Raw genomic sequence first — 72,089 nt, forward strand, 5'->3', positions numbered from 1 at the left:
AATCAGCCTGAGATGTAAGAAGATAGATCTGGATCTCTACAAACAGAAGATCGCAGGTGGTTGGTTTCAAGGTATGAAGCCAGGAGCCGTGATTCTGTGGGCAGATATCTGAGGATAAACGACAGTGGGAGGGATCCTGGATGTGAGGATCTTGCACCGCCAGTGACGACAGCCTCCTGAGGTGGGGAACCCGCACAGACTCGCAGACAGGTAGCAGCAGGGAAAGGACTTTAGGGCAGCTGCCTGGACTGAAACCTGGAAATTTGGGGGTGCACATGCAAACTTGGGGTGGCTGGTGGTTTTAGAAGCACAAAGGGCAGAGACGTGCCCCAACCTGGAGGCAGGACTGGGAGCGCTGGGGAGGGGTGCACAACCCAGGACCCTGCAGTTTATAGCAGCACAGACAGAAACAGAGACAGTATGGCCTGGAGGGCTCACTGAAAAACAGACTGCGATCTCTCTGCTGTGAGGCAGAGGGTTGGAAACGGTCTCTTCTGCTCTGACTCTTGGAGGAGACACGGAAGAGAAAAAAAGCCCCCAAAAATCGGTTCCCACTGAGCCCATCCCCAGCCACAAGGGGGCAGGGCAACTCTGCCTAAACAGGGTTGCCTGAGTAAGAGCACAGCAGGCCTCTCCCCCAGAAGATAATCTGGCAGAACAAGAGGCCAGCAACCCTAAGGTGCATCTTGCTTGGGTTGTGGTCGATAATTTGGACTCTATACATTCCCTCAACCACCCATCAACAGAATGACTAGGAAGAGGAACGCCCAAATTAGGAAAGACTCAGAGATTATGACTTATGCACCAGATTTACAAATGGATTCAGATACAACCAAGATGTTGGAGATGGAATTCAGGCTAGCAATTGTGAAGACAATAGCTAGGATGGAGAAATTGATTAATGGCAACATAGAGTCTCTAAGGTAAGAAATGAAAGCTGAATTGGCAGAACCTAAAAATGCTATCAGTGAGATCCAATCTAATCTAGATACTCTAACAGCTAGGGTAAGCGAGGCAGAAGAATGAATCAGTGATTTAGAAGACCAATTAATAGACAAGAAGGGAAAAGAGGAGGCCAGGGAAAAACAACTCAGAATCCATGAAAATAGAATCAGAGAAATAAGTGACACTATGAAGCGTTCCAATGTCAGAATTATTGGAATCCCGGAGGGAGTGGAGAGACAGCAAGGACTAGAAGATATATTTGAGCAAATCATAGCTGAGAACTTCCCGAATCTGGGGAATGAAACAAACATTCATGTCCTAGAGGCAGAGAGGACCCCTCCCAAGATCAAGGAAAACAGGCCCACACCCCAGCATGTAATAGTAAAACTCGCAAATCTTAGAACCAAGGAAACCATCTTAAGGGCAGTTAGGGGAAGAGATTCCTTACGTACAGAGGGAGGAACATCAGAATAATGTCAGACCTATCCACAGAGACCTGGTAAGCCAGAAAGGCCTGGCAAGACATATTCAGGGTACTAAACGACAAGAACATGCAGCCAAGATTACTTTATCTGGCAAGGCTGTCATTTAGAATGGATGGAGAGATGCAGAGCTTCCAAGACCAGCAGAAACTGAAAGAATATGTGACCACTAAGCTGGCTCTGCAAGAAATATTGAGGGGGGTTCTATAAAAGGAGAAAGACCCCAAGAGTGATATACAACAGAAATATACAGGGACAATCTATAAAAATAAGGTCTTCACAGGCAACATGATGACAATTAATTCATATCTTTCAATAATCACTCTCAACGTGAATGGCCTAAATGTTCCCATAAAATGGCATAGGATTGAAGATTGGATAAAAAGACAGGACCCATCCATATGCTGCCTACAAGAGACCCATTTTGGACCTAAAGATACATCCAGACTGAAAGTGAAGGGATGGAGATCCATCTTCCATGCCAGCGGGCCTCAAAAGAAAGCTGGGGTAGCAATTCTTATATCAGACAAATTAGATTTTAAAATAAGTCTGTAGTTAGAGACACAGAAGAACACTATATCATTCTTAAAGGGTCTATCCAACAAGAAGATCTAACAATTGTAAATATCTATGCCCCCAACATGGGAGCAGCCATCTACATAAGCCAACTGTTAACCAAAATAAAGAGTCATATTGATAACAATACGTTAATTGTAGGAGACCTCAATACTCCACTCTCAGCAATAGACAGATCATCTAAGCAGAAAATCAACAAAAAAAACAAGAGCTTTGAATGGTACACTGGACCAGATGGACCTCATAGATATATACAGAACATTCCACCCTAAAACAACAGAATACTCATTCTTCTTGAGTGCACATGGAACTTTCTCCAGAACAGACCACATACTGGGTCACAAATCAGGTCTCAACTGATACCAAAAGATTGAAATTATTCCCTGCATATTCTCAGACCACAATGCTCTAAAACTGGAACTCCATCACAAGAAAAAATTTGGCAGAAATTCAAACACTTGGAAGCGAAAGACAACTCTGCTCAAGAATGTTTGGGTCAACCAGGAAATCAAAGAAGAACTTAAACAATTCATGGAAACCAATGAGAATGAAAACACATGAGTCCAGAACCTATGGGATACTGCAAAGGTGGTCCTAAGGGGGAAATACATAACCTCACTCAAAAAATAGAAAAATCCCGAATTCACCAACTAACTCTACACCTTAAAGAACTAGAGAAAAAGCAACAAACGATGCCTAAGCCATGCATTAGAAGAGAAATAATTAAGATTAGAGCAGAGATCAATGAATTAGAAACCAGAAACACAGTAGATCAGATCAACAAAACTAGAAGTTGATTCTTTGAAAGAATTAATAAGATCAATAAACCACTGGCCAGAGTTATTTGAAAGAAAAGAGAAAGGACCCAAATTAATAAAATTATGAATGAAAGGGGAGAGATCATGACTAACACCAAGGAAATAGAAAGAATTATTAGAAATTATTATCAACAACTATATGCCAATAAATTAAGCAACCTGGAAGAAATGGATGTCTTCCTGGAAACCTATAAACTGCCAAGACTGAAACAGGAAGAAACTGGGAACCTGAATAGGCCAATAACCACTAACGAGATTGAAGCAGTGATCAAAAACCTCCCAAAAAATAAGAGTCCAGGGCCTAATGGATTCCCTGGGGAATTCTACCGAACATTCAAAGAAGAAATAATACTATTCTACTGAAGCTGTTTCAAAGAATAGAGACAGAAGGAAAGCTTCCAGACTCATTCTATGAGGCCAGCATGACCTTAATCCCCAAACCAGGCAAAGACCCCATCAAAAAGGAGAATTTCAGACCGATATCCCTAATGAATATGGATTCCAAAATCCTCAACAAAATCCTAGCTAATAGGACCCAACAATACATTAAAAGGACCATCCACCACGACCAAGTGGGATTTATCCCCGGAATGCAAGGGTGGTTCAACATTCGCAAATCAATCAATGTGAGAGAACACACTAATAAGAGGAGAGAGAAGAACCATATGGTCCTCTCAATTGATGCAGAAAAAGCATTTGACAAAATACAGCACCCTTTCCTGATTAAAACTCTTCAGAGTCGAGGGATAGAGGGAACATTCCTCAAGTTCATAAAATCCATCTATGAAAAACCCACAGTGAATATCATCCTCAATGGGGAAAAGCTGAAAGCCTTTCCCTTAAGATCAGGAACACGTCAAGGATGCCCACTCTCGCCACTATTGTTCAACATAGTACTAGAAGTCCTAGCAACAGCCATCAGACAACAGAAAGAAATAAAAGGTATTCAAATTGGCAAAGAAGAAGTCAAACTCTCTCTTTTCGCAGATGACATGATACTTTATGTGGAAAACCCAAAAGACTCCACCCCCACATTACTAGAACTCATCCAGCAATTCAGTAATGTGGCAGGATCCAAAATCAATGCACAGAAATCAGTTGCTTTCTTATACACTAACAACGCAACTGTAGAAAGAGAAATTAGAGAAACGATTCCATTTACAATAGCACCAAAAACCATAAGATACCTTGGAATAAACCTAACCAAAGAGGTAAAGGATCTATACTCTAGCAACTACAGAACACTCATGAGAGAAATTGAAGAAGACACAAAAAGATGGAAAAACATTCCATGCTCATGGATCAGAAGAAAAAACATTGTTAAAATGTCTATGCTACCCAGAGCAATCTATACCTTCAATGCCATCCCGATCAAAATTCCAATGACGTTTTTCAAAGTGCTGGAACAAACAATCCTAAAATTTGTATAGAATCAGAAAAGACTCCGAATCGCCAAGGAAATGTTGAAAAAGAAAAACAAAGCTGGGAGCATCACGTTGCCCGATTTCAAGCTCTATTACAAAGCTGTGATCACCAAGACAGCATGGTACTGGCACAAAAACAGACATATGGACCAATGGAACAGAATAAAGAACCCAGATATGGACCCTCAACTCTATGGTCAAATAATCTTGGACAAAGCAAGAAAAAACATGTATGGAAAAAAGACAGTCTCTTCAATAAATGGTGCTGGGAAAATTGGACAGCCACATGCAGAAGAATGAAACTCGACCATTCTCTAACACCATACACAAAGATAAACTCAAAATGGATAAAAGACCTCAATGTGAGACAGGAATCCATCAAAATCCTAGAGGAGAACATAGGCAGTAACCTCTTTGACATCGGCCACAGCAACTTCTTTCAACATACATCTCCAAAAGCTAGTGAAACAAAAGCAGAAATGACCTTTGGGGACTTCATCAAGATAAAAATCTTCTGCACAGCAAAGGAAACAGTCAACAAACAAAGAGGCAACCCACAGAATGGGAGAAGATATTTGCAAATGACACTACAGATAAAGGGCTGGTATCCAAGATCTATAAAGAACTTCTCAAACCCAACACCCAAAAAACAAATAATCAAGTCAAAAAATGGGCAGAAGACATGAACTGACACTTCTCTGAAGAAGACATACAAATGGCTAACAGACATGAAAAAATGTTCATCGTCATTAGCCATCAGGGAAATTCAAATCAAAACCACATTGAGATACCACCTTACATCAGTTAGAATGGCAAAAATGGACAGGGAAAGAAAAAACAAATGTTGGAGAGGTTGTGGAGGAAGGGGAACCCTCTTACACTGTTGGTGGGAATGCAAGTTGGTACAGCCATTTTGGAAAACAGTGTGGAGGTTCCTCAGAAAATTAAAAATAGAGCTACCCTATGACCCAGCCATTGCACTCCTGGGTATTTATCCCAAAGACACAGATGTAGTGAAAAGAAGGGCCATATGCACCCCGATGTTCATAGCAGCAATGTCCGCAATAGCCAAACTGTGGAAAGAGCTGAGATGCCCTTCAACAGATGAATGGATAAAGAAGATGTGGTCCATATATACAATGGAAAATTACTCAGCCATCAGAAAGGATGAATACCCAACTTTTACTTTAACATCAGTGGGACGGAGGAGATTATGCTAAGTGGATTAGTCAAGCAGAGAAAGTCAATTATCATATGGTTTCACTTATTTGTGGAACATAAGGAATAGCATGGAGGACATTAGGAGAAGGAAGGGAAAAATGAAGGGGGTTGGAATTGGAGGGAGAGATGAACCATGAGAGACTATGGACCTGAGAAACAAACAGGGTTTTAGAGGGGAGGGGGGAGGGAGGATGGGTTAGCCCGGTGATGGGTATTAAGGAAGGCACATACTGCATGGAGCACTGGGTATTATATGAAAACAATGGATCATGGATCACCACATCAAAAACCAATGATGTATTGTATGGTGACTAACATAACATAGTAAATGATTCTGTGAAAGGTTCAGAGAGGAGAGACCAAGGAAAGCCCAGCAAATAGAAGCAGGTTGCAAGCCAGAGGAATCACCCTGAGAAGAGCCATGCCATGGCTCTGGACGAAGCAGTTTCTGAATGTTCTAACTCCTCTTCCTCTTCTGTAAAAATGCGAGAATTTCAAGGCCGCGCTGAGTGAGCTCTGTTCTATGCACCACACTATACCCTGTCCCCCAGAAGTCAGGGGCCCTGTTCCCTGACGCTCACAGGTTAGTGGTGGGGCAGATACAGCAAACCATCAGACGTGGTCAGAAAGGAGCAGTGCCGCCGCAGGAGTAAGGGGAGAAGTCACCAGTTACCCCATATCTTTGCGGTGTGCACCTCTTAAGTGTCAGGCATTGTTCTAAACACCAGCAAAAAACCACACATAGACATCCAGCCTCGTGGGGCTTAACTTCCATGGGAAGAGATGAACAATAAACAAAAACCTTAGTAAAACAAGAAAATGACATCATGGAAGATGACAGGTACTATGGGGGCAAAGTAGGGCAATTCTGAGGACTGAAAGTGTGGAGGGTAGAGATTGGGCCACAGGCTCAGTGGGGCAGGCATTGGAGAGCGGGTAAGGCTTGAATAGATTTAAAGAAGGTGGGAGATCCGCTGAATCTCTGGGGAGCATGCTCCAGGTGAGGGAATACTAGAACACAGGCCCTGAGGCACGTGTGCCTGTGTATTTGGGAACTGGCAGGGCTGGTGTGGCTGAGGGGCCCTGTGGGAGGCGCTCAGGTCCTGGTTGGTCTTGTAGGCTGTGCTCAGGCCATTGGCTTTTACTCTGAGAAAATGGGAGTCTTTGGAGGGCTTGGAGCCCCTAGTGACCTGGTCTGACATGATCTAAAAGAATCCTCTTGCCTGCTGGGCTGAGAATGACCTGTGTGGATAAGGTGGGGACATTGCAGTAAGAGAGGATGGGGGCTCAGACCACAGTCACAACTGCGGACAGAGTGAGAAGTCACTGGGTTCTGGATATCTTTTGGAGGTAGAGTCAAATGAATTTCCTGACAGATCACATGTTGTGTGTGTGAGAGAGAAAGGAGGCCTGGGTCACTCCACATGCTGGAGCAATGAGCAGAACAAAGTTGCCATCAACCAATGTAGGTAAGAGAAGGAAAATAGGTTTGCAGAGCCTCAAGATTTCGGATTTGCACAGGTTAGGTTTGAGATTTTCGACTTCTGAGTGGGACTTTTGAGCATACATTGGACATAAGAGTCTGGAGAAATACTCAATCTTGATCTCCATATTAATCTCATTAATTTCACAGATATTTGGAAGTGACTTTTTAAGCAATGGATTCATTAATATTAACAAAAATATAGACTGTAATATCTATCAGTTTTGTCCTGACAAAAGTTAAGAATAATTTTCTAAAATCCTATTGCGAGGAGAGGATCCTGTCAAATTATAATAGGATTTATCCTAAAAGTTTGTTAGTTTTTGTTTGTTCGTTTGCTTTTGTGACTCAGAATTATTTTCCCAGAGAGATGACTTTATGACTCACAGTTAAACTCTTGGGCCAAGTCTCAGAGGTGTATGTAATCTATAATGTAGCAATATATTTGCAAAAATAAAACCAAAAATGAAACAATTTTTTTTTTTTTTAAAAAGCAACACTGCTGAGGTCCTGGTAATTTAACAAGCTCACAAAACTTAGTGATATAGGAGCTTTTGTGCTTCCTCATTCATGGTTTCTGAGTCAAAATAGAGTTCATGGACCAGACTCTCTCCCGAGCAATGACAAAGATCCTTCCTTTCCCTGAACACTCAGCTGAGGGCGGTGGGTCCAAGAATTTTCCTTCCTGGCAGCACAGCAGACAAGAGCGGAGGAGGTTTATGCACACGAGGAACCCGGGGAGCCAGGCATGAAGAACCCCCTTCGACGGAAATCCCTGTAGTCTTATCTAAAACCAATAGAGCACTTGGGAATGTACATTTTTATTGAGACAGGACTTTTTTTAGAAAAGGAACTTTTAGAATAAGAGGAGCGGATGAGTTCAGTGGGGTTGCTTGAGCCAGCAGCCAGCCTAGCGAATGAATGGGACATTGAGTGTCCGAAGGGTCCCAGGAGAGGAGGTAAGAGATGCCCTGGAAGGAGGGGAGGAAGAAGGAGATGGGTTGAAGGCAAAGACGACAAAGACAACCTTTGCTTGAGGGCTAGTGGCAGCTGCTGTGATAGCAAGAATTCTTTTCATGGGGTACACCACCAGGTCTAGCTTGAAAAACTACACTCTTTGGTCTTTCCTCTTTGGTGCAAGCTTTTCACTTTCAGCTCATCCAAGCTGACTTCCCAGTGTAAATATCCCTCCCTCCAGCCCTACTTCAACCCTAATATAGGAAGGGATGGGCGGAAAGAAGAAAGTAGAGCCCCCCTTTTACTGTCTGTCCTCGCCTTTACTGTCCCTGTTCTTCCTCCTCTCACTCCCTTTCCTGGGAAGGTGAGTTAGCATGGACTTACACCGCTTCCCTAGTCAAAGGTCTTTGGGCACAGAAAGTCCTCAAATGCCATGGGGCAGTCAGAACCTCCTTTCTCTTTTCCATTCTTTCTTTGTCAATGCTTAAGAAAATAAGGTTGGGGTGCCTGGGTGGCTCAGTTGTTAAGCATCTGCCTTCAGCTCAGGTCATGATCCCAGGGTCCTGGGTTCGAGCCCCACATCAGGCTCCCTGCTCAGCGGGGAAGCCTGCTTCTCCCTCTCCCACTCCCCCTGCTTGTGTTCCCTCTCTTGCTGTGTCTCTCTCTGTCAAATAAGTTAAAATCTTTAAAAAAAAAAAAGAAAAGTTTTAATATTTGTGTCCCCTCATTGATCACAAATTCCATGTGAGCAGACATTATGTCCTGAGAGGGTTTTGAGCGGGCTACCACAGATTATAGCACCTTGGCATGTTGAAAAATTTAAGATGAAGGAATTTGAAAAACAACAGGTGCAGGAAGGTCTCACTGACCACTCCCTTCTCCCCTGAAGCAGGTCATAAGACCCTGTAGGACAGGAAACAGTTTTCCTCAACTCTCTTAGAATCTCTGGCTGGGTCTGAAAATTAAACAAAGATTAACAGGAGAAAAGTATACAAGTATATTTCATGTAAGTTTTACATGGCATGGAAGCCTTCGTAAGGAAATGAGGACCCAAAGAGCCACACCTGTGTGCTTTTATGCTGGGTTCAGTGAGGAGTGGGCAGGCACCGAGGAATATGACAGGTTAAGGAGCAGGAGGTAAGGGTGGTAAAGTGGGGGAAGCTTATAGCAAGGCCTGTGTTCAGATTCTTCTGTGTCCCTCAGTCTTTGGAGATAAGGATGTTGGTTCCTCCAGGTGTAGGAAGGCAGCTCCCACGTGAGGATTTTATGACCTGTTTCTGCTCTTATTCACACTTCCCTCTTTACCCAGCATAGATTCCATGTTCCATCATTTTAGCTACTCTGTGGTAGCTAAGCCTCAACTTCCTTGGTCCTCTCCCCCTTCCTCCTTCCCTCCTTCCTCTCTCCTTGTCTGGAAAAGCCCCAGACAGAGGAGGTCAGAGTGACCTTCCTGCTTCTGCTGTTTGCTCAAACTTCCTCAGCTTAAAATAGTCAACAAGCCAAGGTGACATATTTTGGGGGATCATGTCCTGCACCCACCAGCCCTCCTATGAGAAGTGCTCTCTCATACCTGGAAAAGAGGTATCCTTATCTCAGAAGACGGAGGGACGCTGAGGGGACCCTGAATGAATAGTCCTTGCCAAGTTTCCTTCAGTTTACTACCCTTAACTCATACCCTTTGTCCTGTCGTATTTCCCACAACTTTCCACCCTTTGTCAAATCTAGTATAACAACATTCAGGTTTAACCACTTTTGCAGGTCTTCATTTCCTTAGGAAGGCTCTGTGTCCTGTGAAACTTATATTAAATAAATCTGCATGCTTTCCTCCTGTTGATCTGTCTTTGCCGGTCTAATTTACAGGGCCCCAGTTGGAGATTCTAAGATGGGGAGAGGAAGAGCATTCTTCCTCCCTAATGTTCTCTTGCTTACAATTGTGTCCCGAGTGTGGAGGAACAGTGCCTTGTGCAGAGTAGGTGCTCAGAAAACATTTAATAAGTGAATGTGTGAAAAAGGGAGAGTGAGGAAGAGGCTACAGACTTTGGGGGCAGATCCCTTAGAAACACTTCTGGTACTTACAGTGGTTTTTGAGGTTGATGGCACTTGGGGAATGTTAAGTCTAATTTCACCCAAAAATGTAAAACTCCACTATTTCCTGATAAAAGCCCAGGTTCTCTTCTACTGAACCAGTCATTCCAGAGCTCTGATGAACTGGAAGTCACAGTCACAATATTTGCAACTCCTTTATGTCCCCACTTCTTGGGTCTGGACTTGCCTCGTGACTTGCTTTGACCAATAAAAAAAAATGGCACAAGTGATTTTGAATTGGTTCCAGGAGGCCTATAGCTTCCACTTCCCCCCTCTTGGAATGCTGTGCCTCCATTAAAGGAGGCCCAGGCTAGACAACAGGATGATGATGGCAAGCCTTGTCCCCATGAGACTAAATAAGGACGTGAGGACAGATGAGAGAGACATTCACTAGAGAAAAGGCAGATTATTTAGGAAAAGATACAGGTAGTTGGTAGATGGGCTGAGGAGGCCAAAAGCAAGATCTCTCTTCAGTTGCTATTTCCTATGAAACAAGAAGTAAGAGTTGGCAGGCAGGCGGGGAGATTGTGTGGGAATTTTGAGGAGAAAGAGGGTGTGAACAGCCATCCAAGTGAATGGGTGAGTAATGTGACAGGAAAATGAAGCCACAGTTGCTCAGCAGCACCAAAGATCTCCTTGATGTTTATGATCGTTAAATTGAATAATGTTAGCATGCTAGTTTGTTTTTTCTCCAGCCACATTTACTTGCTCAAGAGCAGTTCCAGAGTAGGTGGAGAGCTGAGGCTTTTCCAGACAAGGAGAGAGGAGGGAGGGAGGGAGGAAGGGGGGGGAGGACCAAGGAAGTTGAGGCTTAGCTACCACAGAGTAGCTAAAATGATGGAACATGGAATCTATGCTGGGTGAAGAGGGAAGTGTGAATAAGAACAGAAGAATAGGAAAAAGGAGAGAGTTCTGTTGAAGGTGAAGAAAATGGACATAGTGGAAGGCACACAGTTACTAGTAATTAGTAAGGTCAAGGGTGTGATCCTGGCAATGGGTGGCTGAGTTGGCGGAAGTGAGAAAATGAGAGGCTGCACAGGCATTGCAGGAATCATCTCTCTATGTGGATATTGAAATGACCGTGAGTTATCAATTGAGCCAAGAGTATTACTGGCTGTTATTTCTGCTTGAGCACGGCAAAAGATCTAACTCCCTGAACTTGTCATTCAGAGCACTCACCAGAGTTTGTGTCGGTCGGGTGACTATTTGACAGTAAACGGGACTGATAGTCTGTTTTGCTTACTGACTGACATATAGTTGGCCCTCAGAGGCAGGATGAATGAGTGAACACTATTCCAGCTATGGAACGAATGTAATTTGTTCCATAATCCGTAATTATAGCACCAACGTGTTTCACATGAATGGAAAAGCAAGGCTCCACGAGGGCGGGTTTTTTGTCTGTTGTACTCCCTACTGATTTACTGATGCTTGGAACAGTTCCCGGCACATATTAGGTGCTCAATATTTACTGAATGAATGCAGGAATGAACGGCTTTCAGTGCCCACTACGCTTGCGCTAGACGCCTGAGGCTCAGGCGAACCCTGGCGCTCTGCGCCTGCGCGGTGTATGCCTGCGCCGCGCCCCTCCCGGCTCCCGAGGCTGCTTTGCAGCATTAGGTTTGAGCCCTACAGGCCCCTGTAGCAGCTGGGCTGCGGCGCCGTCCCGGCTTTCACTCGGCGTTCCCACGCCGCCTCAGCCGGGCTCTCCTCCTCCACGTCACGGCCCGGACCTTCGAGATGGCGGCTCAGAAGATAAATGAGGGGCTGGAGCACCTCGCCAAAGCAGAGAAATAGTGAGTGAGAGCCTCAGACGTGGCCGCTGTCCCGGCGCTGGGTCCGTGCCCCATGCCGGCCTGGTCCGGTCGTTGGAGGGAGGGCGCGGGAGAGCGAGCCGGGAAGGCGGTGGCTTCCGCGGCCTGGGTGCCGGGGCGGGGCCTGCTGCACCTCCGGAAGCGGACTTGGTCCCCTGCCGGAAGTCGTCCCTGCTCTCTTCTGGGGTCTGTGGGCTGGAGGCTCTGTTGCTTTTGGTCTGGGCACTCCGGAATGGGTGATTCGTTGAGGAAACTTCCCTGTGCATTGTAGTTTAGCAGCATCCCTGGGCTCTACCTAGATGCCCGCAGCACCTCTCTTCCCTCTTCGTGACAACCAAAACTGACCCCTGCGGCGGGGGTCGCTTGTTGAGAACCAGCGCTTTAAAAGACTCTCGTGTTGGGAAGGGGGCTACAGATGTATTCTGAAAATTCTGCGGGGGTCTTTTGTCGTGTCCCAATATCTGGTTCCTGGGGTTTGCTCTCCCTTAGTCATCTTATGTGTCTCCCAGCTTCTGATACGTAAGTGTAGGCACCCAACAAATATTTGCGGAATTGAACTGATCCTGCTCAGTCAGTCCTTTGAACACTCGCCTCCTCCTCAGTGTCATTACCGCAACGAATTTTTATCTGGCAATTACAGAAAATGAAAAGTCTACATGGTGCCGTGTGTTAGATGCTTTACATACCTGATCCGAGATCTTTACAACTTTTGATAAACAGAAGAGGAGGTGAGGCCTGGACAAGCCTTATGATGACTTGCCCAAGGCTGCCCAGTTGAAAGATGGCAGCGCCAGGTTTTCAATAGTGGAAAAAAATCAAGTTCTTTCTGTTGTACTGTATTACTCCTTCCAGGCAGTGGGTAAAGTACTGGAGCTCTTTTGGTGCAGGAGATGCTGACAACACTCTTACTTTTTTTACTGGGAGCAAACATAAAAGTATTAGAATAGTGTGTTTAATAAGGACCATAATAAAGCTGTGTTAACTTTGCTTTGGTAGCACGGGGGGAGAAGTTTATTCTGTCTGGAGAAATTTAGGAAGATTTCCCAGAGGTGATTTCTGAGCAGGGCCTGGAAAATAAGGAATTTTTTAGACAGAAGGCAAAGCCTGTGAGACAGAATCTATGCACAGGGTGTTGTATGTGCATGGGCCTGAAAATATGCGGGGAGAATAGTTAATGTAGAGTAGTTGCAGTGCCAGGGGATGAGCTAGAGCAGAGAAGTTGGGGTGCCACCATGAAGGGGCTGCCCTTCAGATGGTCCTGAACCTTAGCTTTTCTAGGGATCATATAACCAGTGGGACCTAATTAGGTTTATTTTTGGCGAAGGAAATGTGGTGGCAAAGTGGAGAATGTACAGTGGGAGAGAAAAGTGAGAACTTTGGCATATTCAGCAAGCATATATCTGACCCAGCCATTGGGGTTATTGAGGTAACCAAAAGTGGTCCTTTACTCAGGGGCTTAGAATTCACAGGCAGGCATACAAGTCCACAGATGAGTAAAAATAAGATATTAAATGTTAGAATAGAGGTATGCAGTTGTTTCAGTGGGTATCCAAAGTAAGGAAGAATTAATATTCTCAAGGTGGGGGGAATGGAAGGGGAGGGCAGGCAGGAAAGGGGACTTTACATGAAGGGTTAGTAGACTCATGATGAGGGTCTGAATTAAAGTAACAATACAAGGGGCGCCTGTGAGAGAGAGTTAGATCTTTTGCAGTGCTCAAGTCTGCCTTTGAATCAGATCATGATCCCGGGGTCCTGGGATTGGGCCCCGCATCTGGCTCCCTGCTGAACAGGGTGTCCGCTTCTCCCTCTGCCCCTTCCCCTGCTCATGCTCACTCTCTCTTAAATAAATAGATAAAATCTTAAAAAAAAATAAAGTAACAATACAAGAGGCAGGATTGGGCGACGTCTGTCAGAATTGGTAAGTTTTAATGACTGGATATGGAGGGAAAAGCTTGACTCTTAGGTTTCTAATTTGGGAGATGAAGTAGAGGATAAACCTTCAGCTAAGATAGGGGATACTGAGGCATGAACATGATGGGTGGGGTAGGGCTGGGGCAGGCAGTTGCTGGATTCAGCTTGAGTGTGTTATGTTTGAAGTGCCTCTAGACAGAGTTGTCAGTAGATGACAGGAAGAATGGGCCAGGAGCTTAGGAGAGAAGATTGCGTTTTTCCTCTGTTTTCTAATGATAATATGGTTCAATACTGCCAGATAGTTTTGTAATTTTAATCATTTCCCTCAAGCAAATGGTGGTTTTGTGGGTTTTGGTCCTGTGGAAATTGATCTGTTGGCCTCAACAGAATTTCCTTATTGACTCTTGACCAAAATATCAAAAACACTAACAGGTAGAGCCATTAAATTAACTGGCGTGCCTTCTCTCTTATGAGAGGTGTTTAGTTGACTGGGGATGATTTGCTATATTTTAAAATCTCTAGTTCTTTCCATGTGTAGCACATTAGACAACTGAATGATTGTACTGTGTTTTGGGTGGGATTTAACAAATTATGTTAATATATAGAATATAATGAACCCCTTATAAGGGGTAAGGGTGAGGGATTAGAATTTCATCTTATTGCAGTACTTCCCTAGTTTTGTGGATTAGATAGACTGCAATTTAAGGATTTTATTTTTCTGAGCAATAATATTCTTGGTAAGTTTAAAAAATTGCTCACACGTTTGGATCTTAGTATATATGCAAACACAAATGTTAAATAGAGTTTTTTGAAGATTTTATTTATTTATTTTACAGAGAGAGAGGGGGAGTGGGAGAGGGGGAAGCATGCTCCCCACTGAGCAGGGAGATCTATGCAGGGCTCCATCCCAGGACTCTGGACTCATGACCTGAGCCGAAGGCAGATGCTTAACCGAATGAACCACCCAGGCACCCTGTTAAATGCATTTAACTGGCAAAAAATTTTGCTTAGAAGTTAGGGCTTCGGGGCAGTTCACACAAGTGTCACACAATGAAGGCATACTTCTGAGGGTTCTTGGGGATTCCCCTGTCTTTCAGTTAAGGTGCTCCTTTGAAGTACCTTACAGTGTTACATGTAAGCAGGCTTTTCCTAATTGAATTGAAATTTAGAATTTAAGATAGCATTTATTTAGCAATTCTTAAACACACAATAAGTTTGACAGTCACTGAGTTAGTTTATTTATTTTTTAATTTTATTATGTTATGTTAGTCACCATACAATAAATACATCATTAGCTTTTGATGTTGTGTTCCACGATCCATTGTTTTCGTATAACACCCAGTGCTCCTTGCAGTACCTGCCTTCCTTAATACCCATCACCGGGCTAACCCATCCCCCCTCCCCCCTCCCCTCTAAAACCCTGTTTGTTTCTCAGAGACCATAGTCTCTCATGGTTCATCTCTCCCTCCGATCCCCCACCCCCATTTTTCCCTTCCTTCTCCTAATGTCCTCCATGCTATTCCTTATGGTCCACAAATAAGTGAAATCATATGATAATTGACTTTCTCTGCTTGGACTTATTTCACTAGGTGAAATAAGTCCCATCCATGTTGATGTAAAAGTTGGGTATTCATCTTTTCTGATGGCTGAGTAATATTCCATTGTATATATGGACCACATCTTCTTTATCCATTTATCTGCTGAAGGGCATTTTGGCTCTTTCCACAGTTTGGCTATTGTGGACATTGCTACTATGAACATCGGGGTGCATATGCCCCTTCTTTTCACTACATCTGTGTCTTTGGGATAAATACCCAGGAGTGCAATGGCTGGGTCATAGGGTAGCTCTATTTTTAATTTTCTGAGGAACCTCCACACTGTTTTCCAAAATGGCTGTACCAACTTGCATTCCCACCAACAGTGTAAGAGGGTTCTCCTTCCTCCACAACCTCTCCAACATTTGTTTTTTCTTTCCCTGTCCATTTTTGCCATTCTAACTGATGTAAGGTGGTATCTCAGTGTGGTTTTGATTTGAATTTCCCTGATGGCTAATGTTGATGAACATTTTTTCATGTTTCTGTTAGCCATTTGTATGTCTTCTTCAGAGAAGTGTCTGTTCATCTCTTCTGCCCACTTTTTGACTTGATTATTTGTTTTTTGGGTGTTGGGTTTGTGAAGTTCTTTATAGATCTTGGATACCAGCCCTTTATCTGTAGTGTCATTTGCAAATATCTTCTCCCATTCTGTGGGTTGCCTCTTTGTTTGTTGACTGTTTCCTTTGCTGTGCAGAAGATTTTTATCTTGATGAAGTCCCCAAAGGTCATTTCTGCTTTTGTTTCACTAGCTTTTGGAGATGTATGTTGAAAGAAGTTGCTGTGGCCGATGTCAAAGAGGTTACTGCCTATGTTCTCCTCTAGGATTTTGATGGATTCCTGTCTCACATTGAGGTCTTTTATCCATTTTGAGTTTATCTTTGTGTATGGTGTTAGAGAATGGTCAAGTTTCATTCTTCTGCATGTGGCTGTCCAATTTTCCCAGCACCATTTATTGAAGAGACTGTCTTTTTTCCATACATGTTTTTTCCTGCTTTGTCCAAGATTATTTGACCATAGAGTTGAGGGTCCATATCTGGGTTCTTTATTCTGTTCCATTGGTCCATATGTCTGTTTTTGTGCCAGTACCATGCTGTCTTGGTGATCACAGCTTTGTAATAGAGCTTGAAATCGGGCAACGTGATGCTCCCAGCTTTGTTTTTCTTTTTCAACATTTCCTTGGCGATTCGGAGTCTTTTCTGATTCTATACAAATTTTAGGATTGTTTGTTCCAGCACTTTGAAAAACGTCATTGGAATTTTGATCGGGATGGCATTGAAGGTATAGATTGCTCTGGGTAGCATAGACATTTTAACAATGTTTTTTCTTCTGATCCATGAGCATGGAATGTTTTTCCATCTTTTTGTGTCTTCTTCAATTTCTCTCATGAGTGTTCTGTAGTTGCTAGAGTATAGATCCTTTACCTCTTTGGTTAGGTTTATTCCAAGGTATCTTATGGTTTTTGGTGCTATTGTAAATGGAATCGTTTCTCTAATTTCTCTTTCTACAGTTGCGTTGTTAGTGTATAAGAAAGCAACTGATTTCTGTGCATTGATTTTGGATCCTGCCACATTACTGAATTGCTGGATGAGTTCTAGTAATGTGGGGGTGGAGTCTTTTGGGTTTTCCACATAAAGTATCATGTCATCTGCGAAAAGAGAGAGTTTGACTTCTTCTTTGCCAATTTGAATACCTTTTATTTCTTTCTGTTGTCTGATGGCTGTTGCTAGGACTTCTAGTACTATGTTGAACAATAGTGGCGAGAGTGGGCATCCTTGACGTGTTCCTGATCTTAAGGGAAAGGCTTTCAGCTTTTCCCCATTGAGGATGATATTTGCTGTGGGTTTCTCATAGATGGATTTTATGAGCTTGAGGAATGTTCCCTCCATCCCTCGACTCTGAAGAGTTTTAATCAGGAAACAATGTTGTATGTTGTCAAATGCTTTTTCTGCATCAATTGAGAGGACCATATGGTTCTTCTCTCTCCTCTTATTAGTGTGTTCTCTCACATTGATTGATTTGCGAATGTTGAACCACCCTTGCATCCTGGGGATAAATCCCACTTGGTCGTGGTGGATGATCCTTTTAATGTATTGTTGGATCCTGTTAGCTAGGATTTTGTTGAGGATTTTGGAATCCATATTCATCAGGGATATCGGTCTGAAATTCTCCTTTTTGATGGGGTCTTTGCCTGGTTTGGGGATTAAGGTAATGCTGGTCTCATAGAATGAGTCTGGAAGCTTTCCTTCTGTTTCTATTTTTTGAAAGAGCTTCAGTAGAATAGGTATTATTTCTTCTTTGAATGTTTGGTAGAATTCCCCAGGGAATCCATGAGGCCCTGGACTCTTGTTTTTTGGGAGGTTTTTGATCACTGCTTCAATCTCGTTAGTGGTTATTGGCCTATTCAGGTTCCCAGTTTCTTCCTGTTTCAGTCTTGGCAGTTTATAGGTTTCCAGGAAGACATCCATTTCTTCCAGGTTGCTTAATTTATTGGCATATAGTTGTTGATAATAATTTCTAATAATTCTTTCTATTTCCTTGGTGTTAGTCATGATCTCTCCCCTTTCATTCATAATTTTATTAATTGGGGTCCTTTCTCTTTTCTTTCAGATAAGACTGGCCAGTGGTTTATTGATCTTATTAATTCTTTCAAAGAACCAACTTCTACTTTCGTTGATCTGATCTACTGTGTTTCTCGTTTCTAATTCATTGACCTCTGCTCTAATCTTAATTATTTCTCTTCTAATGCATGGCTTAGGCATCGTTTGTTGCTTTTTCTTTAGTTCTTTAAGGTGTAGAGTTAGTTGGTGAATTCGGGATTTTTCTCTATTTTTTTTGAGTGAGGCTTGGATGGCTATATATTTCCCCCCTTAGGACTGCCTTTGCAGTATCCCGTAGGTTTTAGACCGATGTGTTTTCATTCTCATTGGTTTCCATGAATTGTTTAAGTTCTTCTTTGATTTTCTGGTTGACCCAATCATTCTTGAGCAGAGTTGTCTTTAGCTTCCAAGTGTTTGAATTTCTGCCACATTTTTTCTTGTGATTGAGTTCCAGTTTTAGAGCATTGTGGTCTGAGAATATGCAGGGAATAATCTCAATCTTTTTGTATCAGTTGAGACTTGATTTGTTACCCAGTATATGGTCAATTCTGGAGAAAGTTCCATGTGCGCTCGAGAAGAATGAGTATTCTGTTGTTTTAGGGTGGAATGTTCCGTAAATATCTATGAGGTCCATCTGGTCCAATGTATCATTCAAAGCTCTTGTTTCCTTGCTGATTTTCTGCTTAGATGATCTGTCCATTGCTGAGAGTGGAGTATTGAGGTCTCCTACAATTAACGTATTGTTATCAATATGACTCTTTATTTTGGTTAACAGTTGGCTTATGTAGATGGCTGCTCCCATGTTGGGGGCATAGATATTTACAATTGTTAGATCTTCTTGTTGGATAGACCCTTTAAGAATGATATAGTGTTCTTCTGTGTCTCTAACTACAGACTTTAGTTTAAAATCGAATTTGTCTGATATAAGAATTGCTACCGCAGCTTTCTTTTGAGGCCCGCTGGCATGGAAGATGGATCTCCATCCCTTCACTTTCAGTCTGGATGTATCTTTAGGTCCAAAATGAGTCTCTTGTAGACAGCATATGGATGGGTCCTGTCTTTTTATCCAGTCTTCAACCCTGTGCCATTTTATGGGAGCATTTAGGCCATTCACGTTGAGAGTGATTATTGAAAGATATGAATTAATTGTCATCATGTTGCCTGTGAAGACGTTGTTTTTATAGATTGTCCCTGTAAATTTCTGTTGTATATCACTCTTGGGGTCTTTCTCCTTTTATAGAACCCCCCTCAATATTTCTTGCAGGGCCGGCTTAGTGGTCACATATTCTTTCAGTTTCTGCCAGTCTTGGAAGCTCTGCATCTCTCCATCTATTCTAAATGACAGCCTTGCTGGATAAAGTATTCTTGGCTGCATGTTCTTCTCGTTTAGTACCCTGAATATGTCTTGCCAGGCCTTTCTGGCTTACCAGGTCTCTGTGGATAGGTCTGACATTATTCTGATGTTCCTCCCTCTGTACGTAAGGAATCTCTTCCCCTAACTGCCCTTAAGATGGTTTCCTTGGTTCTAAGATTTGCGAGTTTTACTATTACATGCTGGGGTGTGGGCCTGTTTTCCTTGATCTTGGGAGGGGTCCTCTCTGCCTCTAGGACATGAATGTTTGTTTCATTCCCCAGATTCAGGAAGTTCTCAGCTATGATTTGCTCAAATATATCTTCTAGTCCTCGCTGTCTCTCCACCCCCTCTGGGATTCCAATAATTCTGACCTTGGAATGCTTCATGGTGTCACTTATTTCTCTGATTCTATTTTCATGGATTCTGAGTTGTTTTTCCCTAGCTTCCTCTTTTCCGTTTTTATCTATTATATTGTCTTCCAGGTCGCTTATTCTCTCTTCTGCCTCAGTTACCCTAGCTGTTAGATTATCTAGATTGGATTGGATCTCACTGATAGCATTTTTAAGTTCTGCCAATTCACCTTTTATTTCTGCCCTTAGAGACTCTATGTTGCCATTAATTGATTTCTCCATTCTAGCTATTGTCTTCACAATTGCTAGCCTGAATTCCATCTCCGACATCTTGGTTATATCTGCATCCGTTTGTAAATCTGGTGCATAAGTCATAATCTCTGAGTCTTTCCTAATTTGGGGGTTCCTCTTCCTAATCATTCTGTTGAGGGATGGTTGAGGGAATGTATAGAGTCCAAATTATTGACCAGAACCCAAGCAAGATGCACTTGTTTTCTAGGGATCTCAGGGTTGCTGGCCTCTTGTTTTCCCAGCCTGTCTTCTGGGGGAGGGACCTGCTGTGCTATTACTCAGGCAACCCCGTTTGGGAAGAGTTGCCCCGCCCCCCTGTGGCAGGGGATGGGCTCAGTGGGAACAAGTTTATTGGGGGCTTTTCTTCTCTGTCGGCTTTCCCTGGCAGCTTTCTGCATCTCCCCCGAGAGTCAGAGCAGAAGAGACTGTTTCCAACTCTCTGCCTCAGATCAGAGAGATCGCAGTCTGTTCTTCACTGAGCTCTCCAGCCATAGTCTGTTCGTTTCCGTCTGTGCTGCTATAAACTGCAGGGTCCTGGGTTGTGCGCCCCTCTTCAGCGCCCCCAGTCCTGCCTCCAGGTCAGGGCATGTCTCTGCCCTTTGTGCTTCTGAAACCGCCAGCCGCTCCCAGTTTGCACGCACAACCCCGCTGCTCCGTGTTTCCACCCCGGGGGCTGCGCTAAAGTCCTTTTCCCGTCGCTACCGGTCTGCGATTCTGTGCCCCGCCCCCAGTGTGGCAGGCTGTCGCTCACCGGTGGTGTAGGATCCCCACGGCCAGGCTGCCTTCCACTGCCGTTCATCCTCCGATATCTGCCCGCAGAATCACACCTCCCCGCTTCGTACCTCGAAACCAATCCCCCGCGATATTCTGTTTGTAGAGATCCAGATCTTCTTACATCTCAGGCAGATTTCATGGGTGCTCAGAATGGTCTGGTAGATACCCAGCTCAATTCTGGGGACCAGTTGGAATAGGGTCCCCTACTCCTCCGCCATCTTTTTTTCACCAATCAGTCACTGAGTTACTTTAACCTGAAAGTCTGAAATTACTTAAAAAAGAAATAAAATAAGATATTGAAGAAAGAGTAAGTAAGGTAAGGACTGAAAATTGATGGACCTTTGCTTTGACATCTGAGAAACCAGTAGTGATCCTAGAAAGCAGCTTCTGTTGTTCTTACAACATCCTCATTTTTCTGGCTATCCTTCCTGTTCACTGGTGGCTAATTCTCAACCTGGTTATTGCTCTGAATGTTTGTATTCTGTTGTCTTTCAGCTCGCTCTCTGAGATCTCCCTGGCAGATCTTAACTAGGCCCTTGGTGTGGCATATGCCAGTGGCTCCTTAGTTAATATCTCTAGCCTCTCCTGAGCTTCAGTCTCACGAATCCAATTGCTTACTTGATGCTGTGCTTCAGAGGATCTCAAACTTTTATGCACCTCAGGGCTTGTTATACCCTGATTGCTGCTGCCACCCTGGAGTTGGTGGTTCTGTAGGTCTGGGTGAGATGAGTTTATATGTCTAGCACATTTTTTGGTAATGTGGTCTGGGGACCAGGCACTGAGAATCTCTGCTGTACTTGGCTATTATACAGACATATCAAAACGAGAAAACCATGTCTGTGATAGAGGGAAAATGGCGAGGTTGTATTTCATTGTAAATAAATTTGGGTGGAGGTGGGTGAGATGGGGACTTTGTACCCAGTGTCTTTTTTTAATCACCTACAAAGCCATTAAAGCAGGATTCTGACTTATAAATGTGGTTGGGAACTTCTGTTAAATGTGTCTTCTTTTCATTTTAGCCTGAAAACTGGTTTTTTAAAATGGAAACCGGATTATGACAGTGCTGCTTCTGAATATGGAAAAGCAGGTATGTGTGATGTGTGACTCCAATATGTGATCTTAACATAGGCTGATAACTTCATCTCTGCAAAATACTTACACTTAATGCTTTCTGTGAGAAATTAATAATTAAACAAACCTGCCCAAGCCCTTGTTTTTTTCCCACTTGTTATTTTCAGATGTGTTGAGGGCTGAGTTAGAAATCCAGTGACCTGCAGCTCTCTCCTGACAGCAGGGGCGAGTAGGGTTGGCAGTACATAGCTGCAGGTTTTTTGCATTGTTCAGATATTCTTGAACTTTAGTCAGTTGCACACTGTTTCCAGGAGTTTTTGCCATATGCCTCTATTATACTTCCTATAATTGAATAAAGACTTTTCTTTGTTAACTTTTTATTTTTTAATTTAGCCTTATTCTGAGCAGATCTGCAAATCCTATGTTTGTTTGGCACGTGTTTTTTTAAGAACCGCACTTTTGAGATATGCTGATAAATGTTGGTGAAGAGTTAAGCTATATAAGTATTTGAATAAATTTATTTGTATGTAAGATAAAAATCTGCAGTATGCAACAGAGAGGGACCTTACTGAAAATTTAGCATTTATTTATAGAATGATAACTTTCAGCATATGCACAATTATTTTGGATGCAAAGCATAATGCGGTTTTTGAAGTATTCTGAACACATTTGCAGTTGTGTTTCAGTCATAGCTCAGATCACGTTTGTTAGCCTAACATAGAGACCACCTACATAATGTGCTTTTGATAGACTTTAGTTTCAGTATATCACCAAAGAATAGAAGAATCCGGTAAATAGAAAGCTAATGAGTCTTCAACACTTTTATTTAAATCCTGACTAAATTCTCTGTTGAATTACGCAAATACGTCCTGTTTAAAAGGAAAATTATTAAAAGTTCAAACTTCATATGGATTCTGTGGACACCTTATATAAGAACGCTTTTGTAACTGGAGGGCACAACATTTTGCAACTCTCGTGAGGGAAATTTATCCCAGGTTTGTTTTATAAGCATCTGAGACCAGGAGCTGCTGTCACAAATACATATTTCAGGTCATATTTTCCCATTAAATCATCCTTTGTTTATTTTCTTTAAGGAGTTATGCAAAATATATTTAATCATTAGAGTAAATTTTTTAAAAAGCAAAATGTGGAAGTCCAGGGATGAAAATAGGTCAATAGTTTGTTTATTTTCAGTATTTTATTAAAGAGAATTTTAAGAGTTTGGTTTTAACCAAATTTTTTTTTTTTAACAGTGTCCTTTTTTACTTATTTGTAAAGAACCCTTGGCAAGTTTCCCAAAATCTGGAAGATCCTATTTTAGGGCCACTCCTTATTGTTTTGCTCTGATGATGACACTTTTACAACAGTGAGCAACATATTTTAGCTCTTTGGACAGTGGAGATGTCATTTTCATAGAAACCTACCAAAGAATTTAAAAGCTTTATTTAAAAGAAATGCATTATTAATGTTTTAGACATTTATTTCAAGATTGTGCCAAAAGGAGGGTTCGTTGTACAAAAGTTGAATGTGTTTATTGGTCTTCCGTTTCTCAATAATTTAAAAGATGGAATAAACTGTAACTAAAGTACTGTCTTTATTATTAAATGTAAAACTGGTGAAGTAAGGTAGTGTCTTTTGTGACGGGACCTGTTATTTGGGAGTATTGGTTTGACTGATGCGATCTTAGTTTTTCAAAGCTTAGGTGCTGCTGTTAAAAAGACTTGGTTTTGAGTGGAAGTGGCACTAATTTATTGCCAGTAGTCTACGATTTAACAAAACAGAACACTAAACTTTTGAAAATACTTCTAAGTTATTGGTAATCAAAAAGGTTGTAAGAAAATTCCTTAGAAAAAAGTAGCATTGTATAAAATTTCTTAACGTATTTGATTAAAATAAGGATATTTTCTAATGCCTCCCCCCTGATGCAGATTTTGGTAATGATTCATTTGAAGTTTTTTTAACAATGGATTAGAAAGTCTGTTTGTTGTTGTTGTTATTCTATTTCAGCTGTTGCTTTTAAAAATGCCAAACAATTTGAGCAAGCAAAAGATGCCTGCCTGAGAGAAGCTGTTGCCCATGAGAATAACAGGGCGTATCTTTTTCAACCTTTACAAAGAAATTCCACAATTTGATGATTTGGACAGCAACTCATTATTTTCTTTTATAAATTTGCTACATGTGGACTACGATGCTATTAAATTAGAAAATGATTAGAAAAAGATCTGTATTTTTAGACTCCAAAGGAGCCTTTACAGAGACTTTTAATCATAAGGTTCACACTGTTTTGCAGAGCTGTATTTGAGAGTTTATTTCTGTTGTTTCTGCATTTGCTTGATGCTGATTTTCCTTGGGATGAAGTGAGGGAAATGCACAGGTGCTGAAGAATGAAGCAGTCGCGCGGGTATTAGAAATGTATAAACTGCTCAGTAAATATTTTTAAAATATAGTCTTTCTTGGGTATTTGGAAAAAGATTTTTAAGTAGTTTAAAACAATAAATTTTCCTGAGGTATTTTAAAACTTACTAAGTAAAAGATGTCTGTTTTATCTCATTTTCAAATTATGGTTGTAAATAACTTTGCATTGCAGTGACACTTTTCAGATTAACGGGCAGTGGAAATAGCTTAAAAATCTATGTAGTGTTTTGTCAGTGTTTTTGTGAATTATGTAGTTGTGAGAGACAGCAACAGGCGTAAAATGATTGCTTCATCTGTTTGTAAAATTTGTCTTTTGGAACGAACTAGGGCAGTTGACATTGTTTTTTAAATAGCAGATCTTTGGAAACTGTTGATTCGGTTTTTTTCCTTAATTTTGACTTTGTTACATCCATTCAGTCTTTTTCATGCTGCCAAGTAAGTAAATATTTTCCATGTTTTCATGTATTTGGAGATTATGTTTTAAATGTTTTTCCGTAGGTCAGTAAATTTTTCCTAAGTTACAAATCCATAAATAGTGAATTATTTTGTATTGATTTAAATAAAATCATCATTTCCATTTGTTTCGGTCTTTACCTGACCCTTAGAAACTAAGTCACTCCTAACTAAGTTATACAGTGTTTACATTCAATTTACCAAATATTTTTAGGACAATTTTCTTCAATAACCTATGAAAAAACAAGTAAGTTAGAATCTTTTTTTTTCCCTCTTTCTTTGATAGTTAATAGTACTTGAGGAGAGAAATGGTCTTTCTCCTGCTTTTGTGGAGAGTATTTACTTGTTTCAAAACTTGTTAGATTTGTCACATAGAAAGTCCTTTAACTTTTCTGAGTTTTACTTAATTTTGCATTTGCAAAATAAAATCCCTTTAGCTCAGATGTCTGTTGTTTCCAAGGCATTATTGCCCACAAAAATAAAAAGGAAAAAAAAATGTGTTATTAAAAGCTAAAGCAATATGTAGTGCCTGAGCCAGTTTAAATTGACATAACTTCTCATATCTGTGGTAGAAAGTTTCTCCTCCCCCTTATTTCATTAACATCTCATCTGAGAAATTATATTCTCTTTGTTTGCAGAGCTTATGAGCAAGCTGGCATGATGCTGAAGGTCAGTAATGTGCCATAACTGTTCTGTAGGTAAAATGAATTAATAACTACAAGGTGTTAAAGTAAATTTGTGTGGAGGTTGAAAAGTCTCCTAGCTGTAAGGCAAGAGGTGCTAAGATTTCTTATCCAAAGTAATGCTAATTGGACCCAAGGGTACATTGTATGTGTCTTAAGATAGGGAGTTTTAAAGGTGAAATTTAAGACTGTATTGAACAACAAGTTTCTAAGCTCTGTAACCAGGAGAGTGTTGCTAGACAAAAAGCTGTGTGAGAGATTTCCCTACTTCTGAGAACTTCAGGACATTTTAATGTCGTAAAAATTTACAAGTATATGTATTTTTTACTACCCTTGGGTTATAGAAAGAAGAGATTTTTGCTTGTTTTTTAAAAGTTGGCATTGAAGAGAACCTTAGACCTAGGCTATTGCTATTTAATTTTGATTCTTATTGAATAGAATAGATTGGCTCATGTGTCTGAGCCACTTTTCATATTTCTGCCTCTTAAAAGCAGGCTGGAAATTAATATCCTGTTGTGGTAAGAAAAAAACATGTACTTTATGACACTTTATGACATTCACTCTCAAAGTATGCCAAGTAGCAATTGAAATTGAACATTTCCTTTCCATTTTTATGTTCCCTAATGTAGTAAAAGCTGTTTGAATTATTTATTATAAAGCTTTGTTTTAAGAACTCACACTTTAGGGGCACCTGGGTGGCTCAGTCGTTAAGCGTCTGCCTTTGGCTCAGGTCATGGTCCCGGGGTCCTGGGATCGAGCCCTGCATCGGGCTCCCTGCTCAGTGGGAGGCCTGCTTCTCCCTCTTCCACTCCCTCTGCTTGTGTTCCCTTTCTTTTTTGTGTGTGTGTGTTCCCTTTCTTGTTGTGTCTCTTTCTGTCAAATAAATAAATAAAATCTTTAAACAAAAACAAAAACTCACACTTTATTTTTATTTTTATTTTTTTTTAAAGATTTTATTTATTTGACAGAGAGAGACAGTGAGAGAGGGAACACAAGCAGGGGGAGTGGGAGAGGGAGAAGCAGGCCTCCCACCGAGCAGGGAGCCCGATGCAGGGCTCAATCCCAGGACCCTGGGATCACGACCTGAGCCGAAAGCAGACGCTTAACGACTGAGCCACCCAGGCACCCCTAAGAACTCACACTTTAGTAAAACTTGTGTTTTTTTAAAATTTCTGTGACTTTTATAATCTTGCTGATTTTTTTAAGTGAGTACATGCTCATTGTAGAACATGTAGAAACTGGAAAGACCAAAAAATGTTAGTAATGTATTTAGGTTTTTTTTCTCCTAGTTATTTTTCTATGCACATACATTTTCAGTTACATACACACACAAATTGAGAAAATGCTCTATACACAGTTATCCTACACTTTACATTTAGCTTTTTAATGCAGATTTTCTACTGTCATTTAAAAAATTACTTTCATAATGCATATCAACAGCTTTAAGAATTTTCATAGCCAGGAATTCCAATTTTGTGACTCTCTTGTAAAGAAATAGATAGCAAAGATTTATGTGTAAAAATGTTTACTGCATATTGCTTAACAAAGATAGCAATTACCTAAATTTTTAATAATAAAATACTTAAATTATGATGCTTCCTTATAAGAAGCTGTTACAAAGCCACTGGAATAAAGCTTTTCTGGATAAAACAAATGTGCAACCAGATTGATATTAGGTGATGCAGGTCAGGTTATCAGCAGCAATTTCTTAGCAAATAGAATTTTTTTTATAGCTGAAGGAGCCAGGTTATCTGCCCTGACCTTCTGTTGTCCCAGTTCCCCTGAGAACTAGGAAGCTCCCAGATGGCTCTTATCATCTTGGTGTACTTTGTGCCTATTATTAGGATACATTCTTTTAAAGTACAAAAATGCTAGAACACTATAATATATAATCCTCACAGCTTCAGTTTATATTCTAACATCTGTGCTAAGACTTGAGTCTTCATCAAAAGATATTATTTAGACATAATTTCCGTTGCTTTAGTATCTGTTTAATTTGAGGATTTGAAGGTACTACTTTGAATGAAGGAAAAATAAACCTAGTGCATAGGGGAAAAGACAAGAGAAAATGCTTTCTGGCATGCTCTTGTATTTAAATTAAATGCCTTTAGACAGTCCTCAACGGCATTAGGGGTCCTGAGCTACGAGGCCCAGTGTTAATTCCGTGGGTTCAAATTTCCATCAGATTGTCATACAGACCTTCATATTCATCCCCCAACAAGGCTTTAGGAAGTGATAGTAGGTAGAAGGAAGCAGAGTGGAAGACACCGCTTGTTGGAGCAGCCTCTGGCTCTGTCATTTTACAGCTGTTAGATTTCATAATCTGGGTGCGCCTGGGTGGCTCAGTCTGTTAGGCGTCTACCTTCAGCTCAGGTCATGATCCCAGTGTCCTGGGGTCTAGTCCGGCATCTGGCTTCCTGCTCGGCAGGGAGTCTGCTTCTCCCTCTCCTCTGCCCCACTCTCTCTCTCTCTCTCTCTCTCACTCTCACTCTCACTCTCTCGCTCTCAAATAAATAAAATCTTGAAGAAAAAAAAAAGATTTCGTATCCTGTTTGCTCCACAGAAACGGGAAGGTGACCAAGGCACACAAACCACTAAAATAGGCATATTTTTATTTTCTTCTTGATGATTTTGGCATGCTACAAGACCATGGGGAAGAATATAAAATAGTGTAACTTTTAAGAAGGCAGCCCATTCTTTTTTACTCCATAGCTAAATAATAAAAAAGTTTTATGTGGAAGTTAGTAAGAATGAGACCAGCAAGTTTGGTATCCTAAAGAATTTGTCAGTTCAGTGAGGGACTGAATAGTCAGACTTGAAAACAGCCCTGGAGCTGTCAGCATGGAGCCTACTTCAAGATCTACTATGGCAACCCTAAGTAGAAAATGTCTGTAAACTTTATGTCTAGCTTTTAAATGACTTTTGTTCCTTTTTTAAGAAGAGTTTTGACTTGCTGATAATAGATACAAGGACCACAGGATGCTGAGACCTATGATTTCATAGTAAGACACAGAGTTCATGTGTTGGTGGCACTCGTCTTGGAAGAGGGCTGCAGACTCAAATGAGCTCAGGACGTGGGGAGTGACTGGCGTGCCCAGGTGTGGAGGGCAGGCAGGAGTGGGGAGAAATGCGGCCACTGCCAGGAGGCACCATGCCTCCAGGGACAGCTGCTGACAGCCCCAGCCCATTTTTGCCATGTGGGAACCTGAGCCTGCTGATGCCACAGCTTGTGATCTTTTATAAAAGTAGGAAGCCATAGAACAGAACCTTTTTAAAAGGATCTGATTTAAAACTACTGAAGCAAGATGCAGTTGGAAATGAGGTATAGCCCTTGAGCTGCCGGTTCACAGCCTTTGGCATAGGCTTCATTTGTAGTAGGGACTCAGTAAATGCTCAAAGAATTTATAAATCTTAGAAAACAGTTAAGAGCAAGCATTTTGGGTTCAACCATTTGTAAAGTTTTTCTGAAACTCTAAAGTGGTGATGAACTCTGTGTAGAACTTAACTGATACCTTTTTAGTTTAGCTAAAAGAAGCTTGGTGGGGAAGAATAACCATATGAAGGCATTTTGTCTTAAATGTATTTGTTGTTGTATAACATTTTGAATCATCTACCTTCATGAATTAGGAATAAAATGATTTTCAGATTGTTAATTCTGCATGTAAATTGATGCACTTACTGATCTGTGCTGGATGCTTTGCCTGAAGGAGATGCAGAAACTCCCTGAGGCCATTCAGCTGATTGAGAAAGCCAGCACGATGTACCTAGAGAACGGCACGCCTGACACAGCAGCCATGGCGCTGGAGCGCGCCGGCAAGTGAGTGTGCGCACGGCTCGCTGCGGGGGGGCCGCTGGCGGGCTGTCTTAATGAAGTCCTTTGAAAAACGTATTGCTCATATACGTCCCATCTTCTTGTCTAATATAGGCTTATAGAAAACGTAGATCCAGAAAAGGCTGTACAGTTATATCAACAGACAGCTAATGTGTTTGAAGTAAGTTCGAATTTGATTTTTTCCCTTTAAGTATACTTAGAATGTTTAGATCCATAGCCTGTAGGAAAATAGAGAAATGCAGTGACTGCTTTTTAAAATTTTTCTGTGCTCACAGATGAACTGTATTTTCTTATTAGTTAATAAAATGGATTAACAGCTTTGGTATTTCCCCCCTGCCACCTTGATCGAGTGCTGTTACTTGTTTACCAAATAACTATTGGGAGGAAAAAAAGACTCCTAGATTAAAGCAGCCAATAGTCTCTTTTCTTTGATTCCTTCAGAATGAGGAACGGTTACGACAGGCTGTTGAATTACTAGGAAAAGCCTCCAGACTGTTGGTACGAGGACGCAGGTAAGCTTTCCAGACTGTGTTCCTGTGGATCCAGGTAAACCTCCAGTACACATTTGGAACTGTGAAGTAATTTGGGGAATGGCTTATTAATCTTTTTGGTGTAAGACATAGGCATACCAGGATGCCTAGTAGAAAGAGTGATGTCTACAAGATGGAATACTGAATTAAATATCAAAAGATTTGCTGTTTTTCTAAACCGATGCCGAAATGTATCATGCCTTGTGCTTTTATTGGTTAAAACCTGGCTCAGCAGCAGGAGAGAGCAGTTTTCTTTTTTTTTTTTTTTTTTTTTTAAGATTTTTTTTATTTATTTATTTGAGACAGAGAGAATGAGAGACAGAGAGCATGAGAGGGAGAAGCAGACTCCCTGCCGAGCAGGGAGCCCGATGCGGGACTCGATCCTGGGACTCCAGGATCATGACCTGAGCCGAAGGCAGTCGCTTAACCAACTGAGCCACCCAGGCGCCCGAGAGAGCAGTTTTCTTGATACATTATTTGATTAGGTTATAATGTGTTTTTCTTGAGGAGAAATATCTGCGTAAATATCTAAGTGCTCACCCATGAAAATTGATGGGTTCTTGCCAAATAGTGTCATTAAATAGGGTATTTGGTATTTGTTTTTCATCCTTTGAACATTTGACTTATGGCATAAATAGATGGACCCCAGAAACCTAGAATCCTATTGGCTTTTCCTTTGTTTTTTACTTTACCTTAATTTAAGCTTAGTAAACATTTTCTGTCATTAATAAGATTCTGTTTGCCAAGATGTTGTTTAGTAGTATTTAAGGTAAACACACTTAGAAAACTACAAGTCTGAAGATAGATCTTTTCATTAAAATTTGCCCCTAGTTCCCCAGTGACAGAAAAGACGCAAGATAATTTTGTGAAGGAACCAAAAAACAAATGACTAAAGATTATCTTTTGACCCCTTTCTGAGATTGAATTTAATGTCTTCATGGAGACTACGGATTCTAAAATATAATTCAAACAGGCTTAAAGTAGCATCAGAATAAATAAAAGAATTAATAACACTTGCATGTTGGTATTTAGATGGACTACTGCATAAGACCTTCTTTCACTGATTGGGTTTTTTTGTTGGTCTAAATGGAATAGTATTTTTATTTTGTTTTTAAATTAGGACTTTTGTATTAAGCCATGAGGCAGAATTTAATTTATACATATCAGCCTTGGGTCATTACCTTTATTTTTCTTAATTCTCTTGGCTTCCTAGAAATGCAAACACCTGGAGTGCTAACTCTGGCAATTCTCAACTTATAAATGGTAGTATAGTAAGTTCAGGTTAGTCCATGAAAGTGTTTCTTTTTTAATTTTTTTTTTTTAAGATTTATTTATTTGAGAGAGAGAGAGAGAATGAGCGAGGAGGAGAGGGGGAAGCAGGTTCCCTGCTGAGCAGAGAGCCCGACGTGGGGCTCAATCCCAGGACCCCGCAGATCATGACCTGAGCTGAAGGCAGATGCTTAACTAACTGAGCCATCCAGGCGCCCCCTGGAAGGGCTTCTTACGGAACCAGAGTTGTTTGTGGTGATAGTCCCAGGTGTTTCCAAAGAGCTGAACTATAAGATAGTACCTAGAGTCTGACCCTTTGAGCAGGGCCTCGCACTTGTAGAAACAGGGAATGGCTCCCTGGGCTCTATCATTCTAGGGCAGACAGGCACGTTCTGGCATACTTTCACCTCCTTTTCTCATCCACTCCCCTAACAGTCCTCCCCCACGGCCCCCAGTGCTTTCTTAGGGCCCGAGGCTCCTTAACCACTGAAGGCCTAAGAAGCGGAAGTTGGAGGTAGGGGCAGAGAGTAAGCACCCCTCTCTGTGTAGGCATGGGCTCTGCTTCAGCTTCCCTAGGGTCTTTCTCCTTTTGCATCTGCTCCCCTTCTGTTTTCCAGACTGAGATTATCTAAAGCTGGCTTGTAGCTGGAGTAGCAAAGGGGAGGAGTGGGCCAGGACCTCCCCAGGAGGGCAGCTATGCAGCGTTTTCCAGCTACATAGGCATGTTCCTCTGGAAAGCTCCACCGTGGAGTGGTAGCCACTATCATTCGCAGAAGTTACTGGTTGGTTGTGACGTGTGTAATGAGAACCGTTATTCTAGAACAAATACCAAGTTTTCTTCACAGTCATGGAGAGTGGTATGGAGATGCTGGAAAGGTGGACATTTATACATCTAGGGCAACCGGTACATCTTTTATTTACTTTGTTTTATTGCTTTTTTCTTTCTTTTTAGTAAAAATGCATTGGAAAATTGATAGTATTTCATGCAGTGTTTTAAACAAAAATTTTATGGAAATAATTTAAGTTCTATAATGATACAAAAATTGATTTAAATTTATTCAGGAGTGTTAAGGAATTTGGTATTTGAAAACTACCACTGTGTATGGATAGCATGAAAAAATTAAAAGTAAGCTGTCACAGTAGTGCCATCGTGAATTTTTGTAGTGCAGGGTGAGAAAAACCTGGAGGATTTTTATTAATAGAAAGATAGCTGGGAAAATTTATGTGATATTTGAATATTTTGAATATATATTTTCATTATAATCTGAATTGGGGCTGCCATTTGTCTAAAAGAAAATAATAATTTTGTATGTTTATAAAAATAACATCTAATAGGGTATAACATGCAATTTTAAGTTTTATGTTTGTTACATTAAAATAATATGCCTATATTTTTACAGCAACATTTAATTCTAACTTAACAATAGTTTATATCTTAGTATAGCAAAATTAAATAATCTATGTAATATGTTTGTATTAGTCTCCTGTTCTTCCCCCATTTCTGGAGACCCGTAATTCAAAAGTGAGTCAGAGTTAATTAGGTTGCATCTGTGAGGCCTTAAATCAGTACCACACCAGTGCCTTTGTTCCCTCCTGGAAAAGGCCTTTCCAGTTGATCTGACTTAGCAGGGAGACATACATTCCTCTGCCTTCCAGAGAAGTTCTGTGGCAGCTGAGCTGATGGCAACACTGTGTGGTTGGCACTCAGTGAACCAAATCCAGAGCTTTCCAGAGCTTTGTCATGATTCCCAACAAGGAGGAGAATCTGACTTCTCTGTCATTTAACCACCCCCCCTACCCCCACCTGACTCCCCACTTTTAAGGCTCTCAGACTCTTACCAGTTGAGTGAGACAGTCACTACATTCTAAACTCAGGGAGGCCCAAGTATGTGTTTGTGGAGTAGGTACTAGTAGTTAAGCATAATCACTAGGTTTGTGTCTCGCATAATTTTGTCCTGTCCGTTTTGGTGCCAAGGTTTATTGGGGTGATAAGCTTAGTTGGCAATATGATGAATTGGTTGAAAAATTTTGTAGGTAGTTAAAAATATGTTCTGGACTTCAGGAGGCAGTTGGGGCCAGAGGAGGAGTTTTGAGTCATGGTGAGGGGGATGGCCATTGAAAGCTGGGTTGAGTAAAGTCCTATGACAATTTACTGCCGTATGCACATAATTTTTGTGGGGCTTACATTTTATTTTTGAATTACAGGAAGATAAAAACAATTTATTCTCTTTTTAGCAAAACCAAATGCATTTTATTTTGTTAGGAGTATTAAGAATTACCTCTGGGTTTCATGATAGTAACTTATGAGTAATTTCCTGGATGCAGTTGAAAACAATTGGCTTTATGTGTCAATTTCATGGACTTTTAGCCAAGTTGATCGATTTTTTTGATTACATATAAATACACAGTATTTCTCTTAGATGGCTGTTTTGCTAGCTAGCTTTTAGCACATGGAAATGCTATTTTTATGCCAAGGAAATAAGTCCTGTGGGAAGAATGCAGTCTTTATAGTTAAATATGTGAAAACCTTAAAACATTAAGATTCCTACTAGAATAATATAATGTGGATGTTATGGTCACTGAATGTTCTGGTGTAATGTTTTTTATAAATAGAGTCTGGGCTAAGCTCATGGTCATAATTACAAATGATACAGATAGATAAAATCTCCCATATTAATTTCCTTTTCTATATGACAACCACAAACAAACCCAACAGCTTAAAACAACATCACTTACTGTCTCACAGGTCTGTAGGTTAGAAGTCCAGGCTCAGTGTAGCTGAATCCTGTGCTCAGGGTCTCACCAGGCTAGACTCAGGTGTCTGGTATGACTGCGATCTCATTCTAGGCTCACTGGTTGTTGGCAGGATTCCTTTCCTTGCAGCTGTAGGATGCACACCCATGTTTTCTTGTTAGCTATTGGCTAGGGGCAGTTCTCAGCTCTAGAGGTGCTGTGGCCTGTAGTTCCTTGGCTTGTGCCCACTGGACAGTTTATAAGATGGTAGTTTGCTGCTTTTTCAAGGTTGGTGAGAGCACGTCTCTCTTGACTTCAATCTCTGATCTTTCAAGTGCTCATTGATTAAGTCAGACCCATCCACACATTCTCTTTGTTTCACTTAAGTCAGTTGATTAGTATCCTCACAGGAGTGAGTTCCATCATATTAAGAGGTTGTGCCCACATTCAAGAGGAGACTATACAAGGAGTGTATATGAGGAGCAAGAATCTTGGGGAACAATCTTAGAAGTCTGCTTCTGTGCCCAATTTATAAACTGGCTTTGTTCCCAGAATTTAGCAAGTTGATCTTTGGAAATTCAGAATGCATTTCTCCAATGAGCCTTATTGTATGAGGTAGTAAGCCAGGGCATGGCCCACAAAAATTCAGTTTAATTCATATGAGTTAAAACAAGCCATACTGTGTGTGTATGCACGTGCACAGATCTTTTTAAAAGATAATTGTTAACATACAGAAAAGTATAGTATAACATTTTTATATTTTAATTTGGGTTACAAAACAGCTTTTTCCCCCACTGCATTCTAACATGCAGACTGCTTGCCATTTTGGCTTTTGAGGTGAGAGAGATGGGTGAGGCCTGCACACTTCCTTTAGACACAGGTTAGATGCCAGGAAGAGAGTCCCAGGACAGGGGCACGATGCATCTATCTGAAGAGGTGAGGAGCTGCTTAGGGCGTGCTGGTCTTGAGGCTGGGAGAGGGGAAGGGTTAGGGCTTTGGAGGATTGGGGGAACAGTGTTAGCAATGCCTTTCCTCTTCATCCTGCCACCTGAGTGGGATGGAAGAAAAGGAAAATGGGTGAGAGTTGGCAGGAAGGACGTTGTCTTTGGCTCACTGAGGCAGCAGTGGAGAATATGGTAGTGAGGACGGAGTGGGGGAGGGAATTCTCCAGCAAGCAGGAAGTGCTCTGGGGGTGTCTGGATGGCTTTAGTGGAAGGAAAGAACTCTGGGATGATTAAATCGGGGCTTTTCTAATGCTTTTCACAAAAGCTTGCAGAGCAGTTTGTTGAATTGGTTAGATACTCATTAATGGATGATCTTTACCAGACTTAAACTACTCCGTTTGAAGTAACCTATCCTTAAGTTCTTCTGCTTTTTGTCTGTCTGCTTGATGCATGAATGGGCAAATCAAAGAGTTTAAAAGATAAGCCAGATGTGCAGAGCTCATGGAAACTTTGTTGCAGAGCAATTGTTAAATATGCCTGATGCCTTCTTTCTTTTGCTAGAATCTATAATATCAAATAGAAAAGTGATCTCTGCTTTAGATCATTTAGAGCTGCCTTATTTGACATTTCTTTGTTTTGTCTTTAGGTTTGATGAGGCAGCACTTTCTATTCAGAAAGAAAAAAATATTTATAAGGAGATTGAGAATTATCCAACTTGTTACAAGGTATGTTTTGAAAGTGCTTATTTTTGGCTTTATATTTGTTAATTTTTCATATTGGTGTAACTATGTACATGGGAGTACATTCCATGGATATTTTAAAAAATAATTTTGACCAAGATGGAGTAAACCCACTATAGCCTATCTTTCCTGCTGATTACAACTAAAACTTCTGGACAAAATACAAAAACTTCTGAACTCTGAAAAATAAGAGCAAGAGGAGTGAGCACTTGGAGAAGCAGCCGGTGCGGGAGTGGGTGTCCCTGTTTCTCTTGTGGCCTTGCTTGAGAGAAGCCCCCAGTCATGGAGCTGGGCAGCAGGTGCTGCAGCACCTAAAACGCCCAAGGAACCCATCTATCCGAAGTTTCTAACTGGAGGGACTGGGAAAAGCAGCCCCATTGTCTTCTTGTTTCTCCCCTGGCTTTGCTCTGAGGGTGAGCCCTAGTCATGGAGCAGCAGCTATGAGAGTGGTGCAGCAGATAAAACACCCCAAGAGCCTGAGTCTCTTTGGTCAGAGGAGCTAGGACAGTGAGCTAGGAGCAAGGAGAAAAACCCAGGAATCCCGAGTTGTGGGTGTGAGCGGGAAGCACTCTGCGGCAAGCACTATATCCCAATATAGTTATCCTCCAGCTCTGCGTGTGGTGGACAGACCCAGAGCAGCAGAGCGTAGGCTTTGAGAGCTGCAGTAAGGTTTGATCGCCGCCCAGGATGCACAGCGCCCTGTCAGGGCTCTTGCTTGGGGCCGAGCCGCAGCAGGGGGCAGAGGCACTGAAGACTAGAGCCACTGCCCACCACGTGCGGACAGACCATGCATCTGAGCCTGACTGCTGCATTGCCTGCTGAAAACCTTCACACTCTCCTGAGAAGTATAGGAGAGTCTACGCAGCAGAACACCCACAGCGTTCAGGATACAGTCCCAAAGCACTCAACATAGGAAGTCAGGAAAATAGGACCAGTTCCCAAGAGAAGACAACCAGTGCCAATCCAGAGGTGACCCAGATGTGGAAATTACCAGGTCGCGACTTTGAAGCTGCTATCTTAACTGTTCCATGAGGTGCAAAGGTAAACAGATGAATGGACAAAAGAACTGTGTTTTTGTTTTATTATGTTTTATTTTTTTTTTTAAAGATTTTATTTATTTATTTGAGAGAGAGAGAATGAGAGAGAGCACATGAGAGGGTTTAGGGTCAGAGGCAGAAGCAGGCTCCCCGCTGAGCAGGGAGCCCGATGCGGGACTCGATCCCGGGACTCCAGGATCATGACCTGAGCCGAAGGCAGTCGCTTAACCAACCGAGCCACCCAGGCGCCCCTTATTATGTTTTAAATATAAACTAAAAATGAACTAAATGAGAATTTTGAAACTGAAAAAGCAAATGTCTGCAGTAAAATACTGGATGAACTTAATCTGATGATGGAGATGATAAAAGATTAGTGAACTTAAGGACAGATCAATAAAAGTCCTCTGAAGAATAAAAAAGATGGAAAAACACTTTTTGAAGAGCTGTTTGCCAATAAGATCTTATCAGTCACATCTTTGGTCTTATTAATGCCTTTGTTGGCGTACAAATATTATTGTTCCTATTATCTAAAGTTTTTGTTCATTCACCTTTTTCCTAGTATTTAAGAATTCCAAAGTATTGTGGAGTCATGGGTCCTGCTTCAAGATTTCCCTTTTCAAGATTAAACCTATATAGATAGTTACGAGACTTTTTTTTTTTTTTTACAACGTGTGGTGCTTGTGTTCTAAGTTGTGTTATTCAGTGTGGTCCTCAGACTGGCAGTATCGGGACCACCTGGGAGCAGAGTCTTAGGCTTGCCTCGGACCCCGCTAAATCAGTCTTCATTTAACAGGACCTGGAGTGGTTTCTGTGCACAGTAGCGTTTGGGATATAGTGCTTGCCGCAGGGTATTCTCCCTCGCATGTCCCGTGGAAGTTACTAAGAATTTATCAATCTCTGTAGGCAAGCCAAGACTCGAAAAATTAAATTTCAGATGTCAGGAAATTGACTTCACTAATAAATAGATGTCAATTTGGATCATAATCCCCTCTTTTGTTTTAGAAAACAATTGCTCAAGTCTTAGTTCATCTCCACAGAAGTGACTACGTGGCTGCCGAGCGGTGTGTCAGGGAGAGCTACAGGTAAGACGCTGGCAGCCGTGTCCTGGCCTGCAGTGTTAGCATTTCTGTCTGTCAGTGTAAGATCACTGCTTACACAGCTCTTCTTGGCCATGAAGCTAGTTTTGGTTTTTAATAAATTTCACGGTGGGAGGAGGACTTACCTACCGCTTCAACAGGATTTTTACAAGTTGTGATCTTTCCTGGGTTTTTCTCCTGGGGATTTCATGGGAGTGAATGACTAGAGTGATTTTGTTCCATTTGCCTTCTGAGAAAAAAAGAACCAAAAAAAGAGTAGAGAAATGTTCTCAGATTGCATTACAGGAAGATCATTTCTTGTTGGAGGTAGTTAAGATGAGTGGTCCAATCAGGGGACTGTTGACATTTCGGGCTGCCTAATTCCTTGCTCTCGGGCCTGTCCTGTGCACTGTGGGATGTCTAGAGCATCCCAGGCCGCTAGCCACTTGTTAACAAAAATGTCTGCAGCTATTGGCAAACATCTGTTGGGGGTGGGGGCAGGAGGCAGAAGCCCTGGGACAGGCGGAGACCTGTGACTCCTGCCTGCTGTAGCATCCCAGGGTTCAGCGGGAGCGAAGACTGTGCTGCGCTGGAGCAGCTCCTTGAAGGCTACGACCAGCAGGACCAAGACCAAGTGTCTGAGGTCTGCAACTCGCCGCTTTTCAAGTACATGGACAATGATGTAAGTGGCCTTTTGTCCTTCCTCTTGACAGGTGGGGGCTTCTAGCGAGATGATTTTTCTCCTATGGACTTGTGAGATTTCCCCCTCTATTTTTTACCTCCAGCTACTGCTTACAAAGGAATGTGGCATTGGCACTGAATTTCACCGTAGGCTTAGATGGCTGAGATGTCAGCCATGTGGCTTTACAGCCATTTATCCAGCCATCCAGTGGTATTGACTGTATGTGTATTTTTTAATTGGGCTCCATTTCTTAGCCTCTTATCCTACCCCTTGACCTCTGTAGTTGCTTAGTTTAAGTGTGTTTTAGGCTTCACTGTCTGAAAGGGGCTCATCAGGTAGTGGCCTTTGTAATTGGATAGACTTGTTGGAGGCCCACTTCTGTGACAGCTGGTTGTGTGATGCAGGTTAGTAATTAACTCTGTAAGCCTCCATTAACTCACCTGTAAGCCACTGGTCCCTGTCTTGCCAGCCTGTCCCGCAGAATAGAGTGGTCTGCATGTGCGAAATGGCCTCACACACTGCTGTATTCAGAACCTGAGTGTGATGGCTTTCCCTTTTCACTAGATTTCTGAGCCCCTGCTCATGTGATTTGGTATCAGATCAGCTTGAGACCTTCAGGGTTTTTTTGTAACGATGTATGTAGAAGGAATCCGTTGTTTTTTTTTGGTCTTTTTTTTTTGTTTTTTTCCAGGTAAAGTTTTACATAGGCTTTTGTAAGTCTGATTATTTTTAAAGAATTTGTCCCTAGCTTAACTCTTTTCATTTACTCAGCAGATGTTTATTTTGTAGGCACTGCAAGTATTACTTAGCTGAGTGTGTCCTGATTATCTCCAATTCCTGAGTGTGATGTATAACTGATATTTTTACCAGTTGTGTACCTGCCACGTCACGGTCACAAGCCATCTGATGGCAGAAAGTATTGAATTTTGTTGTGGTTATTTTTCCATCTAAATGGTAGTATTGGTTTTCCTGAGGTAGAAAATGAAGATCCGTCTCTTATTGATAGCTACTGTGGTCACGTGGTATATTGAGATTCGGGTTATCTGGCTTCTGAGAACATGCTTTGTCATTGACAGTATGCTAAGCTAGGCCTGAGTTTGGTGGTTCCAGGAGGGGGAATCAAGAAGAAATCTGCAGCACCACAGGCTAAGTCTGAAGGCGCCACGGCCCCCACTGCGGAGGAAGACGAAGATGAGTACGCAGGAGGCCTGTGCTAGGGCCTTGCTTTGCCGCAGAAAGGAAGAGAAGAGTCCTGACACGCCATTCATGGACTTGGACCTTGTCTAAGGGGATCCAGACTTCATTGCAGTAGTGGTTTTGAAAATGCTAATAAAGACCCATGTTTAGTCATCATTTCCCTAAGTACCCACTATGTGAAAACACTTTTTTTTCTTTACATAAGAGCCTTTCTAAGACATCAGCAGGAATTAACAGAAAAATATACGGTCACATTTTAATACAGTTGATTTTTAAATTTGCAAGCCACAAATTGTGTTCTAAACAAAAGGGACACTAGGCATAGAAATTCTTTTTTCTTGGGCTTTTGTGATTTATTGTTAGAGGATTTCCTTTACATTTTATTTAATAGTTGCTGCTAAAAGTGAAGTTTACTGAGTTAAACAAAGTATTTTAAACTTTTGTTTTGAAAAGGAAGTTTATCCCCATTGATATTAGATACATCTAAATTATCAAATCTTTAAATCTTTTCAGAGGTAAGACAGGGACAGGACCCATGAGCCTTACAGTATTATTTAGCCCATAAAAGGTATGTTTAAAGTCTTATGTTGTAAGTTGAAAGTTTTGAAGCTATATTCAACTCCTTTCTGAAATACATTTTTTCCACCAAAAAAACACACAGCAGCTGTCTCCAAATCCATTTGGTTCTTGGCTAAATGGGAACTAATGAGGACTATTGTGCATTCTAACAAATAGGTAATGTTCCCATCAGTCTAGAATATAGACCTTTGTTCCCTCCAAAATAATTTCTGATTCATCTAGAGCTGTGGTGGGACAGTTAATGTGGCACGGGGACACTGTGTATACCGCAGGCGTGTAGCTGAATGGAAAGAACTGTTTCGGAGGTGCTTCTGTTGAGAGGACTGAGCTGCCAATATGTCAGTTCTTGTAGGCAGTCCTAGAAAGCTATTTGTGAAGCATTCCTTTTTCACCCATGCGGCTTGGCCCCATCTCCAAATCTATTCACTGAAGAGAGGCACCCATCAGCAGCAGTGTGCGTTCTGCAGGCAGATGCCACCCAGAGTGGTCCCCGTTTACACAGCCCATCTGCCTCTTCCCAGAGCCGGCCTTCTCCGAGTGCAGGTGCACAGTTTGCTGCTCCCTGAAGACGCCAAGGTTTGTCCTGATGTCTGGTTTTAGCCACAGCTGGTTCTGAGGGAGAGGAGGACTTAGCCAGGTTGGCATCTTCTGTGGCCAGTGCACTTGGCTGGGGGGTGGGAGGGTAGAAGTTGTTATTGAAGATCTGATTTAAAACAGTAACAAATTTAATGCTTTGATTCTTCAAGTTACTTGCATAGTTCTGCGGCAGCAGCTCATTTTCAATAATTGTGTGGAGACGAACTTTTGAACAATCTCAGCGAGGCTGTATTTAGACATTTGTACTGAATGGCATAGTAATACTTCCGAGAGCCCATCACTGCTGCTGGGCCCTTTAGATCCAGTCGGACACTTCGGGAGTCTCGTGTTCATGCTCATGTGAGCTAAGCAACCATCTGTCTAAACAGATTCGGCAGCACTTAAAAGGTATTTTGGACCATTTGTTTATAGATTACATTACCCATTGCAGCCTTGGAAAAGTTAAGTTTTACATATTAAAAATGAGGAGTAATTCAGTGCATTCTGTATCAGCAGGGCAGCTGACCCTTAACAACATGAAAGGCTCTATTTCTTTCAAGTGCAGCCTCTCCCCCCCCCCCCCCCGCCCACACTTAGGAACTAACGAGCCAGGACTTGGGGATATTTCTTTGATGTCAGGGTTATTCTGTGTGGTGTCCAGGAAAGAGCCCTCGTTCCATCTTCATGCATTTTATTTTTCCATGTACAGAAGTCTTTATCCTGAGAATGTGGTCAGAAGTGGGAAACGTGTGTTTACAACAGGAAAAACTTTTCCAGAACTCGTGTCATCACTTTTACCAAAGTGGAAGCCTGCATGAATATGCTCAGAATCGAATACTCAGTGTTCTATTATATTGTAAGTGAAGTCAATCTAGAAATATATTTAATATATTGAATTTATTTGTACATACGCAGAATATTATGGTATTTGTGTATGGAATCTGTGCTTCCTATTTTTTCCAGTTCTTTGATGAGTAAATATTAAATGTGTTGTTATGGAAATGTAGATTATTGCTTCAATGGGAAGATAATTATGAAAATAAAACCTGAAACTATGTAAGTATGATTTATTACTATTGCTCATTTTGCTTTGCTTATTTCCTTTTTTCCAAGGATACATTCTTAATTATTTATGTGATTCCAGCTATATTACACAAGAATGTTATTTTGTTCTCTTAAGTTGTATGTTCTGTTCTCTGGGAGTCAGTTAAGTACCTCTAGGAGTTTAAACTATCTGAGCTTTTTAAGATACTGATCACCCAGTTCCTATATTACCGTACTACCTGTTACTTGGTGAGATGGAAGATTTTATACATCTTTCAAGAGGATCATTCTTTCATTAAGGGAGATGATGGAAAGTCAAGTGCATCACTTCCAGGATGGACCACTTATTGTGGAGGACACTCTTGAGTTCCCTTTCCCCTGCCACTCGGAACCATAATGGTCCCTTGTCCATCCCTGATAGCGGGAGCCATGGAGCAGAGCCCTCAGGTCACCTGTGATGCACCTGGAGCAGGAATGAAATCGGTTTCCAGTGCATCTTAATACGTAAGGAATGTCTCAGGATTTGGACATAAGTTGACTATTACTAATTATTCAAGAAATTTTTGTATTTATAATTTATATTCATTATACTTAAGAATATAAACCTGGAGTAAGGCACATTTTGCTATAAAGTGTAATTAGTTGGTCTTTAAGAAGAACCTTACTGTTAAGAGTTGAAGGTAGCCGTATTGTGCAGCACGGGCAAGCCAGGCTCCTGGTCCAGCCTGCCTGCGTGATCCCAGCTGACTGCTATGGATCTTGGGCAAGCTAGTTTCCTCACTTAACCACAGGAGCATCACGGCGCCCACTTAAAGGGTGGCTTTGAGGATTAAATGAGTTCACAAATGCAAAGCACTTAACAGTAACTGACAAATAGTAGGTTCTCAGTGATGAATGAGGTCATGAACTCTGGGAGAGAAAAGGCAGTTAATAGTTACAATTTTGACAGCCAAACTTTGTGGGGAATTTACACATTTCAGATTACAGTTTAATTCATTTTATCTAAGACCTCATTTTATTTTCCTCATGGCCCGATTATAACCGAGGACCTAAAGCCTTTGTTAGGGACTTACGTCTGTGCCTGTTGGCACCTCCCAGTTACACTGACTGATGGGCTACAGCTCTCAGGCTCTGAACATCCAGGATGCTGCCTGACCTGCCTCTCCCCAAGTTTTGTTTGGATCCTTCATTGCTCCATGATCTCTTGGAGGCCGACCTCTGCCTGCCTTCAGACCACGACCGGGGGCTCTGAACCTGGGGGTGTAGTGGGGTGAGAGCCCAACATCTCCCTCCTCCCTTTGGAAGCTGTGCTACCTTTCAGCCCTGTGGTGGGCCCTTGGCGGTCATGTTGAAACACTGTGTCCGCACCTGGCCACAGTGGTTTGGTCCCAAAGTTGGCTTCTGACTTAAGCTGAGCAAATGAGGGTTCATTCCCTCCCAGAGAGGGTGGGATTTGCTCTCACTATCCCGATTGCTCTCTCTTCATCCTGCTTTACTTCCTAGCACTTCTCAGTACTTGAAATTATGCTATGTATTTATGAGTTTATTGTCTACAAACGGTGAATAAAATGTGAACTCCATTAAATTAAAATACGGCCTCCATGAGAGCAGGGCCTTCATTCTCCTTCCTCACCCGTGAGTCTTCCGGCACAGTTTTTGGCTCATAGTAGACATTAAATAAATATTAATAGATAGCATGAACAAAAGCACTCAACAAATGTTACTGTTTGCTTTTACTGAAATTGGCTGGTTTTCGGTCCTGCTCTTTGTCACTCTTAATGTGTATTAGCCAGTACTTACCCAGTGCTTTTCAAACCGAACAAGCGTAATATTACTAAGTTCATGGGCACCTGGGTGGCTCAGTTGGTTAAGCGACTGCCTTCGGCTCAGGTCATGATCCTGGAGTCCCTGGATCGAGTCCCGCATCGGGCTCCCTGCTCGGCAGGGAGTCTGCTTCTCCCTCTGACCCTCCCCCCTCTCATGTGCTCTCTCTCTCAAATAAATAAAATCTTTAAAAAAAAAAAAAAAAAACGTAAAACTTCTCTGATTTAAAAAATATATATATTACTAAGTTCATGAAAACTTTTAATTACGGGCTTCTTTGTTTTCCCCCTCCCTCCATGCCTAATTTAGAGGGATGGAACATAGCCTGCTAGATATTATTAGGCCAAAGCACATGAAAGACTTAAAGATGTGCTCTGAGGGGGCGCCTGGTGGCTCAATCACTTAAGTGTCAGTCTTCAGCTCAGGTCATGATCCCAGGGTGCTGGGATCGAGTCCCATGTCAGGCTCCCTGCTCAGCGGGGAGCGTACTTCTCCCTCTCCCACTGCTGCTCCCCCTGCTTGTCTGTTCTAGCTTGTTCGCTCTCTCAAATAAATAAAAATCTTACTAATAATGTGCTCTGAGAACTATGTGAGCACATGGAGATCAGTTCAGCTACCTGCCTTCCAGGGTATCTTGGGTGATTTTCAGGCTACAACTACTCCAGATACCAGAGCCAAACCATAACGTTTTATTGCTTGAAGCTGAGGTACAGTTTGGCTTTGATTTCCCGGGGGTGATCCATCAGAGGGATGGTGATTGGGAAAGAAACAAATCTGAAACAAAAGTGGTTTGAGCTGCACTGTTCAAATCTGAGGACTCATACACAGAAACCTTGCCTTTCCTCTTGAAGCCCTTCATAAGCTCCTTCTAGAAACTGGGCTTCCCAGGTCAAGAGGTGGAACATCCTCCAGCTTATATCTTTGCCCTGAAGACCCTGACGGTGAGAACTGTCAGCATTGCCATAGCTTAGTGCATAGACAGCTTGCAGAGGATTTCTGTTCAAAACGAACTAGTGTTTCACCTTCAGTATGCTTAGGTTCAATCCTGATGCCAGTAGCTCCTTTTAACTGTGGTGTTAGCCAACGTTTCTTGGGGTTTGATGGAAGAGGATTTTAACTGAGCCTGTATAAATGTCCCTGGGCAGAGGGATACCTCCCAGAACCATGCAGATAAATAATTTTAACTTCAGGGCCAAAATCAAGCATGCTCAGTGAACTCAACAATCGAACTGTGATGTTTAGAGCATTGTAGAATTGGCCACACGTGTTTTGATACATTCCCAGATTTGGAAAGTGGTTTTGTAGCTGAGTTACACTTTCCAACATCCTCAACAGCTTCTTCGTTCTCTGAATGTCTTTGTCCCCCCGTCACCTCTACAGAGGCCTCATAGCTCAAGGTCCACCTCCATGGCTTTTGTGTGCATACAGACAGCTGAACAGCCCCCCGGAAGCCAGACTGTGTCGTCACCTGGCAGACATGTTTGAGAGGGATAGCCAGGCTTACGTTCAGAGCTGAACATTGGCTTAAACATTCTAATGCAATAATCCTAACCAATTCTCTTGGCAAATATGGTGGGTTTATATATCTGTGTTATCAGAGAAGGGTGTAGAAGGCATAGAAGGCACGAGAAGAAAAGATGAATGTGATGGAAGTATTAGGATTTATCAGGACCTGACTGCTGTTGAGACCCTGGAGACTTCTTACCCCACTGGTGCGAATTCATCCGGTGAATACGGACTGGCATGTTAGCGTGTGGCTACATGGGATGGTGAGCAATGGCCCTGCTCCCCACTTCCCGCACCCCCTTGCACCAGTTGTGTGCCCGCAGACAGCTGCACAAGGGAGAAAACGCAGGGTTCCCAGATGACCTAGAGCTAGGGCTGCCAAGAGGTGCTCTGCAGCTGCCAGAGACCCCAGCCTGGTCTTCAGTGAGTCCAGGCTTGGAGGTCCTGTCTAGCCAGGGTCAGGGGGATGATTTTCTGGGCCCCGTGCCAAAATGAAAGTACAGGCCCTTTTCTTCAAAAAAAGAAAAAAGGTATATTTCCTCTGCGTCTCTCTCTGCCTGTCACAGTGTTTGCCTTTGCTGTTCAATGTGGGTCCTTCAGGAGCAGGCCCTCGTGGGGGCTGGGGGGCCCTGGTGTGCAACCCGGCACCGGGCTCACACTTCATGTCAATCCCTTGCGCACCCAGGTCACTGTGTCAGCCCAGGTGGCTGCAGGCTGCTGGGCAGGGGCAGGGAGCCGGCTGCTGAGAGCCCATCCTGTGAAGATGGGGAGGTGGACCCCACGTGAGCCAAGGCTCCAAGGCCCTGGCACACCCTCCACTGACCCATCACATGTTGCTTACAAAACACAGACCCAAAGACAAGATTATTGAGAAATTCAAGACAACCCTGGGTGTGGGCCCCTGTGAACATGGACCCTGTGCAAGTGCACTGGCCACCTACCAAAGGCCAGAGGGGCCTGAGCCCAACCCCGGCATGTGGCCGCTGGGAAGCGGGGCTCAGGTCAGGTCCACATTTCTTGCTTCTGGCCTGCAGCTGAGCACCTGGGAGTCCCTTTTACCCCCACTCCAGCTGTTACTCCATCCTGGGGATCTTAGTTCTGGAAGGTGGGTGAAGATGGATCCAGCCAACCCAGACGTCCTCACAGTCATTAGCAGGAGCAGGCCAAGGCCTTCCAGGCTCTTTACTGCGGAGTAAAATAAACACAAATAGCACTCCTCACGCTAATATTGATCCCTTCTCATGATCCGGCTTCCTTGAATGATTAAGCTAAGAGACACCCCTGGGGGTGAGGGGAGGGGAAGGGAGGTTTAAGGAAATGCCAGGGAAAGGCTGCTGAAAAGGGGATTCCTGTATTTACCAACCGATCCTCGGGTGCTTCCCCAGCTGTGATTTTAGCCTGCCTGTGTCCATGGGTTTCCTGATGTTTCGATTTGTTTCTCCTTTGCGTTCTCAAGTGCAGGGAACACATGTCCCCAGACCCACACAGGAAACAGAGGCCTCCCTCCTTAGAGATGCGAGGAGGGAAGCAGGGCAGGGAGAGCTCATGGCCTGTCCCATCTGCAAGGAGACCCGAGGGTAAGGCATGGGGGATCTTGGAGAATGCGTGGAGAAGCAGAGAGTGAAGGAGACCTCAGACCAAGGCCAAGGGAAGCCGCCTGCCCACGTGGGAGGCAGGAAGCCGGTGGAACCAAGTCAGACCAAGGCACGACTTTTCTCCGGTCCAGGGGTAAGCTGGAGGTGAGGCGTGTCCACCTGGGGAAGGCCTGCCGCAGGGTTAGCGCTCACATGGAGCCCCTCCTCTCAGACCCTCTCCAGATCTCACCTTGGGACAGAGCCCTGAAGACACACACCTCATGCTATTTTTTCCACCACAAAACATTTCTAGAATGGAACCCTTATTTGTTGCGTATTTCTCTCCTCCCTTCTTGGGGCCTGATTATTTAGGTTTATCACGACAGTTTCTTCAGGGCTCCAGTGTTAGAATTTTCCAGCCACCAGGTGGCGTCACAGAGCAAGCGTAGAGCGCCGGGCCAAGCCGGCAGGTGCACAGTGCCTGGGTCTCTGACTCCAAAGTTACTATTCAGACAGACTGCAAACAAACGATAGCATGGGTGAATAGGACTCAAAGTTACCCATCAGACAAAAACATGCAGCTGTGTGTCTGTCTCTCTGAATCATGCACATAAGCTTGTGTGCGCTCCTATGCAAACCCTTGGTTATATTTATTTACCTGTTATTACTCTCTTAGCACCAAATTATGGCATAAAATTATGTAGTGGACGTGAACCAGCCTGGGCCTTCGTGAAGCCTCTGTCCTGGGCTACTTCTTCCTGCAGAGGAGTGGGTGGCTGGGGGGAGTGGAGAGTGGGAAAAGGGGAGGAATAAGGGGGTGTTAAGAGCATTTGGTCAGGGCCATTCTTTGAATGGACCTGCCCCGCTTGTCAGAAGTCATTTAACTTCCTTGGCTCTTGCCCTCTAAATGCTAGTTGTGTCCCCCAAGCATTGTGACAAACCAGCAATGTCCTCACACGTCTGCAGGTGCCCCACCCAGGGTTGGGCTAATGTCCTTTGTTGGGAACCAAGAGAGCTTTGAGAATATGAGGAATTCTTAATCTCAGGAAACATGAGGGTTGCTGGAGTGGTGGGGGGTGGGAGGGATGGGGTGACTGGGTGATAGACACTGGGGAGGGTATGTGCTATGGTGAGCACTGTGAATTGTGCAAGGCTGTTGAATCTCAGATGTGTACCTCTGAAACAAATAATACAATATATGTTAAAAAAAAAAAAGATAGCAGGAGGGGAAGAATGAAGGGGGGAAATCGGAGGGGGAGACGAACCATGAGAGATGATGAACTCTGAAAAACAAACTGAGGGTTCTAGAGGGGAGGGGGGTGGGAGGATGGGTTAGCCTGGTGATGGGTATTGAGGAGGGCACGTTCTGCATGGAGCACTGGGTGTTATACGAAAACAATGAATCGTGGAACACTACATCAAAAACTAATGATGTAATGTATGGTGATTAACACAACATAATAATAATAATAATAATAATAATAAAAGAATATGCTCCCTCTCTGGCCTACCTTCTAAACACTTACTGACATCAGACCATCAGCAATGTGGCTCCCGACCATGCTGCCCTATATAATACCCACATGCAGCTGTCAAAATTCAAGTAAATTAAAATGATGTAAATGTAAAATTCATTTCTTTGGTCACACTAGTCACATCTCAAATGCTCGATAGCCCCATGTGTCTAGTGGTTACCAGACTGGGCACACACAATACAGCATTTCTGTCCTCCTGGAAAGTTCTGCCGGACACTGCTGCCATGGATCATTCTTTCAAAGTGCAGCTGAGCACTGTTTTGGTACAGGTATAGGTATAGGTTCAGGTACGGGCACAGGAACAGGTACAGGTACAGGCACAATTACAGGTACAGGCGCAGGCACAGGTGCAGGTGCAGGCACAGGCACAGGTACAGGCACAGGCGCAGGTGCAGGTACAGGTGCAGGTATAGGCACAGGTGTTGGTACAGGCACAGGTACAGGCAGAGGTACAGGTGCAGGTACAGGTGTAAGCAGAGGTGCGTATACAGGCACAGGCATAGGTATAGGCATAGGTGCAGGCAGAGGTACAGATACAGGCAGAGGTACAGCCACAGTACAGGCGCAGGTACAGGTACAGGCACAGGTGCAAGCAGAGGTGCATGTACAGGCACAGGTATAGGCATAGGTGAAGGCAGATGCACAGGTGCAGGCACAGGTGCAGGTACAGGCGCAGGTACAGGCACAGGTGCAAGCAGAGGTGCATATACAGGCACAGGTATAAGCATAGGTAGGCACAGGACAGGCACCGTACAGGTACAGGTACAGGCTCAGGTACAGGTAGAAAGATTCTGCAGCTCTAGAGTCAGGTCCTTCTGACTGCCTTTCATTTGGCTCCTTCTGTCGGACCCCTTGAGTCTCTTGCCTGATGCAGGAGACATAGTATCCGGGGCCCCAAGAAACCAGTTTTTTCTGTCAGACCTCGCTGGGTTTATTCTTTCTCCTGAGAGTCACAAAGTTGCCTAAATGCAAGGTCCTTGGCTCTTTCTCTTTTCCTTTCAGGCTGGATTCCTGGATTAGAGGAAGGTTTCCCACATTAGCAACCCAGAGACATTTAAAGGTTTCTGACAGAAATGTCCTGTTTCCCAGCAGAGAGCGGGGGTGGGGGGGGCTCGGTTACACAGGAAGCACCCCACGGTGGTGGTGAGGGAGCAGGAAGCATGGACCCTTCCCCAGTGAGTGCCGTGAGCGTGGGCTTCAGAAAACCCACCCCCCAAACACTGCCTATGCAGGTGGGCTTCTAAGTTGCTCGAGCAAGTGATGATGATCTACGAACTATTAGAGAGAGTGAGGTGCAAGGCTAGCTGCAGGTGGCCGGGTCCAGCCTGAGCCCACAAACACAAGTCTGTGATGTACTTCTGAGCTCAGGCTTCCCCTTTCCAGGTGACAGCGCTGAGTGCCAGCCTGCCGGAGAACTGCCCACAGAAACAAGTTTCCCCGGAGACAGGAAGAGCCAAGGAGAGCCTCACAGGCCAGGCATCTTCCTGCCACTGACGAGCATGACTGCAACAGCAATGATAGGACACGTTACAATCACAAGGGGCTTCTTTGGTGTTTCTTTAATGTCTAACAGTCCTGAGGGGCAGGAAGGACATTTTACAATGAGGGGAAAGGGGGTCCAAAAACATTAAACAGTTTTCCCTAGATCGGAGCCAGGGGAGTAGAGTGGAGTAGAGTCAGGGGAGTAGACATTCAAACCCGAATCTTTTGCTTCCAAGTCGTGGCCACTTTCCTCTTTTCCAAACTATTGTTTACAGGAATGGCATTTGCTTTGATGTTTCTTCTATTCCTACACTCTAGTTCTACTCTCTAGATTGATGGGGTAAAGTCTGTTTCTATTGCTGTGGTTAAAAAGACAGGTTTCAGAATTAAAGAGATAAGGATTTAAGAGCTGTGTGATCTTGGAAAAGTTACTAAATCCCTCTGAGCCTCAACTTTCTCATGGGTATTCCTACTTCGGATGGTTGTGGTAAGGATGTGGTAAAATGGAAGAAGGTATGACATAGTCACACTTCAAGGAGCTTAAAAGCCCCAACAGGAGTGAGACTAATGTCCCATCAGCAGGCAGAATAGCGTGGTGGTTCCCAGTGAGACCCTGGGGCCACTCTGCTGGGGTCAAATCCCAGCTCCACTGGTCAGGGAATTCAACCTCTCCGGGTCTCAATTTCCTCATCTATATGTGGCATTCAAACAAGTCCCCAGTGCCAGAGAAGCCATGAGGACTGCAACAGGAATATGTGCAAACCACTTGGGATGATTCCAGCATATTTCAGTGAGTGGGAACACTAAGGTGAGGGGCCAATTAGGGGAAGGACACAGACATGAATAGAACCTTGGCATTTCCAAATTGGCTGGCGAGGCGGAGCTGGGGGTATAGCTTGGCAGGTACAGGACTGCAGGAGGCAGAAAGTTTATGGAGAGGCTAAGACTTCTTTCAGTTTCACATTTCAAATTCCTAATTTCCAAAGGAATACAGCTGGCCCCTCAAAGGGACAGACAAGGAAGAAACAGCTGGTGTCAACCCCAAAGGAGAGTGGCAGAGTGGACATCTCAGGTCTGATCCATGCTGATCCTGTGCCCAGGAATCTTAATTTTTCCTTCTGGACTGAGCTTGGCCTTCCCCGGGGCTGAAATGTCCCCATTTGCATGCTTGGGCCAAGCATCTGCATCTTAGGATCGCCTCCCTGCGCCGTGCAAAGTGATTGCTTTTCCACAGTGAGGAAGGAGCTGTGCTTGCCTGAGGGGCTGGGTGGGGACGGCTGAGCACAGGGAACCCACCAGGGCCCATCATAGGGGGGCAGGAAGCTCCACTGTCCCCTCCGAAGGACACCAGAATGCAGGAGGATGCCAGCCCCTTGGGGTGCTCCCTGCCCCCCTCACCTCTGCTCACCCCTGCTCCCCATGCCGGAGGGCTTTTCCTTTCTCTCTTTTCTCTACTGGGAGCACATCCTTTCCTGCAGATTAAGAGACCTGATTTTTCTGATCATTCCTGGATCTCAGGCCCCAGGCCAACGGCCTTTCTTCTGAGTTCCAGTCTTTCATACCCAGTTGCCTACTCGGTGCCTCTCATTTCCACATTTCAAACTCACCATGTCCATCAGAGAAACCTGGAGTTCCCACCTCCATGCGTTCCCCCACCGCCCCATCTGGGAAACAGCGTCCAGTCCCAGTGGAGGCAGAGATGGAGGATTTATCCTCGACATGTCACGTTCCCATGCCCAGCCCACCAGCAAGTTCCATTGACCCTGTCTCCAGACCCCATCCACCCACTCCCTCCTGGTCCAGGCAGTGGTGCACAGCAGTAGCTAGTTCTCCTTCCTGAGAGCTGATTGTTAGCATTGACTTCTCCCCAACTTCATCATCAATAACTTCACCTTGGTAGCTTGGGACCAGCCATGGTGGGAGGAGGTCCACCAGGGAAATTGGTCAAGGTGACCAATCAGGGCTTTTTCTTCACTCTTGACTTTTTCTTTTCACCAAAGAGCTGTGGTTACACACTACCAGCACACCAGCGAAAACAGGTTTCTGGAAATGTAAGTGACATGCCTTGTTCTTCCTTAAAGCCTTTTGATAACCTCTCCCTGCACTTGGAAGAAAATTTGTCTTCTTAATATGCTTTACAAGGGGTGTCCATGTCTCCGGCCTCGTTTTGTGCCAACTGCTTTCAGAAGTCAAGTCCATGTGGACCCGGGTGAGTCAAGTCCCTCTGGAGAGACTTTGTCAGATGAGCTGAATAAGGCATGTGTTGTGAGTTTGAATTGCACAGGCCTCGCTCCCAGGGTGCAGTGCTGACACTTTCTATGTTATAGAATTTTCCTAACTTTGCTGCCCTGTTCAGCCTGATTAAGAAAACAATCTAGACCAGCGCTGTCTGATAAAAAACATAAGTCATATATGTAATTTTCAGTGCTCTAATAGTCATATTAAAAAGTAAAAAGAAACAAGTGAAATTAACGCTAATAAAATGTTTTCTTTAGCCCAATACGTGCTGCTCCAGATCTGACTTGTCCCCACGGGTCCTCGGGCGTGTCCTGATTCGCTTCCATACTCCCAAGGTGCAGTTATCCTGGCTCAGACTCAGATGTTTGCCTTTTGTCCTGTAGCATCCAGGGAACCCTCCAGGATCTCGTCCCTGGAGACAGGCTCATAGGTGTGGCTTCCCCGGGTCCTGATAGCTAGCCCTTCTTCAGGATAGCTGGTTTCCCCACTCCGAGGCCCCATTCTCACCCTCCCAGGACACCGGAGGCTGTTATCAGGCACTTGTGGTGATCATTCCTTTGTGGCAAAGCTGCAAACTCCAGGGGTCAGGACAGGTCATGCAAGGCCAGACTCCAGAGTCCACTGGGCTCTTGCATCCTCCATTTATTTGAGAGAGAGACAGAGAGAGAACACGAGAAGGGTGGAGGGGCAGACAGAAAAGGAGACTTCTCATTGAGCAGGGAGCTCGATGCAGGGCTTGATCCCAGGACCCTGAGATCATGACCTGAGCCGAAGGCGGACGCTTAATCTAGTGAGCCACCCAGGCGCCCCTGCTTAAATCTTCTTATATACATTCCTTACTACAGTTTTCTCATTAAGTCTGTGTGTCTGTAGGTATATACATGCATATGTATATACATGTATATATATCTGTATCTATATCCATCCACATTTATCTGAAAGGCAACAGTAACAAAATTTAACCAGTGCAGTTTTAATTAATTAATTTACAAATGCTCATACAGCCCTTCCTCTGTGCTGGGCACTGTTTTAAGTTGTTTACAAATATTGCTGCATTTAACTCTCAGAACAATTTTATGAAGTAGATACTATCACTGCTTCTGATTTGGAGATGGGGAAACTGAGTCACCGTACCGTTTCCGTTACCCAATTCATTACTTACTGCTTGGTTATTGTTTTAGGAAAAACCTGACCTTGATCCATACTCTACTTCTTCCAAAACATAAAAAGAACACTTTGTATGTGTAAATAATGCAGGCTAAGAGCTTTCCTAGGAAATGGTGCAAGAGAACCTCATTGATTTTCCTGGGTGAGGATATGATAAGGTCTGTGGCAGAGTTTCACTAGGATTACAATTTCCACTAGGTAGCAAATTATACTTTGATGCAGCAGTTGGAGTAATTTAAGACTACTCCCATTGCTTCCCATTGGATTTACATGTTTACCCTTACATATCACTAGGAACGAGTTGTTTTGTTTTGTTTGTATTTTTTTAGAGAGGGAAGGAGAGGCAGGGGAGGAGCAGAGGAAGAGGGAGAGAGAGATTTTCAAGCAGACTCCACATCCAGCACATAGCCCGAGGTGGGGCTCGGTCTCATAACCCTGAGCCGAAATCAAGAGTTGGTTGCTTAACCGACTGCGCCACCCAGGCGCCCCTCACTGGGAAAGAGGTGGTTTTTTTTTTTTAATTTTTTTATTGTTATGTTAATCCCTATTCATTACATCATTAGTTTTAGATGTAGTGTTCCATGATTCATTGTTTGTGCATAACACCCAGTGCTCCATGCAGAACATGCCCTCCTCAATACCCATCACCAGGCTAACCCATCCTCCCACCCCCCTCCCCTCTAGAACCCTCAGTTTGTTTTTCAGAGTCCATTGTCTCTCATGGTTCATCTACCCCTCTGATTTCCCCCCCTTCATTCTTCCCCTCCTGCTATCTTCTTCTTTTTTTTTTTCTTAACATATATTGCATTATTTGTTTCAGAGGTACAGATCTGAGATTCAACAGTCTTCCACAGTTCACAGCGCTTACCAGAGCACATACCCTCCTATCACCCAGTCACCCCATCCCTCCCACCCCACCCCCCACTCCAGCAACCCTCAGTTTGTTTCCTGAGATTAAGAATTCCTCATATCAGTGAGGTCATATGATACATGTCTTTCTCTGTTTGACTTATTTCGCTCAAAATAATACACTCCAGTTCCATCCACATCATTGCAAATGGCAAGATCTCATTCCTTTTGATGGCTGCATAATATTCCATTGTATATATATACCACATCTTCTTTAGCCATTCATCTGTCGATGGACATCTTGGCTCTTTCCATAGTTTGACTATTGTGGACATTGCTGCTATAAACATCGGGGTGCACGTACCCTTTCAGATCCCTACTTTTGTATCTTTGGGGTAAATACCCAGTAGTGCAATTGCTGGATCATATGGTAGCTCTATTTTCAAATTTTTGAGGAACCTCCATACAGTTTTCCAGAGTGGCTGCACCAGCTTGCATTCCCACCAACAGTGTAGGAGGGTTCCCCTTTCTCCGCATCCCCGCCAACATCTGTCATTTCCTGACTTGTTAATTTTAGCCATTCTGACTGGTGTGAGGTGGTATCTCACTGAGGTTTTGATTTGGATTTCCCTGATGCCGAGCGATATTGAGCACTTTTTCGTGTGTCTGTTGGCCATTTGGATGTCTTCTTTGGAAAAATGTCTGTTCATGTCTTCTGCCCATTTCTTGATTGGATTCTTTGTTCTTTGGGTGTTGAGTTTGATAAGTTCTTTATAGATTTTGGATACTAGCCCTTTATCTGATATGTCATTTGCAAATATCTTCTCCCATTCTGTCGGTTGTCTTTTGGTTTTGTTGACTGTTTCCTTTGCTTTGCAAAAGCTTTTTATCTTGATGAAGTCCCAATAGTTCATTTTTGCCCTTGCTTCCCTTGCCTTTGGCAATGTTTCTAGAAAGAAGTTGCTGCGGCTGAGGTTGAGGAGGTTGCTGCCTGTGTTCTCCTTTAGGATGTTGATGGACTCCTGTCTCACATTGAGGTCTTTCCACCATTTTGAGTCTATTTTTGTGTGTGGTGTAAGGAAATGGTCCAGTTTCATTCTTCTGCATGTGGCTATCCAATTTTCCCAACACCATTTGTTGAAGAGACTGTCTTTGTTCCATTGGACATTCTTTCCTGCTTTGTCAAAGATTAGTTCACCATAGAGTTGAGGGTCCATTTCTGGGCTCTCTATTCTGTTGCATTGATCGATGTGTCTGTTTTTGTGCCAGTACCATACTGTCTTGATGATGACAGCTTTGTAATAGAGCTGGAAGTCCGGAATTGTGATGCCGCCAGCTTTGCTTTTCTTTTTCAACATTCCTCTGGCTATGCGGGGTCTTTTCTGGTTCCATACGAATTTTAGGATTATTTGTTCCATTTCTTTGAAAAAAGTGGATGGTATTTTGATGGGGATTGCATTGAATGTGTAGATTGCTCTAGGTAGCATTGAAATCTTCGCAATATTTGTTCTTCCAATCCATGACCATGGAACATTTTTCCATTTCTTTGTGTCTTCCTCAATTTCTTTCATGAGTATTTTATAGTTTTCTGAGTACAGATCCTTTGTCTCTTTGGTTAGATTTATTCCTAGGTATCTTATGGTTTTGGGTGCAACTGTAAATGGGATCAACTCCTTAATTTCTCTTTCTTCTGTCTTGTTGTTGGTGTACAGGAATGCCACTGACTTCTGTGCATTGATTTTATATCCTGCCACTTTACTGAATTTCTGTATGAGTTCTAGCCGGGTGGAGTCTTTTGGGTTTTCCACATGAAGTATCATATCATCTGCAAAGAGTGAGAGTTTGACTTCTTCTTTGCTGATTTGGATGCCTTTGATTTCTTTTTGTTGTCTGATTGCTGTGGCTAGGACTTCCAATACTATGTTGAATAGCAGTGGTGATAGTGGACATCCCTGCCGCGTTCCTGACCTTAGGGGGAAAGCTCTCAGTTTTTCCCCATTGAGAAGGATATTCGCTGTAGGTTTTTCATAGATGGCTTTTATGATATTCAGGTATGTACCCTCTATCCCTATACTCTGAAGAGTTTTGATCAAGAAAGGATGCTGTACTTTGTCAAAAGCTTTTTCTGCATCTATTGAGAGGATCATATGATTCTTGTTCTTTCTTTTGTTAATGTATTGTATCACGTTGATTGATTTGCGGATGTTGAACCAACCTTGCAGCCCAGGGATCAATCCCACTTGGTCGTGGTGAATAATCCTTTTAATGTACTGTTGGATCCTATTGGCTAGTATTTTGGTGAGAATTTTTGCATCCATGTTCATCAGGGATATTGGTCTGTAATTCTCCTTTTTGATGGGGTCTTTGTCTGGTTTGGGGATCAAGGTAATGGTGGCCTCATAAAAGGAGTTTGGAACTTTTCCTTCCGTTTCTATTTTTTGGAACAGTTTCAGAAGAATAGGTATTAATTCTTCTTGAAATGTTTGGTAGAATTCCCCTGGGAAGCCACTTGGCCCTGGGCTTTTGTTTTTTGGGAGATTTTTGATGACTGCTTCAATTTCCTTAGTGATTATAGGTCTGTACAGGTTTTCTATTTCATCCTGGTTCAGTTTTGGTAGTTGATACATCTCTAGAAATGCATCCATCTCTTCCAGGTTATCTAATTTGCTGGCATAGAGTTGCTCATAATATGTTCTTATAATTGTTTGTATTTCCTTGGTGTTGATTGTGATCTCTCGTCTTTCATTCATGATTTTGTTGATTTGGGTCATTTCTCTTCTCTTTTTGATAAGTCTGGCCAGGGGCTTATCAATCTTGTTAATTCTTTCAAAGAACCAGCTCCTAGTTTCGTTGATCTGTTCTACTGTTCTTTTGGTTTCTATTTCATTGATTTCTGCTCTGATCTTTATGATTTCTCTTCTCCTGCTGGGTTTAGGCTTTATTTGCTGTTCTTTCTCCAGCTCCTTTAGGTGTAGGGTTAGGTTGTGTACTTGAGACCTTTCCTGTTTCTTGAGAAAGGCTTGTATTGCTATATACTTTCCTCTTAGGACTGCCTTTGCTGCATCCCAAAGATTTTGAATAGTTGTGTTTTCATTTTCATTGGTTTCCATGAATTTTTTTAATTCTTCTTTAATTTCATGGTTGACCCATTCATTCTTTAGTAGGATGCTCTTCAGCCTCCATGTATTTGAGTTCTTTCTGACTTCCCTCTTGTGATTGAGTTCTAGTTTCAAAGCATTGTGGTCTGAAAATAGGCAGGGAATGATCCCAATCTTTGGGTACCAGTTGAGACCTGATTTATGTCCTAGTCACTGGGAAAGAGTTTAACAGTCAACTTGACAAAGGAAAGGTAGGGAACCAACAATCAATAATACCGAAGTTATCTGAAGAGTTCAGGTGACCAAACAAGTTGATTTGCTTGGGTCTAGAGGTTACCTGGGACTTGGGACTGTCAGTTTTAAAACCCCAACAGTCCCAGGCAAAGGGGGTAATTGGTCTCTCTGCTCTTGGCCTAAGGCTTCTGATAGTAACAGAAGCAAAGCAGCAAGAATTCTATATGAGTGGGCCTTATAATCTGGAAACTGTGTCCCTCGAGTCCTCCCTTGGGACCCTACAATGAACTCAAGAATGATGTTGTGTTAAAAATGGATTTCTTGCCTTATACAAGATTTTCCTGGCCTCCCTGTATTAATGTAGCTGCTCTGTATTTTAGACATAACACAATTCAAAAAGATCTCTTCTTAATTATTTTAAGCCTCTTGACATGATTGTCCTTTGATACGTGACTTTTTCTTTCCAATGTCTGTTTTTTTTCGATGTCTGGCCTGCCTCTTCATGAGAAGGCGGATCTCACCAAATAGATGGGTATAGCCATTCTGGGAGAATTTCTTTTAATTCTTCTGATTGGAAGCTTTATAATTTGGCTATCCCAAGAAGAAGCTGCAATTCTCATTTTTCAGGTAAGTTTTAAGAGTCAAGTTTTCCACTTTTGATCTGATCACATGCATGAAAGCCTAGATGAAAAGAGGTTAATTAGTTGTTCTAGAGGTAGAACTTTGTTTGGTTGCTCACAAGGAACCAGGAAAAGTGAGCCACTAAAGTCCAGATAAAGGATTACATCTGTCCCCCCGATCCTGTCCCCTTATCACCAATGGCTCCATATTTCCTCTCCATCAACCTCTCTTCCCCAAGCATCACTTGCTTGAGAAAAGGCAGATTCTATGCCAGTGATGGGCACAGAGAGCTAGGGTAGCCAGCCTCACTAGACAAAGGATACAGCCAAAGACCCGGTGCATGGAGACCATGGTTTGCTAGTTTTCTCAGTCTTCTGGTGTCCTGCCCAAACAACTTAATATGCTTTACAAGGGGTGTCCATGTCTGTGGCCTCGCTTGGTGCCAATTTCTTTCAGAAGTCAAGGCCCTCTGGGGAAAAGATAGCAGAGGAATAGGGGACCTTATTCCAAACTGGTCCCCATAATTGAGCTGGATATCTACCAGACCACTCTGAGCACCCACGAAATCAGCTTGAGATGTAAGAAGATAGATGTGGATCTCTACAAACAGAATATCTCAGGCAGTTGGTTTCGAGGAATGAAGAGGGGAGCCATGATTCTGCGGGCAGATATCAAAGGATAAACAGCAGCGGGAGGGAGCCTGGCCGTGGGGATCCTACACTGGTGAGCGACAGCCTCGTGCACTGGGAACGAGCCACAGACTCGCAGACTGGTAGTGGCGGGGAAAGGACTTTAGGGCAGCCCCCGGGACGGAAGCCCAGAGCAGCGGGTTCATGCATGTGAACTGGGAGTGGCTGGCAGTTTTAGAAGCATAAAGGGCAGAGATGTGCCCCAACCTGGAGGCAGGACTGGGAGAGCTGCAGAGGGGCGCACAACCAGGACCCTGCAGTTTATAGCAGCACGGACAGAAACGGAGAAAGTATGGCCTGGAGAGCTCAGTGAAGAACAGACTGCAATCTCTCTGCTCTGAGGCAGAGGGTTGGAAATGGTCTCTTCTGCTCTCTCGGAAGAGAGGCAGAAAGCCACCAGAGAACAAAAGCCCCCCAAAATTGGTTTCCACTAAGCCCATCGCCTGCCACAGGGGGCAGGGCAACTCTGCCCAAACAGGGTTGCCTGAGTAACAGCGCAGCAGGCCCCTCCCCCAGAAGACAGGCTGGGAAAACAAGAGGCCAGCAACCCTAAGGTCCCTAGAAAACAGGTGCATCTTGCTTGGGTTGTGGTCGATAATTTGGACTCTATACATTCCCTCAACAGAATGACTAGGAGGAAGAACCCCCAAATGGGAAAGACTCAGAGATTATGACTTATGCATCAGATTTACAAATGGATTCAGATACAACCAAGATGTTGGAGATGGAATTCGGGCTAGCAATTGTGAAGACGATAGCTAGGATGGCGAAATTGATTAATGGCAACATAGAGTCTCTAAGGGCAGAAATGAAAGCTGAATTGGCAGAACTTAAAAATGCTATCAATAAGATCCAATCTAATCTAGATAATCTAACAACTAGGGTAAACGAGGCAGAAGAACGAATTAGTGATTTAGAAGACCAATTAATAGACAAGAAGGGAAAAGAGGAGGCCAGGGAAAAACAACTCAGAATCCATGAAAATAGAATCAGAGAAATAAGTGACACGATGAAGCGTTCCAATGTCAGAATTATTGGAATCCCGGAGGGAGTGGAGAGACAGCGAGGACTAGAAGATATATTTGAGCAAATCATAGCTGAGAACTTCCTGAATCTGGGGAATGAAACAAACATTCATGTCCTAGAGGCAGAGAGGACCCCTCCCAAGATCAAGGAAAACAGGCCCACACCCCAGCATGTAATAGTAAAACTCGCAAATCTTAGAACCAAGGAAACCATCTTAAGGGCAGTTAGGGGAAGAGATTCCTTACATACAGAGGGAGGAACATCAGAATAATGTCAGACCTATCCACAGAGACCTGGTAAGCCAGAAAGGCCTGGCAAGACATATTCAGGGTACTAAACGACAAGAACATGCAGCCAAGAATACTTTATCCTGCAAGGCTGTCATTTAGAATGGACAGAGAGATGCAGAGCTTCCAAGACTGGCAGAAACTGAAAGAATATGTGACCACTAAGCTGGCTCTGCAAGAAATATTGAGGGGGGTTCTATAAAAGGAGAAAGACCCCAAGAGTGATATACAACAGAAATTTACAGGGACAATCTATAAAAACAACGTATTCACAGGCAACATGATGACAATTAATTCATATCTTTCAATAATCACTCTCAACGTGAATGGCCTAAATGCTCCCATAAAATGGCACAGGGTTGAAGATTGGATAAAAAGACAGGACCCATCCATATGCTGCCTACAAGAGACCCATTTTGGACCTAAAGATACATCCAGACTGAAAGTGAAGGGATGGAGATCCATCTTCCATGCCAGCGGGCCTCAAAAGAAAGCTGGGGTAGCAATTCTTAGCCAAATTCGATTTTAAACTAAAGTCTGTAGTTAGAGACACAGAAGGACACTATATCATTCTTAAAAGGTCTATCCAACAAGAAGATCTAACTATTGTAAATATCTATGCCCCCAACATGGGAGCAGCCATCTACATAAGCCAACTGTTAACCAAAATAAAGAGTCATATTGATAATATGTTAATTGTAGGAGACCTCAATACTCCACTCTCAGCAATGGACAGATCATCTAAGCAGAAAATCAACAAGGAAACAAGAGCTTTGAATGACACACTGGACCAGTTGGACTTCATAGGTATATACAGAACATTCCACCCTAAAACAACAGAATACTTATTCTTCTCGAGCGCACATGGAACTTTCTCCAGAACAGACCACATACTGGGTCACAAATCAGGTCTCAACTGATACCAAAAGATTGACATTATTCCCGGAATATTCTCAGACCATAATGCTTTAAAACTGGAACTCAATCACAAGAAAAAATTCAAACACTTGGAAAATAAGGCCACTCTACTCAAGAATATTTGGGTCAACCAGGAAATCAAAGAAGAACTTAAACAATTCATGGAAATCAATGAGAACGAAAACACATGAGTCCAAAACCTATGGGATACTGCAAAGGTGGTCCTAAGGGGGAAATACATAGCCATCCAAGCCTCACTCAAAAAAATAGAAAAATCACGAATTCACCAACTAACTCTACACCTTAAAGAACTAGAGAAAAAGCAACAAATGATGCCTAAGCCATGCATTAGAAGAGAAATAATTAACATTAGAGCAGAGATCAATGAATTAGAAACCAGAAACACAGTAGATCAGATCAACGAAACTAGAAGTTGGTTCTTTGAAAGAATTAATAAGTCTGATAAACCACTGGCCAGACTTATCCAAAAGAAAAGAGAAATGACCCAAATTAATAAAATTATGAATGAAAGGGGAGAGATCACGACTAACACCAAGGAAATAGAAAGAATTATTAGAAATTATTATCAACAACTATATGCCAATAAATTAAGCAACTTGGAAGAAATGGATGCCTTCCTGGAAACCTATAAGCTGCCAAGACTGAAACAGGAAGAAATTGGCAACCTGAATAGGCCAATAACCACTAACGAGATTGAAGCAGTGATCAAAAACCTCCCAAAAAACAAGAGTCCAGGGCCTCATGGATACTCTGGGGGAATTCTACCAAACATCCAAAGAAGAAATAATACCTATTCTACTGAAGCTGTTTCAAAAAACAGAAACAGAAGGAAAACTTCCAAACTCATTCTATGAGGCCAGCATTACCTTAATCCCCAAACCAGGCAAAGACCCCATCAAACAGGAGAATTTCAGACCGATATCCCTGATGAATATGGATTCCAAAATCCTCAACAAAATCCTAGCTAATAGGACCCAACAATACATTAAAAGGATCATGCACCATGACCAAGTGGGATTTATCCCTGGGATGCAAGGGTGGTTCAACATTCGTAAATCAATCAATGTGATAGAACACATTAATAAGGGGGGAGAGAAGAACCATATGGGCCTCTCAGTTGATGCAGAAAAAGCATTTGACAAAATACAGCACCCTTTCCTGATTAAAACTCTTCAGAGTCGAGGGATAGAGGGAACATTCCTCAAGTTCATAAAATCCATCTATGAGAAACCCACAGCGAATATCATCCTCAGTGGGGAAACGCTGAGGGCCTTTCCCTTAAGATCAGGAACATGTCAAGGATGCCCACTCTCGCCACTATTGTTCAACATAGTACTAGAAGTCCTAGCAACAGTCATCAGACAACAAAAAGAAATGAAAGGTATTCAAATTGGCAAAGAAGAAGTCAAACTCTCTCTTCGCAGATGACATGGCACTTTATGTGAAAAACCCAAAATATTCCATGCCCAAGTTACTAGAACTCATCCAGCAATTCAGTAATGTGGCAGGATCCAAAATCAATGCACAGATATCAGTTGCTTTCCTTTACACTAACAATGCAATTTTAGAAAGAGAAATTAGAGAAACAATTCCATTTACAATAGCACCAAAAACCATAAGATACCTTGGAATAAACCTAACCAAAGAGGTAAAGGAACTACAGAACACTCATGAAAGAAATTGAAGAAGACACAAGAAGATGGAAAAATATTCCAAGCTCATGGATCGGAAGAATAAACATTGTTAAAATGTCTATGCTACCCAGAGCAATCTATACCTTCAATGCCATCCCGATCAAAATTCCAATGACAGTTTTCAAAGTGCTGGAACAAACAATCCTAAAATTTGTATGGAATCAGAAAAGTCCCCGAATCACCAAGGAAATGTTGAAAAAGAAAAACAAAGCTGGGGGCATCACGTTGCCCGATTTCAAGCTCTATTACAAAGCTGTGATCACCAAGACAGCATGGTACTGGCACAAAAATAGACATATAGATCAATGGAACAGAATAGAGAACCCAGATATGGACCCTTAACTCTATGGTTAAATAATCTTTGACAAGGCAGGAAAAAATATGCAATGGAAAAAAGACAGTCTCTTCAATAAATGGTGCTGGGAAAATTGGACAGCCACATGCAGAAGAATGAAACTCGACCATTCTCTAACACCATACACAGAGATAAACTCAAAGTGGATGAAAGACCTCAATGTGAGACAGGAATCCATCAAAATCCTAGAGGAGAACATAGGCAGTAACCTCTTTGACATCGCCCACAGCAACTTCTTTCAAGATACATCTCCAAAAGCTAGTGAAACAAAAGCAAAAATGAACTTTTGGGACTTCATCAAGACAAAAATCTTCTGCACAGCAAAGGAAACAGTCAACAAAACAAAGAGGCAACCCACAGAATGGGAGAAGATATTTGCAAATGACACTACAGATATAGGGCTGGTATCCAAGATCTACAAAGAACTTCTCAAACTCAACACCCAAAACACAAATAATCAAGTCAAAAAATGGGCAGAAGACATGAAAAGACACTTCTCTGAAGAAGACATACAAATGGCTAACAGACACATGAAAAAATGTTCATCATCATTTGCTATCAGGGAAATTCAAATCAAAACCACATTGAGATACCACCTTACATCAGTTAGAATGGCCAAAATGGACAGGGAAAGAAACAACAAATGTTGGAGAGGTTGTGGAGAAAGGGGAACCCTCTTACACTGTTGGTGGGAATGCAAGTTGGTACAGCCATTTTGGAAAATAGTGTGGAGGTTCCTCAGAAAATTAAAAATAGACCTACCCTATGACCCAGCAATTGCACTCCTGGGTATTTGTCCCAAAGACACAGATGTAGTGAAAAGAAGGGCCACATGCACCCCAATGCTCATAGCAGCAACGTCTGCAATAGCCAAACTGCAGAAAGAGCCGAAATGCCCTTCAACAGATGAATGGATAAGGAAGATGTGGTCCATATATACAATGGAATATTACTCAGCCATCAGAAAGGATGAATACCCAACTTTTACATCAACATGTATGGGACTGGAGGAGATTATGCTAAGTGAAATAAGTCAAGCAGAGAAAGTTAATTATCATATGGTTTCACTTATTTGTGGAACATAAGGAATAGCATGGAGGACATTAGGAGAAGGAAGGGAAAAATGAAGGGGGGGAAATCAGAGGGAGAGATGAACCATGAGAGACAATGGACTCTGAGAAACAAACAGGGTTTTAGAGGGGAGGGAGGAGGTGGCATGTGTTAGCCCGGTGATGGGTATTAAGGAGGGCACGTATTGCATGGAGCACTGGGTGTTATACGAAAACAATGGATTGTGGATCACCACATCAAAAACCAATGATGTATTGTATGGTGACTAACATAACATAATAAAATTTAAAAAATTAAAAAAAAAAAGAAATCAAGCCCCTCTGGACCCAGGCGAGTGCATATTAAGTATTACCCCGTCCTGACCCCTGCGCCCCCTTATCCTGACCCAACAGTGAAGCCGAGCATTCTTGATGTCAAAAACAAAGTACAGGCAATGAGTTTAGTCAAATAAGTGCCCAACTTAGTGAAAATATTTAAGTTTCAGCTCAATCAGTGAAATGAATTAGAGCATTCAAACTGTGTTTTCATGGTGCCTGAATAATTGTTTGAAACAAGGAGAGTTCAAATATACTGGTTTGAAATAATTGACTTTCTGAAACAATTGACTTTCTTTTTTGTTGTTAACGTTCTTGTGTGGCTTCATTTCGCACATTGCTTAATTGTGGAGATCTAGCTTCTGATGTCACCTTTCAAGCTAGTTCATACAGGGTAAATTAGGCTCACAATGGATTATTTCTCCCCTGGTTAATCAATAGCAGTGAGAGCCATGATTTAGTGTCACAGGGCAGCCTGGTGTGGCAGGAAGGCAGTGGCTTTGTGCGGGGGCTTGCGGCAGAGTGACTATACTACAGCAGTGACTGTGGCCAGACCATTGCACCCCTGGGTCTCATTTCCCTCTGCTGTGAAAAGGGGGGCTGCGCCCAGGTGCATTCAAGGCCCCTAAATGTGGAAGAGTCAGGATTTATGATGAAATGACTGATGCCCTCTTTCCTTCAGGTTGGCTTTAATTTCTTTCCTCTGGTTCGCAGGTAGAAACATTTCATTTCTCAGGTCTCATACACACTTACTGCACCTGGAAGGGGAAGTAAGGTTGACGCCAAGCATCATGCCAGACTTCTCAAAGTCAATGGTTACAGGAGGTCGGCTGTGAAGTCCGCGGCCCAAAAAGGGGCTCCAGGCTCCTACAGAGTGACCTGTTGTGGGTCAGGCTGGAGGAAAGGTCTCAACACCGTTGGTTAAAACTTTATGATCTTTTGCGGTACCTGGGTGGCTCAGTCAGTTGATCGTCTGACCCTTGGTTTAGGCTCAGGTCGTGATCTCAGGGTCGTGAGATCAAGCCCCGAGTCAGGCTCCATGCTGAGCATGGAGGCTGCTTAAGTTTCTCTCTCTCCCTTTCCCCTTGCCCCTCCCCCTTCCATCTCTAAAACAAAAACAAAAACCTTTATGATTTTTAAGGTCCTTCTCTTCTGCTGCCTTTCCCATGAAGCATGCAGTGTCTACTATCCACGTCTGCCCTTCTGTCCCTTAACTCCGGGAGCCTTTGCTCATGGGCACTTACTGGCATTCGTCTGAATCCGCTGTACCATGTGGTCCAATTCTTTGCTCTCCATGCGAATTGCTTTTTCATTCCCTCACTCACTTGTGCACTCTGAGCGTCTGTGTGTGTGGAGGGCTACATTTGAAGGACGTCATGTGAGACCTGACAACCCCAGTGTCCCACCTATGATCTGCACTTCCCATGGATGCTCCTTGGAGAGGGGCACTTCGTTCCCAGGCAGAGGGGCCGAGGCTTGGTTCTGGAAGCAGCTTATGTTTCAGGGCCTTTCAGGAGGCCTAACCATGTGTTCACGTAAGTGTTTATAAGATATTTTAAATATAATTGGGTAGGACAGTCTTTCAATTCCGGCCTCTCTTCCCCACCACATGTGAGGAGTGGGGTCCAGCTACAGGGACTGTTTCCTAGCTTCCTGGGGCTGCTGTGACAAAATACTGTAAACTGGGTGCTCCAAACAAGGGGAATTTATTCCCTCCCCATTCTAGAGGCCAGAAGCCCCAGACCAGGGTGTCAGTGGGCTGCCTTTTTCTGAAGGCTCTAGGAGAGAATTCTCTGTTGCTCTTTCTCAGCTTCTGGGGCTCCTGGAGATCTTTGGTGTTCTTCGGCTTGTGGCTGCCTCATGGTTTCTGCCTCCATCCTCCCATGGCCTTCATCTCTCTGTGCCTATCTCCTCCTCTTTTCTTGAAGGTGAGGACACCAGTCATGAGTTTGGGACCCAGCCTGATCCAATGTGGCCTGATCTTAACTAATCACATCTGCAAAGACCCTGTTTCCAAATAAGGCCCATTCTGAGGCTCTGTGGGTGGATATGAATTTGGGGGGAAATACTCAGCCCAGTATATGTTGGTTCTCCAGAAACCAACTCTGAGCTGGGGATTTGTGTGCATGAGGTTGGTAGGGGAGACTCTGGACAACACCACCTCCCCGGGCATGAGGGAAGCAGGGGGAGAAGTTAGCAGAGAGGCAGCCGTGAATGAAGAGGAGTGAAGCATGTTAACACACTGGAGAGAGATGTGGGTTTCTTGCTGACTTATCAAAACACCAATAGAATTTGTAATGCACCATTACAGTGCAAACAGCAATTACAAACTGGTTATGAGTTTGCTATTTTAAAACATATTTATGAAAATTTGAATTGTCCTGAAGTCTTAAGGTTAACAGGTAGAAGAAACATCATAGAGGTTTCCCTAAATTTGACAAAAATTCAATACACTGTAATACCAATAATGAGCTATTAACACAAAAGAAACGTTCCTGAATTATCAACACTAGAAAACAAATTTCATTCAATCATCTTATAGAAAAGTTGAACTATTCTCTTTATAGAAAGATGATCTTATAAAACCACTGTCATAAAAGAAAAAGACCAAGGAATATGAAACCCAAGAGTATTCAGAAAGTTATTATAAAATTACAACAGAGAGTAAGTTAATTAAAAATATTCTTCCTGCATTTTGTGATGTTTATGTATTTGCCAGCTTTCAACATTTTTAGAGTGCTGTGGTTTCTTTCTCCTTCTAAATAAACAGGTACTTCAAACCTAATTTTGTATTCCAATTTTTCTTAAGGAAGGCTCTTCCAAAAAGTATAAGCTTCAGGTCCCATGCAATCTGGATCTGTCCTGACTGCTGGGACCAGGCAGCTGTCCAGCTTGGATGCAGGGCCAGAAGATCAGCGTTTAGACCACAGGAACTCAGGATTCCTGGAACCCTAGACCACAGAGGCCCACGCTGGTGAGGTGGCACTTGAGCTCCTGGGAGTGGGGCCCAGAGCAGAGCTGTAGGTGGAATGGCCCTGAGGTCACCCAAGGTCTGGCCCCTCCAGTACCCTGCCCAGCCCACTCTGGGAGTGTGAGGCACTGTGTGACCTCTGGGCTTGGCTGCATTTGAGTTGCAGGTATGAGGCTGGGGAGCAGGGGGGAGGGGATCGCTTTTTTCAAGAGACCTTCCTGGAGAAATTCAATGATATTCATCATCTATGCATAGCAAGACGGAGGCCCCAGAGGTGGCACAGGAAGGCAGCTGCACGTCTGCACACTCACACCTCCCAGCTGAGACTGGACCTCTCTTTGGGTCATTTGGGGGCCGTTTTGTTCCTACCCCTTCACCAGGGAAAGAAAAGCTGGACCTGTGACCCCTAGGCTGGGCAGAGGCCAGAATAATGTGTGTTCCCAGCGTATCCAGGCTCATGCGGTCACCAGGAAAATCTGGGTTCATTTTACCTCTGAGCTAAAGAATTCAGCTTCACTGGGTCCAAACTGATTACTTTGTTGAAACTGGCTGTGGGGAGCTGGAAGGCGCAGGGTGTGTCTACATCTAGGAGAATGTGGGTGCCAGTGGGGGCAGGAGAGCCTCCCCAGCTCTCCTAGGAGCACACAGCCCTCCACACAGATTTCCTAGGAAGCCAGCACTGAGGATGGAGGGAAATTTCTGCAGGTTCAGGAAGGCACCATAGTTCTGTCTTCAGTCACCACTGGCCACGCTCTTGCCCAAGCCACTGACCTGCCTCTGCTAGAGTCAGAATTAGTCCCTGCTACAAATCAGTCCCTGCTCCGTGAAGGGGCAGCACCATTTTCTATCGACCCTGCTGGAGCGGCAGATGGATTGCAGGTGCAGATGCTCAGGGTCCTTGTGTGGGGGCGGATCAGGATGTGTGTTGCTGGCTGCACATTTCAAGCCAAGGATGTGGCTCCAGATGCCCAGCGGGCTGGGAAATAAACAATGGCCAAGCATAGAGCTTGATGTGACTTAAGCCACTTCATGCTTTACTCTGCTATTAGGTAACTTTTTAAATATAATATTGAGCTTTCTTGTCCTCAATCAGAGGTACACAGACTCACTTTGATGCTGACCTCCCTTCCTGCTGGGAGTGTTCCAGGACCCCTCTCTGACAACAGGTGATCTCCAAGAGGCTGCCCCCCACTCACAGGCTGGCTGTGCAGTGACACGGCTGAAACACAGGAGTCAGGCCTCATGCCTCTATATCACGTGGGTACTACGGTTCACCGCAGTGTGCACCCAGGGATCAGCCTCATCCCTGTCTCCTCACTGTCCGGGTTGGCAAGGTCAGGAGCAAGTGTAAGGGCCCCAGAAGTGGGTGTGCAGTAGCATTTGGCTTTGGCTTCCCTGGTGGCTGGCAGAGCATAGACGATGGTGAGGCAGCCCCCGGAGGCCCCCCATTCTTGCTCCCATCAGGCTGTGAGCTTTGGAGTGGTGTGCCTTCCTCCCGCGCCCCACTCCAGCCCCATTTCTCTCCAAGCCTGGTAATAAAGAGTCCTTGTCAAATGTCCAGAAATGCTTCCTTCAACTCACTCAATGGTTCATTTCACAAACACCCTAGAAATACTTCCCATGTTCCGGGCAACATGCTCCGTGCAGGGAGTACAGAGATGAATGACATGTGGCCTTCACCTTGAGGGTGACTGACCATCCCCAGTCCTCTCCGGCTTTGGGGTGCAAATGTCCTCATATTAGCAACAGTGGCCGAGCACCACGACTTCTTACAGGGGCCTACACAACCGCAAAATCTTAGGCTTTTCTCCAATCACTTCTCCCTGCCCCTCTCAGAGCTCCCAGAGAAGTTCTGCTTTTAACACTGGGAATGCAGCCTCCCAGGTGCCTCGCCAGGGCCCTTGCCCTTCGGTACTCACGCCCTTGCATGGTCCCCTCCCACAGTGAAGCTGGGCTGGCCTGGGTGACCACTGGGTGACCGTGAAAGCCATGCTCTCTGCCTTCTGAGGCAAGGTCAAGAACACCTGGGTGTATGGCTGGGACCTTAGCACAGTGGCCTCCTCAGCACCTGCCTGCAGCCCTTAGGTCCTGGCTCTGTCTCTCATAGGTGAAGGGTGGCAATCAGTTGTAATGGCCCCTTAGTCTGAAAAACTAGGCTTTACACATGCGTTAACTTAGCTACAAAGAACAATGGCCATTTCCCCTTCAATTTGCACAGGTCTAACAATCTTTTAAGAATCTTTATCAAGGGCGCCTGGGTGGCTCAGTTGGTTAAGCGACTGCCTTCGGCTCAGGTCATGATCCTGGAGTCCCGGGATCGAGTCGCACATCGGGCTCCCTGCTCGGCGGGGAGTCTGCTTCTCCCTCTGACCCTCCCTCCTCTCATGTGCTCTCATTCTCTCTCTCTCAAATAAATAAATAAAATCTTTAAAAAAAATCATCTTTATCAAAACTACCCAGTATATCCAGTTTGAATCTTACCATAACATTTTATTCAAATACGACATGGGGTTTATGAATGAAGGATCTAGAGTGGTATCTTCACAAACCACAGCCCCCATGCAGGGGGATTTTTCTCTCCCTGAGTTAGACAATATGGTAACATCCAGAAAACCTTTCTGCTTTTATTTTCCTTACTGAGCAAATCTATGCAAAAGGAAGGTGTTTGGGTTATGCATTGCTGTGCTGTATTTCTATATCCATTGGGCTGACTATTGATGTGTGTGTGCATCATGCATCTATATTATTTCTCATCTATTTATCTCTGTATACTGATCCCATCATCATCACCACCACCAATTCTGTCTCTAACCAGACTGCACAGAAGGACTCCAGGTACCTCCTCTATTTTCCACGGTGCTTACGTGTGGCCAAGGTCATACACAAAATAACTACTAGTCAGTAAATATTTCCTTTTGGGTTTTGTTTTATGGACATAACGTTTTGTTTATTGAAAAAAACAAAGCACAGCAAGCAACCCAAAAGTACAAGGAAAAAACAAAACCAAATTCTTAATCTTACTCAGAAATAGATGTTTCTTTCGTGATGATCAGGCCAGTCCTCTCTGTACAAACTGGTGAAAGTATAAAAATATGCACATTATTTTACAGGATGGGATCTTATTTACTATGTTAAAATAAAATTGTAACAATCTTCATGGAAATTAGTGAAAGAGAAGAAAGGGAATTTTGAAATTCAGATAAATGTTTCTTCACAAGAGAGATTCATTTCTAGAAGATTCCTCTCAAAATTTTTTTTAATATTTTATTTATTTATTTGTCAGAGAGAGAGAGATCACAAGCAGGGGGAGCAGCAGGCAGAGGGAGAGGGAGAAGGTGGTCCCCGCTGAGCAAGGAGCCTGACGTGGGACTCAATCCCAGGACGCTGGGATCATGAGCTGAAGGCATGACGCTTAACCGACTGAGCCACCCAGGTGCCCCAATTCCTCTCAAATTTAAAAAGGGTTAGTTTGTTTATGCTTTTATGCCTATTTCAACTTGAGACATTTTCTGTTGATTCCTTGCTCAGAAATATGGGGACATTAGCACACCTGGGGGCCTTGCACCATTTTTTAAAAAAATATGTCCTGATTTTTTTTTTTAAAGATTTTATTTATTTATTTGAGAGAGAGAATGAGAGAGAGAGAGCACGAGAGGGGGGAGGGTCAGAGGGAGAAGCAGACTCCCCGCCGAGCAGGGAGCCCGATGTGGGACTCGATCCCGGGACTCCGGGATCATGACCTGAGCCAAAGGCAGTCGCTTAACCAACTGAGCCACCCAGGAGCCCTTGTCCTGATTTTTTTTAAGTTATAGTATTTTCCATTTTCAAGGTTTAGAATATTTACATTGTGTTCTTTAATGACAATTTCCTCAGTTTTTTAGTCTTAGTTTTTTATTTAAATAGGTTCAGAGCTCACCACCCATTTTTAACCACTGTTTTCCCTTTTTTTTTAAGAAATAGTTCTGGGGCACCTGGGTGGCCATCTGCCTTTGGCTCAGGTCATGATCCCAGGGTCCTGGGATGGAGCCCCACATTGTGCTCTCTGCTCAGTGGGGAGTCGCTTCTCCCTCTCCCTCTGCCCCTGCTCTCACACACACTCTCTAACAAATAAATAAAATATTTTAAAAAATTAAAAAAAAATAGTTCTGATTTATCCCTTGGTTGGCTAAATGTCATCCTTTTTCTTTCCCCAAGAAAGGCTCATGGATTTCTTGAATTATTGCCTACTTGACAGCATCTGCGTTTTGTCTTTTTACTTTATGTGTAACACAGCTAAGGGGCAACCTCCTGGGTGACACTTTTCCCACTCAGAACCTTATAAATATGGCTTCCCTGACTTCTGGCATTGAATATTGGAATCTGAGCCCAACCCAATCTTTTCCCTTGTATGTAAGGTGGATTTTCTGCCTGAATGAGCATGTGAATCTTTCTGTACCTTTGGCGTTCAGTAAGTAGTCTGGATTAAGTTTGGTGTTGATAATTCTACCTTCCATCTCTACCTATCTATAATCTATCTATCTCTATCATCTATATCTATCTAATTATCTATCACCTGTTTCTATCCATCTATCTACAATATTTATAGTACAGGTTGTGTTCTTTTAAGCTGTAGAATTAAATATGTCATTATCTCAGGGATATTTAAATTCTACTAAATGAATTTATTATTTTCATCAAGTAATATATGCACAAAACCTATGAGTCAAAGACACGCTGTCCCACACTTCCCCAAGCCCCAATCCTATTTTCCAGAGCCGACTGAATTCAAATTTTCTGTTTCTTTTTATATGTCCTTCTGTATTTCTAAATAACACCCTTATAATACTTTCTTGATTTTTAGATTTTAGAAGTTATTTAATAACTTCCTTTAGTGAAAGTTCAGATTTTTCCTCTTACTCTTTTCCCCTCTGCTAACATAGTTTGATTGATGAATGCCCTATGATTTCATCATTTTCAGTATATAAATAATGTTTATTGCCTATCTGATGTTGCCATAACTAACACAGAGGTTTTCCCTGAACACTTGGAGGCTTTTCTCGTCTTCCTTACCCTGAGGTTTTTTCCCAGAACCTTCTCCTGT

The 72,089-nt window shown here is 43.1% G+C and overlaps 1 protein-coding gene across 1 annotated transcript; it reads left to right on the forward strand.

The window, feature by feature from the left end:
* The first annotated feature begins 11,624 nt into the window (after nt 1-11,624).
* NAPG (NSF attachment protein gamma) lies at nt 11,625-41,557 on the forward strand. Its single transcript, XM_064577929.1, has 12 exons — nt 11,625-11,784; nt 21,694-21,761; nt 23,753-23,837; nt 24,578-24,595; nt 25,252-25,282; nt 29,004-29,113; nt 29,222-29,288; nt 29,570-29,640; nt 35,251-35,329; nt 37,384-37,463; nt 38,010-38,139; nt 39,216-41,557. Exons 1-12 carry the CDS (start codon nt 11,729-11,731, stop codon nt 39,354-39,356), a joined length of 936 nt encoding a protein of 311 aa, XP_064433999.1. The 5' UTR covers nt 11,625-11,728; the 3' UTR covers nt 39,357-41,557.
* Nucleotides 41,558-72,089: the final 30,532 nt, after the last annotated feature.

Source organism: Mirounga angustirostris, unplaced genomic scaffold (assembly GCF_029215605.1).
Source record: "Mirounga angustirostris isolate CCGP_5_RB_7025 unplaced genomic scaffold, mMirAng1.0.hap1 SCAF_14, whole genome shotgun sequence".
Classification (NCBI taxonomy): domain Eukaryota; kingdom Metazoa; phylum Chordata; class Mammalia; order Carnivora; family Phocidae; genus Mirounga; species Mirounga angustirostris.

Coding starts and splice junctions, on each gene's coding strand:
- NAPG (XM_064577929.1), top strand. CDS start 11,729: ATGGCGGCTCAGAAGATAAATGAGGGGCTGGAGCACCTCGCCAAAGCA. Junction 29,114..29,221: donor GCGCTGGAGCGCGCCGGCAA/GTGAGTGTGCGC, acceptor TGTCTAATATAG/GCTTATAGAAAACGTAGATC. Junction 35,330..37,383: donor ATTATCCAACTTGTTACAAG/GTATGTTTTGAA, acceptor CTTTTGTTTTAG/AAAACAATTGCTCAAGTCTT.